General features: G+C 37.2%; 4 protein-coding genes and 1 pseudogene across 4 annotated transcripts; all 5 read left to right on the top strand.

The window, feature by feature from the left end:
• Positions 1 to 716: 716 nt before the first annotated feature.
• Positions 717 to 3,087, top strand: LOC143626115 (ribonuclease 1-like). Its single transcript, XM_077096279.1, has 4 exons — positions 717 to 827; positions 1,529 to 1,684; positions 2,529 to 2,727; positions 2,820 to 3,087. Exons 1-4 carry the CDS (start codon positions 717 to 719, stop codon positions 3,044 to 3,046), a joined length of 693 nt encoding a protein of 230 aa, XP_076952394.1. The 3' UTR covers positions 3,047 to 3,087.
• Positions 3,088 to 4,849: 1,762 nt separating this feature from the next.
• On the top strand, positions 4,850 to 6,074 carry LOC143626113 (ribonuclease 1-like). Its single transcript, XM_077096278.1, has 4 exons — positions 4,850 to 5,040; positions 5,173 to 5,328; positions 5,506 to 5,704; positions 5,802 to 6,074. The coding sequence occupies exons 1-4, from the start codon at positions 4,930 to 4,932 to the stop codon at positions 6,023 to 6,025; spliced, it is 690 nt and encodes a 229-aa protein (XP_076952393.1). The 5' UTR covers positions 4,850 to 4,929; the 3' UTR covers positions 6,026 to 6,074.
• An 8,409-nt stretch (positions 6,075 to 14,483) lies between these two features.
• LOC143626116 (ribonuclease 1-like) lies at positions 14,484 to 16,430 on the top strand. Its single transcript, XM_077096280.1, has 4 exons — positions 14,484 to 14,582; positions 14,660 to 14,815; positions 15,447 to 15,645; positions 16,207 to 16,430. The coding sequence occupies exons 1-4, from the start codon at positions 14,484 to 14,486 to the stop codon at positions 16,428 to 16,430; spliced, it is 678 nt and encodes a 225-aa protein (XP_076952395.1).
• Positions 16,431 to 36,863: 20,433 nt separating this feature from the next.
• Positions 36,864 to 37,876, top strand: LOC143626014 (ribonuclease 1-like; annotated as a pseudogene).
• Positions 37,877 to 64,297: 26,421 nt separating this feature from the next.
• LOC143626111 (beta-1,3-galactosyltransferase GALT1-like) lies at positions 64,298 to 68,166 on the top strand. Its single transcript, XM_077096275.1, has 7 exons — positions 64,298 to 65,237; positions 65,810 to 65,985; positions 66,064 to 66,345; positions 66,426 to 66,554; positions 66,635 to 66,814; positions 67,524 to 67,631; positions 67,726 to 68,166. The coding sequence occupies exons 1-7, from the start codon at positions 64,469 to 64,471 to the stop codon at positions 67,933 to 67,935; spliced, it is 1,854 nt and encodes a 617-aa protein (XP_076952390.1). The 5' UTR covers positions 64,298 to 64,468; the 3' UTR covers positions 67,936 to 68,166.
• The last annotated feature ends 3,923 nt before the right edge of the window (positions 68,167 to 72,089 follow it).

The following is a 72,089-nucleotide window of genomic DNA, read 5'->3' as shown; positions in this document are numbered from 1 at the left end:
ATTGATTCTCACGTCAAAGGCTGGTTACAGGAAGCTCTCCTTCGTATAGTGAGTCTAACGGCGCTGATTGTTTTACAGGTTTAAATCATTCGCTCGAATTCATGGCTCTCGGATTCACCTCATCATGTGGGAATACAAATTTAGACAATGGTTTAGATCAGCGTCGGGAAAGGGTAGGTGGCTTCGAATGATGGGTCAATATAGATTATGAGCAAACTAAGTTCGAGTTAAAACACGTTGTTTTAAAAAAGAAAAAAAAGTAATAATTTGGTTCGGATTTAAAAGAGTTGTCACCAAAGTTGAGTCAATTTAAACTGGTCGTTCTAGAAAAAAGATACTAGGATAGTCCAAAGTATAGTAAAATAAATAATAGTTAAACATATAAATTAAATTACAACTATAATGTAAATATAGAGAACGACATTTGGATAGATGTTTAAATAAAAAAAATCCAGTATTTTGATTAATAACTAAATAATCTTTTCATAAAATTTTTTTCTTATATAAAAAGAGTATAAATTAAATACTTACAATGGCATTAATCATTGTAATAAGTAACTCATTAATCAAACAATGCATAAGGCATTCTTCATTTTACTTGTTCACAAAAACAAAAAATAGAAGATATTCTTCATTTTGATTTCTTCATACTACATACAAACAATATACCCCTATGTAAATAGACACCCTCATCACTCACACTACACATAGACATGATGAGGACACAATCCAACAATCTTATGCTATTGATCAAGCTTTTAACCTTGCATTCGCTACTTGTACTCTCTACTTCACAACAATTTGATTTCTTCTACTTTGTTCAGCAGGTATTCATTTTAATTGTAATACCATGTAAGATAGTAAAATAGTGACTTGATATTATTCAATACGGTTCCATAAACTGTATAGACATTGCAAGAAAACCTTAACTAACCTAGCCTGTATACTCTCACTAAGCATGGGTAAGCCGGACACCCTGCCGAGGTACTTTTTTTGTGGGCACAAATTATATATATTTTTAAGAATATAAACTTTTAAATTATTGGGCATCATATAAAAATTAAAACCTTAAAACTTATTGGGCCATCTTTTATAAAAAAAATATTAAAATCTCATACTTATTGGTTGGGCTCAATAAGAAAAATGATCCGTAAACCTTAAATAATAATACATAATAATAACAATGCATTATATTTGTTTATATAATTCGTTTGGGCCTTTTTTCGATTAACTATTACGGTCTTATGATATATCATTTTAATACTATGATTTTGTTATGTTTATTGCTTTAACGTTAATCATAATTTATATTTTTTATATATAATTCATTAGGGCCTTTTTTTCGGCTCGTATAAAGTAATTCTCAGGCCCAGCCATGCATTCCAATGTAAACCACCTCTATTTGAACTAAGAGTTACTGGTGGGGCCATTTCGGTTATGAAAAAAACCATGTAAATACAGGAGACTCGCGCAGTCACGCGACCACATAGGATTCATTGATTTGATTTGAATGGTGTCTTTTTTTTAGTGGCCAGGATCGTACTGTAACACGAAAGATGGTTGTTGCTACCCGATTAATGGAAAACCTACGTCGGAATTTGGCATCCATGGCCTTTGGCCTAGTTTAAAGGATGGTTCACGCCCCTCCTATTGTGACTCTAGCAACCCTTTTAATGCCTCCAAGGTGGATCTTTTACCATTTCCTATGACTAATTATTGGTTTAATATTTTGTGATTCTATATATTAACTTATGTACCAAATTAAATCAATTATTAAACACAAGGTTAGATCAATTTATTTATTTTATGTGATTTGTAAGACCACTTCTATTCACAACCAAACTTTTTATTAAAAAACTAATTTCTCTGTCTTTCACATACGCAATCCAACCAAACTCAAATTTCCACTCTCATTCACAACTCAACAAACCAAAATTTTTTTGTTGAATAAATATATATAACAAGAAGTTTATTGGAAAGAAAGAAGAGTTTCCGTCATATTAAGCATTTAAATAATCTTTCGAAACACTAAGATCGAAATAAAAATTTGATCCATAACCGAGAATAAGAAATTAAAAGAGATTAGAAGTGGAGATAGTGATAGAAATATGTCTAATACTCTTTAAAAAGAGAATTTGTTTTCTATAAATTTAGATTTCTTTTTCTTTTTTTTTTTTAGTGATATGCTTAAAAAGTTGGAATAGGGATCTAACTTAAAACGGTTATATGTTGGACATAAATAAATTATGGGTTTATCACTTTATTGCAACAAGGTTTGATTAAGGAGCTGCAAATAAATTATGGGTTTTTCACATATAAATCGTGGCAGTCACAACCGACTTGAAGTCGGCAGACCAACTAAGTTGGTGAGTGAAATTAAGTTTTCATTTTCTTTTTGTCTCCGTACATCCACCCGACCGATCAAAACCTCCTCAATGGGAGTAGTCTAATATGGAAGTATGCAACTTTGGTGTAATATATCAGTCCTTTTTCGTTAAAAAAATAATTTATCTTTTTATATATTACAGATTTCAAACCTCATATCCCAAATGAAGTCAGAGGGGCCAACATTATCGTGCCCAAGCAATGACGGGCTAACATTCTGGAGTGACGAGTGGAACAAGCATGGGACATGCTCAGAATCCGTACTTGACCAACACCGTTATTTCATAACGGCTTTAAACATCAAAAACCGAGTAAATTTTCGCTTGGCTCTTGAGGAAGCCAGTATGATTTATAAAAATTTTGAAGCAATACAATGTTTTTTGTTTCTTTTGTTACAATGTTTATAATTTCATGTTTGATGTGAAACCATGCAGGGATTTATCCCAACGGGTCGGAGTATAGTTTGAGTAACATAAGGGACGCGCTTAAAAGGCCGAATGGTGTAACCCCGTGGATCGAGTGCAATAATGATGCATTGGGCAAGAATCAATTGTACCAAATCTATGTGTGTGTGAATAATGAATGGGATGCGGAATACATTGAATGTCCGGTCTTTCCAACCGAGAGTTGTGGTTCCTCTATCAAGTTTCCTTTGTTCTAACTTGAATGTTTCGGTTCCTTGATGTATGGACTTGTTTGATCTCAGTGTTTCGATTTCTTGATGTATGTATGTATGTATGTATGTATGTATGTAAGAGCCTAGTATAATATTATAGCTTTTTAGGAAAGAAAAGAACAAAGCTTATTAGTTTGGTCAAGTGACAAAGTTATAGCTCAAATAAAAGTCAATTTAGTTTCTAACGGATCAAGAATATCAAATCAAACACCCATCATCTTTTATCTTCTATATTTAATAAATAAAAATAACGGTGGACACGTGTTAGTTTTGTAGGCCGCTAAAAAGTTGGTTTTCCCGCGTCCCTCCCCAATTAAAATAATGGGCGTCACATGCCAATTCTTGTAAAGTCTAGATTTTGATTTTGATTTCGATTTCTTCTCTCTTTTATTAAAATAATAATGAGTTTCTTTAAACTGGTAAATGATATAATTACACTATTTTTTTTCATAAAAAAACGTCTTTAAGAAATATATGATATGTTAATTAAACGTAAATATTTTTACAGAACATTTATATATATAACCTAGTTATTATATTATCAAAACAACCAAAAGAAAGAATTCCTTTGCATTTGACAAAGTTTGTACATAGAATAATACAAAAACCACTTGGAACTAGAATTGAACAAATTGAACCTTGATTTGATTCATTCCAATTACATCACTCGGCTTCATCATGCTCGATCAATGCATTTGGACTTAGATATGGTAATCAATATGAGATGAATATGAGAACATGAATGTATGATCTTTTGATCGAAATAGGAATTTCCTTTCCCTAAAATCAACTTAGAACGTAGATCACTATAAACGAACACGTGGGTGGAACTGGAGCCATATGTATCGATGTCAACGGTCCAAACCAATAGCCAGGACCAATAGCCAGACCAAGTATTTTTATTATTATTACATGATTTTTATTTTGAAAACAAGATATTTGATTTATTATTACATGATTTTAATTGGACTCAGATGGGTTTGAAAGACTTGTCAATATGAGTTCTGGGATTCGGGTCAAAACATACGATTTAACAAAGTAACAGCATGATTCGGGTCAAGACGAGTTATCGCCATTCACCACTATGGAGCGGTTTTAGAAAAAGAAATATCGAAATTGGTAAACAAATTTTGTAATAGTTGTTCGTTTTGAACCATTAGCTAACTTAAATTGATCCTTTTGACTCAATTCAGAATATCCAAAAAAAGTCATATATGGTAATATGACTAAGTTGAAACAAATGTCATAGATGATCCAAAATATAAAATGTATAAGTATAAAATATAGAGAATGATATTTTGGACTGATTGAAAGATGATTTGTCATATTTAACTAAAATAAAAACCAGCATTTTGATTGAGTTTGTCATCTTAATCACATATCATTCAAAACTCACTATCTTTTTTAATAAATTATTTCTAATTTCTAACAAAATATATTTTGCAGTGTTTGAAACTATCCATATTATCGAGTGAACCTTCCTAACAAAGGATGTCAACCATCTATACTGATTTAGACACTCAATGTCTGACTCACTTAAGAACACTATCATGTAGGAAAACCTACCACTATAGAAAAACCCTTTACGTCAGATTTTAAAGAGAACATAATATCTTATTAAGTTTTAGCCGTCACCCATGTTATGAAACAAGAAGATGAAGGGCAAAGTATATGAAAGGATTAGAAACTAAAACCAATGAACTTATTAATTATTAATTATAGTAATAAATAACACATTAATTCTTTCCTTCTAATAATATAATGTATACGATATTCTTTATTTTAAGTTCATACCTTTGCATACAAACAATATATCCCTCCTATAAATACACACACTAAATACATTCTAATCACATACAATACACATAATGAGGAAGCAATCCAACAACATTTTGCTTTTGATCAAGTTTTTAAGCTTGCATTACCTACTTGTACTCTCCGCTGCCCAAGATTTTGATTTCTTCTACTTCGTACAACAGGTATTTATTCAATTCTATTGATGATCGGGCCATACCAAGAACCGGCTACATGACAATTACCAGTTGGACCAAGAAGCAACCGCTTTGATTTAATGATTCTTCTCATTTTTTATTTTTCTATTGCTTTGGTAGTGGCCTGGATCGTACTGTGACACAAACCAAGGTTGTTGCTACCCAGGTACCGGAAAACCTGCATCGGATTTTGGAATTCATGGACTTTGGCCTAATCGAAATGATGGTTCATATCCCTCCAATTGTGACTCTAGCAACCCTTTCGATGCCTCCAAGGTGGATCTTTTACCATTTCTGTGATTAATTATTGGTTTAATATTTTTGTCTTTTTATATATTCATATATGTATCAAAATTAAATCAATTAATAAATGTACCAAGTTGTCATTCAAAAAGTAAATATTAAATAAGTGTAACAAGTTAAATCAATTTATATTTTTTATATTCATTACAGATTTCGGACCTTATGAGCCAAATGAAGTCGGAATGGCCAACATTATCATGCCCAAGCAACGACGGGCTAAAGTTTTGGGGTCATGAGTGGGACAAACACGGGACATGCTCAGAATCCGTACTTGATCAACACAGTTATTTCTCAACCGCTCTTGGCCTTAAAACCAACATAAATCTCCTCCAAGCTCTCGAGAATGCGGGTATGACTTATCAAAACATTTTTATTTTATTATTATTTTTTTAATTTTTTTGTTTCAATGTTTATAATGTTACGTTTCGTGTTAAACCATGATATAGGGATTCATCCAGATGGATCAGAGTATAGTTTGACTAGCATAAAGGATGCAATTAAAGAGGCGAGTGGCTACACTCCGTGGATCCAGTGCAATACTGACTCGTCGGGTAATAGTCAACTGTACCAAGTCTATTTGTGCGTGGATTCATCAGGTTCGAGCTTTGTTGAATGCCCGGTCTTTCCACACGGGAGTTGTGGGGCCTCCATCGAGTTTCCTTCGTTCTAACTTGAATGTTTTGGTTCTTGTATGAAACAAACATTTCGTGTTTAGTTCAAGTTAATTAATATCTATTGATTTGTTGTGTGTGTGTGGGGTATATTTTGGCCGTTTGGTAATTGGTCTAGGCTTATTGAGCCTGTTGGCGTGTGTGATATAGTTGGGCCTAGTATAGTATCCGGTTGCAAACTATATATATATTCTTAAGTTGTATTAGCTTCAAGAAGTGGATTATTCTAAATTTATAATAAGATAAATAAACTATTCATCACTCTTAGTAATTTTTAATTTTTTTGAACGCGATTTTTTTAATTGTTGACGTGTATAGAACTCGAACCCAAGGTATCCCTCTTTCAAACCTAGGTGTTCATAAATGTCATATCAAGTTTTTTATAATAATAATAATAATAAACTCGTAGTTAAGTGAAAGAGCATACATTGAGCATTTGGGTATCCAACCTGGGGCAGAGCTATGAAGGGTTGTTCATGACTCGATTCAGGGTGGGTTCGAGCTCGAAATCAAACGAAGCAGTTCGGTTTGGCTCGAGCTTGAAGTTTGAAGTTAAATGAGCCTAAGATCGAGCCAACGAGCCGAGCCATGATCAAGCTGAACTTGGGTCGAGATCGCCTTGGTTACAAAAATGAGCTAGCTCGACTCCAGCCATTTCAAATAAGGTTTTTTGGTTAGTTTTATTCGAACTTTTATCGAGCGAGTCATGAGCCATAGCTTTTTGAACAACTCAAGAGATACGTAACAGTGACTGGGGTTAACCGTGACACATTTTCCTAGTTTCTGAAGTCACTTATTATTTATTTTTTGACTTGATTTAACTTATGCATTTTACTACCAAGAAATGAGAATTAGAGTTTGTTTGACTTGTAACTCAAGTTGAAGACATGAGAACACCGAAATTCAATGAATCCGCTGGAAAAAATTTCTGGTTTTGTCACGGGTTAGCGGTTGAAACCTACGGACCTTTTAAGGATCCAATCCGGGTCATAATTAATGTTAACAAGCTAATTGTTATAAGGATCCATTGCCAAATATTTTTCAATGATTGCTTTTTTGAGTTGGCCTTCAATATTTTTTTGTAATATTCTACATAAATCTCAATGCTTTAAAAACCGGTATTTTACTCGAACCGGATTCGGTTGAAAAATGATACAACCGGTTGAACCAGAATGTATTGGAAGATTTAACCGGGTTGAATGCTTTGCACTGTAATTCTATACCGAGCTCAAATTTTCAACCTTTTCAAAACCAAGCTGAGCCCGAGCTTGCTAGCTCGGTTTTGCTAGGGATGAGATGAGTACTGTACCGGTACCGATCGAAAATCGCCAATTTTTTGTATCAGTACCGAAATGTTCGGTACCGGTATTTCATGCAAAATTCGAGTAATACCGCCGTACCAAACTGTCCCAGTACCAAAAACTCAAAACTTAGTACCGATTTAGTACCGATGGTGGGCACCAAAAATGCTCTATCCCTTTTGGCATGTGAATATCTACCTCTACATTGAAAAAAAAACGTGGAATATGAGTTTTGTGAGGAGAATCTTATGAGATGGGAGGTCATTTGTTGGTCTAAATTGGAACACTGACAATGCTCAGAATACTGTAATGATGTAACGCATCAATGCAATGGTTTTGTCCACCATGTAAATCACTTTAAAGCTTTATTAACCTATCTTGTTCAGAGGCAGTTTTTTTTTTTTTTTTTTTAGAATAGCAAATTTCATAAACCACAAACTAGCAAGAAGCTAGAACACAAACAACAAATTAAGGTTACAACTCAAATTTACATCAATCTTTTCAAAGCAAATTTTTAAAGGATGACCGATTTTTAATCCAAAGAAAACCCGTAGATTTGATGTCCTCCATCGTTTTGGAGATGCTAGCCGTCTTGTTTTGAAAAATCACCTCGTTTCGGGTCTTCCATATACACCAACACGCTGTGAGAATTACACTGTAAAGCACCTTATTTTTCTTGAGCCCCAACTTACTGTATTGCTGAATGGTAAGTAAATCCCGGACCGAGAAGACGAAAATCGGAGGAATATTACACCATTTACTAACAAATTGCCAAATTAACGTGGCAAAATAACACGAGGTGAGAAGGTGGTCACTAGTCTCCTCGTAATCACCACAAAGACGACAAGTCGATCCCACGTCGACATTTCTTTAAGCGAGAGCCGCACAAGTCGGAAGCCTATCCATTTTCGCCTTCCAAACAAGAATGTTGACCTTAATCGGAACCCAACTGTTCCACTTTATAGTAAATGGGACAGACATGTTGGATTTTTCGAAAAGAGATTGTTTCATGGCAGCAACAGTGAAAATACCCAATAAATCGTTAGCCCAAATCCAGCGGTCCGGGGCATTATTAACAATAACCGACTGCAACATATATAAACATGCCGACAGCTCGTTGGTCTCAGTTTGATTCAGGCTCGAACGTTTCCACATCCATTTCCAAACTATATTCCCATCAACTACCTCAAAACAAGATTGTACTAAACACACTTTATCCTTTACGATCGAAAACAGATTTGGAAAAACTTCTCTTAAAGGGACGGGAGCGAGCCAGGGGTCTATCCAAAATCTAGTTTTATCACCCATACCCAACACTCCTTAATGAGACCGGTTAAATTGAGGTTGGAAAAAGCAAGTTGATTTTTCATTTTTGCAATTGTGTTCCATGTACCTGGCAGTTTGCTTGAGTGCGGTAATATAGGCCACGACCTATTGGAAGAGTGTAACGAATTGACCACCTTTCTCCATAACGCACGCGGTTCGGTCTTGAATCTCCACCACCATTTGGTGAGGAGAGCAATATTAGCGTCTCTAAGCGGGGTAAGACCTAAACCGCCCGCCTTTTTTGGAGTAGTAACTCGATTCCAACTAACCTAACAAATTTTATTTTTATCTTCGCTCCCTCCCCAAAAGAATCTTCTTCTTTTCGCTTCTAATTAATCAATTATCTTACACGGGGCTTTGAAGAGAGAAAAGAAATATGTGGGGAGAGTTTCCATAACTGACTTAAGAAGTGTTAATCTTCCTCCAATTGATAAAACAGAAGCTTTCCAAAGAGAAAGCCTTTTATCAAAAGCTTCAAGAACCAAATTCCAATTGCAAATTCGATTCATATTGGCACCGATGAGGATACCAAGATATTTACAGGGGAGGGTACCGGGGTTGCATCCAATCAACTTAGCAAAATCCGAAACCTCGTCCGCGTTCACCTTAATACCCAAAAGATTAGTTTTTGAGTAGTTTATTTGAAGGTCGGAAACTAAGTGGAAACATCTTAACAGGCGAGCCATGTTTAAAACATTAATCTTCGACCACTCCCCCACAAGAATGGCGTCATCCGCATAAAGGAGATGAGTAACTGAGGGCCCATTGTTCGGTAAAGATACGCCGCGAAAGATACCCAAGTCATTTGCTTTCTTTACCTTGCACGAAAAAGCTTCCATCCCGATTATGAAGAGAAAAGGCGAGAGGGGGTCGCCTTGTCTCACACCTCTTTGAAATTGGAATTCAAAAGAGGGGGAACCATTAACAAGAACCGAGGATCTGGCCGACGCTAGAATGCTTCTAATCCAGCCCCGCCATTTGACTGGAAAATTCATTTGCTCGTGGACAACATCTAAGAACGACCAATTGATATGATCGAAGGCCTTTTCGAAGTCAATCTTGAAGAGCATTAGTTTGGACTTCTTTTTTTAGCCCATGAAATGAGTTCATTAATGATAAGAGGGCCATCAATTATATTCCTCCCTTTTAGGAAGCCAGATTGTGTGTCTGAGATAATCGAACCAATCACTAATTTCAGCCTATTGGCGAGGACCATGGAAATAACTTTGCTTATGCAACCGATAAGGTTAATAGGTCTAAAATCTTAAAATCCGGTGGGGTCGTTGACTTTGGGGAAGAGCGAGATAAATGAGGAGGTGCACCCTTGAGAGATGGATTCGAAATCATAAAAAAATTGTAGCAGATTTATGAAATCCGTACCCAGCAAGTTCCAAAACTGTTTAATAAACCGAAAGTTAAAACCGGTGTGTGAATAAATATCTCTGTTAAAAACTTTAAATTGTTATAGTGGTTGGTTACTTATCCTTGTTGTTTACATGATAGTTTAAGGTTTACAAAATATTTTTAAATTGAAAGGGTATGGAAAAATTCTTAAAGTGTCTTCTTTTATGGAGATAGAATACGTTTATTTCCTCACAAATAAAGAGTTCTACAAATATCCCCTCCAAACACGTTGTCAACAAGGCATTTTTAACGCGAGACAACGTACTTGTAGGACCAATAAATAGGTGTCACACGTTATTAATACTCAAGGGGCGGCCTATTTCTTTAACAAAGTCATCGGGCCGACTTGTTTGGTTCAACAGCTCGATGGAACGACTTGTTTACAAGCTCGTAACAAACTTGTCTGGACGACATGTTTACAAACTCATCTGGTTGACAAATTTTATTCATGAAACTAGTATTGAACAACCTATTTGGGGCCAGCTGACGCTATATGATTGGAGGACAAATGCGTTAGTTGAGTAGAAAAAACGGCGTCGACGACGTGTTTGGGAGGGGCATAAACGGAATAAAAGAGACATTTTTAAAATTTTCAGTAAATTTGTCATAGTGATTGGTTACTTATCCTAGTTGTATACATGATAGTTTAAGGTAATTTACAAAATATTTTTAACTTGAAAGGGTACATTGTTATTTATAGCTTCATGGCATATTTGTGTCAGCATGGTTGTCTGCTGATAATTTTGTTTGTTATTCATTTGTTTGAAAGTTTTGTTTTATATGTTAAGAAAATTATTGTTTGGTTAATCAGAATATGTTTTTGTTATCAGCTAGAGAGACCTATTAGATGAGTTTTCAATCATTTATATATGTTGTTTAAATGCAAAACTTATTTATATGAGTTTTTGAAAAGCACGTTCAATATATTCATGAGTGTTTACTTGATCCTAATGTCTTATTTTATGGTTACAGAATAATTATCCTTTTCAGTCATAAGTTATACCTTTCGGTCATAAAGTTACTTAACTTACTTAGACTCTATGTTTGTTGTGTGTGGTTCACAATTTTTAACTAGTATTTATTTAATATTTTCTTTTTACTAAGGCTCTACATAAGTAGAAAAGGCTCGTACCAAGTGTTATATAGTGATTAGCGAGTAATGAGTGATTATTTTCAAACCATTAATACTAATATTTTTTTAAACCAATCACATATTAGATATTATATTAAATTATTATTAGAAGTTCTTAATAGATACTCTCATGTCTTTGAGCAGACTCAAGGGATACCCCCTCACCGTTCATTACTCACACCCTAGTGTGGTGTAAGAGCATTCTCATCTCACTTCTATCTTCAAACAAAAAATTACACTAAAATTCATTTTATTTTTTCTCTTCATTTTAATTAAATAATATTTTTTATACATTTTATCATTACTTTTTTTCTTTTCTTCACTCACAACCACTTTCAAAATATATTAAAAAATTATATGAGATGACAGTAACTTTTCAAATATACAGAAAAATAACTACTTTTTTTAAAATATAAAAACTATTCACTCACAACACCCTGAATCACTCTCTAAATTATAAAAACACTCCTTACATAATATAAGGGGTTGGATGAGAATGCTCTTATCTAGTGAGCGTGAATTATACGTGGCCACTCCAACACACGCTCATAATTTGTTTTGGCTATAGGTTTTTATCATTGAAAAATGAAAAAAAAGAAAAATATATATATAAAACAATAACTACACGTAATATATGGTGACAAGCAGTGGTGATGGATCTATAGCTATAATGCCATATTAGATGCGCTTCCGAGACATGAGACCTGGGGAAGTCAAGAAAGAAAATATTCAAACAAGAGCGACAATACGGGAAGTGGTAGTGGTAATAGTTATGAGAGGTTTGAGGGAGAGAACCGAACTAGTTAAAATCTCTAAAATTTTGATACTCTATAAAATAATTAAAATCTATAAGATAAAACTTAAGTGTTAATGAAGTAGAAGTTACATGATTTGTTATGTAGGATGTTAAATGTTTACAAAACTTTTTCCTTTTTAATCTAAGATGATTGATAAGATATGAATGCATGATAAGTGTGAAACCATTTTTATCAAACTGCTTAACATGTGAGACATGTAGGAATTCTCTTTTTATATTTTTTACTTTTTTTTTTTCACTTTTAAATGTAAGGTAAGTTGGATTTTAATAATTAAACTTTGACACATTGGCCGAATAATTCATACTATAATTTGACTAATAGCATTCTTAACATTCATTACTGTGTGAAAAAATAAATTAACTGATGTATCATGAATTATACATCTTTTTTGATCAAATAAATCACTCATTATTAGAAAATTTCATACAAATTTCTTATTTATGGTACCTATTTGAGTTATTTATGAATTTATAAGCCCAAACTTTACACTTGATCGACAAGAAATAAAAAAAAATGAGTTGTGAGAAATTTTTTGTTTATTAGATAATTACTTTGTTATCTAGATGTTGAAGCTTTACTAATGTAATGATTAATTTACAAGAACTTGCTGATTTTGATTTCTTTCAAGATTTTGATGAGCTTATGATTATGGACTAATGATGTTTCTTACGTGTTATATTTCGAAGCTATGTTGATTTGATGAATATCTTAGCCATAATATCTTTAGAAAACCATGTGTTAAGTATTTATTTACAAACTTCGAATGCTCGGTATGCGTAGTACATAGTTCATACCATGATACTAGGAATTATAATTGGAAATGAATTTGGTTATTAAAATTTAACAAGCATACTCTTTCATTAGGTTTGGAAAATCATATGGTATTAAATATTTATTGATTTAGTTTATGTTGATTAGGATTTAAGGTCACAAATCCTTAGTTCATATATGCTATTTAAAATATTCACGTGTTAATGCATAGAGTTCATGAGTTTATCTTTTGTCATGCAGTTTTAGCTTTTAGGTGGTTAGAATGTATTATCCATGTTTTCATAATTGTGAGATTTTGTTGTTTTGACAAGTAATGAAATCTACATTTTATTATCTTGAATGCACATCCATCTTCATGCTTAGTTGTTTGATAGTAGGCCACCTTAATTAGATCATAGTAGTTATCGAATTTAGACTAGGGATGGTAATGGGTCGGGTTTAGGTATTCCCAAACTCATATCCGGTTATAAAATTCCATTCCAAACACGTCGGGTTTTAATCAGGTAATTACCTGTCGAGTTTCGGGTTTTTCCATCGGGTTTCGGGTTTCCTATCTGGTTTTGACAAAATATCCATCGAGTATACCCGGCTCAAAACCCGTCAGGTTTCTGTCGGTGTTTTGACAAAATATAACTAATCGATTATAAATATGGTTACCATAAAGGTAAAATATCTCAAATAATTGACATAAACAAGTTTCGACAAATAATATATTTGGAATATAGTATATATATGTAATATAATAAGCTATATCAGGTACATCGAGTATATAATCGGGTAATTGGGTCTATGTTATCGGGTAATCGAGTATATTAGAAATCCCAAACCCACAAAAAATTTCCAAACCCGTCCCAAACCCTAACGGGTCGGGTAATACCCGGCCCATTTATGTCGGGTTTCAGGTTTTCCCATCGGGTTCGGGTTTCATTGTCATCCCTAATTTAGACCATAGTAAATTTATTTAAAACGACTACTTTCTTGTATTTAGGCTACTGCACTATCCAAATTTCAGAGCTTCGATACCTCACTCTAGCCAGACTATGTTGTCTTAACCGGACCCGTGCTGGCTTCAGAGTTTGGCTTGGGTGTTCCTCTAGAAACCATACCGCCGACTGCCACTTGACAATCGTTGTGCTACCATAATAGCATAACTCTCTAGCGTAACACACGGTGGGACGAAAACCCGGGTGTGCTCAGGGTTCGAACTGACAACCTTTGCACAAGGCCTAGCTCAAATCCTTAATTGTCGATATCCACCCAAAAGTGATACAAGTAGGATTCGAACTTAAGTCTCCACTAGAGAACCCAAACCTCTTACCACTAAGCCACAAATAGATGATCCCTAGTAAATGATATGGTCCATTTTAACTATTCTTATTATTATATATATAAACATTAGTTGTAATGAACCATAAATGAAACACACATAATATTTTGCTTTAAAATTTTAATTATTTTGTCTGTTATTTTAATATCAAGGGTGTATTAGTATTTTTATAGAAAACAACTGAAAAGGTTATCTTCTTTTACCCCTTTAGTTAAAAATAAATAATAAATAAAACAAAAAACAAAAAAACACACACAAGCACACAATACTCTTACTCTTACTCTTCATTTTGAGTTCTTACATTTGCATGCATCTCACTCCTATAAATACACATACCAACCACATCCTCATCACACATACTAAACTAAACAAACGAACATGAAGACACATTTGATGTTGATCAAGCTTTTAACCCTGCATTCCCTACTTGTGCTCTCTGTTTCGCACACTTTTGATTTCTTCTACTTGGTTCAACAGGTAATTAAATTAAGTCATAAAAACCTTAATCACAACCACACATCACTCATTTGACTCAAATGTTGTTTTTATTATAGTGGCCAGGATCGCAATGTGACACGAAATACAGTTGTTGCTACCCGACTAAAGAAAAACCAAGGCCGGATTTTGGAATTCATGGACTTTGGCCTAATTGGATCAATGGGTCATACCCATCCAATTGTGACTCCAACAGCCCTTTCAATGCCATTGAGGTGAATCTTTTACCATTTTTCTAATATTCATTGGTTTAAAATTATACGTCAACCTAAACAGAACCCGCTTGACTTAATTTTTTTACTGTAATGGAATTTTAATACTTTGAATTTACATTTTTACAACATATAATACAAATTTGTATAAAACAATTAGCCTTTAGTTAAAAATTCTTATGTTAATTTCCATTTAGCTTAAATTCTAGCATAAAATAATCAACCAATTTGAATTATTACATATTTTAATACTTTGAATTTACATTTTTAAAATATATAATACAAATTTTTAGAAAACAAGTAGTCTTTAATTAAAAATTCTTATGTTAATTTCCATTTAGCTGTAAATTCTAGCATAAAATACTCAATCAATTTAAATTACTACATAAAAACTTTTTAAAAAATAAAAATAGTTGGGTTAAATGGAACCCGTGAACCGTCAGGTTTACCCAAACACAACCTATTTAGCTAAACGGTTCACGTAACCCAAACTGGCAAATTTCGTGTTAGGTTGTGACGTGTTTTTGGGTAATGTTAGCAATTCGCAACCCCGTGTCTAGTTAACTTTTTGTCTCACTATATATTAATAATTAAAATTAATAAATGCACTAAGCAAATTAATCTAAATTTACAGATTTCAAACCTCATGAACCAAATGGAGTCACACTGGCCAACATTATCGTGCCCAAGTAACGATGGGCAAAAATTTTGGGGTCATGAGTGGAACAAACACGGGACATGCTCGAAAACCGTACTTGATCAACACGAGTTTTTCTCGACGACTCTTAAACTCAAAACCCATATAAACCTCCTCGGTGCACTTAAAGACGCGGGTATCATTTACAATTTACAAATTTAGGGGTGCGAACAAGCCGAGCACCAACTCGGTTATTTAATTTACACAGAGTACGTGCTCGGCAATTTTATTATTTATCAATTAATTTTTTTATAGGTATTATATTTTTTTCAACAATAATTTTGTATATAACATAATATATATTATTTAGTTAGTTTTGCATAACATTATATAGATTAATTAGAAATTATTTAATATTATATAAATTTATATTATAAAAGTTATATGAATGATAGGCTCGATAAGTGAAGCTCAAGCTCGGGGTTGTTTATTAAACACGCTTACTTTTAGGCTCGAGCTTAGGCTCGGGCTCGTTTAAGCTCGGCTAGATCGAGCTTTTTTACAAGCCTATCTCAAGTTGCTCAGCTTGTTTGCATTACTTACAATAAATCGCTACTATGAAACAAATTGTGTGTGTGTGTGTTTTTGGTGTTGTCTCAAAGTTTATAATGCTATAATGTTATTGTAATATGTAATTGTGATATCGTTAAAGATTTCTAGTTCTGTCACTGATGTTTGGTATGGAACCATGGTGTAGGGATTCATCCAAACGGGTCAGAGTATAGTGTGACTAGCATAAGGGACGCGATTAAAGAGGCGAGAGGTTACACTCCATGGATCGAGTGCAACAGGGACGCGTCGGGTAATAGTCAATTGTACCAAATCTATTTGTGTGTGGATTCGTCGGGTTCGCGCTTTATTGAATGCCCAGTCAATCTAGCCAAGAAGTGCAACACCTCTATCAAGTTTCCTTCTTTCTAAGTTGAATGTTTTAGTTCCTTAATGTATCATGTATGGACTTGTTTGATCTTATTGTTGCAAGTAATGAAAACTTTTCTCACTTGGGCCGTTTGGTATTGTGTGTGGGTATAATTGGGCTTACTATAATGTGATGGATTTAATTGGCCTTACCACAATTTGGTTTGAAACTAGTTTGGTTTCGGTAAAAAAAAAAGTCGGTTTTTGCCCAAAACAGTTCTTTTTTGCCCAAAACAGTTCGGGTATGAATCCAGCTTTTTTAACAAGGAAAGGATTGGTTCGGTTTAAAATCAGGTTTTGTTTGTTCTGTTCCGCTTTAACTAACTTCAAACCGGTTTCAACGAAGGTGTATACACATCACAGGTCCGGTTTGGTTCCAAACTGGTTCAGATGTGCACCTCTACATACAATGTTGTTCCTACAATGTCTGAGACCATGTACGACTAGTAAAAACGGGCTTTTAGAATATAAACTTGTATCGTAAACATAATTCGTTAGTATGATATTACACAAAGTTCATTTAACTAAAATTATGGGAGATTCTTAATCTTAGTATTGATCCAAGCCAAACACATGACAGTATACAAATAACTGAACGAACAACCACGTGATCTTTTAGTTAATCTTAGTATCTGAAGAAACACTAAGTGACCCCGGGCAGATTACGGATAATCTGGGGGTTAAGTAGATGTTTCCCACGAGGGTTAGGTCCGGCAAAGATGGTTCTTCAGATGACCTGCAAAACAGACACCGTGAGCTCGTCACTGAGAAATGGGGGGTACCTCCTTGTGACCACCCTCCGGCGTGAGAATCAGGCTAGATTGCTCTTGAATATAAGTGTATATTAAGAGAAATGACTAGAGCAGATATGATGGTATGAGATAAGATAAGATGATAATACCGTTCCAAGGTGTTGGAGTATTTATAGCCGAAGGTAGGTTTCCAAGCAGGTACAGCCGGCTGAATAGTATTCCTGTTCTGCCAACTGTGGGCTACGCACGTGCCATGCTGGTGGTTGGTGGGTAGGCAGCGGCTGATAGTGACCAGGCCGGCTGTGTACTATTCCTGTTCCACAACTGCAGGCTATGCACGTCCTCCGACAGGTTGGTGAGTAGGCAGCGGCTGATAGTGACATACAGTACAAGAGCGTGCTGCTCGTCATACTGTTGTCAGTGAGCTGTCGTATCTTTGGTCAGATTTTTTGTCCATACCTCGTCAGGTACAGTACAAAAGATCCTCCAGTATCGTACGGACTGGCTCATTTGGGCGGGAGTTTTCCCGGCTTTGTGCGGGAGTGTTCCCGGCTTGCTCACTCCTTCTTCAGGTGACATTACTGAATTATTTAAGAGTTAAGTGCCTTGTGCGTGTAGCCTTGCTGCGCGGGTAGCCTTCCCTGATGGCTAGTATCCGTTGCTGCGGGAACAGAAGGAGTACGTCGACCATTGGGAGGTTTTTCCTGCGGGAACAGCTTGCGTACTGCGCGTAAGGACGTCACGTCTCTGAGCATGGTGGGTCCTGCGGATCCAGTTGGTTTCTGCGCAGACGTCTCTCTTTAAGGTGTCTGCAAGTTTAGCCTTTGCGCAGACGTCCCTGTTGCAGGTGAGTCTTGCGGGTTCAACTGCGCAGACGTCCCTCTTTGAGGTGAGTCTTGCGGGTCCAACTGGGCTCTGCTGGGACCTACCTCTTCAAGTCCCCCCAGTCCAATGTTCTTCTCATGAATTGTTAATAAGTGAGGTGAACTTTTGGACTTAAGCAAAGGGTTTTGAAAAGGGTTTAGTTTTAAGGTTTTCCATGGGGATTCTTCCCGCGGAAGTCCTAATGTCACGTGCAGAAATTCCCGACTTTTCTGCCTGATCTTTGGGTATGATGCGGGTAGGTCTGTAACCTCCTCGCAAGTCAGGAGCGTTGAGTTCCACTTGTATAGATTCTCCATGAGGTTTTGGTAGTTTTGAACATAGTGATCAATTATGTTAAACAACCAATTCCATCTTGGAGCTTCAAACAATCTAGTCCTCGACGTTCCCGCTATGCGGGGATGTTATTCCCGTTTCCGCAAGCATGGCCCAGAAGATTCTTCTTGGTTTCAATTCCCTGCGGAGTGCTAGGTATGTGAAGGGTTTTGCGTTGACACTGTACCCGCACTCGTCTTATAGTTACTTTACTTCCAAAGTATTCATGGCTTCAATTCCCTGCGGGTGCTAAGTATGTGAAGGGTTTTGCCTTGACACTGTACCCGCACCCGTCTTATAGTTACTTGGTTGCCGAGGTATTCTTGGCTTCAATTCCCTGCAGGTGCTAAGTATGTGAAGGGTTTTGCCTTGACACTGTACCCCCACCTGTCTTATAGTTACTTGGTTGCCAAGGTAAGGGGTATAGTCCCGCTTACTTTTGAATCTTTTTGAATCTTTTTTGAAATTTGAAGAGTTGGTGAAAGGATAAGAACAGTCCAAACTGTTGAAGGGACGGTTACGTAGTCCGACGGTTTCTTCTGACAGTTTCAGGACGTGCAGGAAGTTATGGCGACGGGACAGTATATGGTTAATCCAGACGCTTTTTCAGGCGCGTGGGCGCGAGTTTTTGGGCGCGTGGCCGCGAAGTTTACGGCGCGCGTCCTGTCAACAGCTGTTGCCAGCTTGCTTTTTCCACGTGTCATAGTTTCATTGCACCAGCGTTTTCCTCTCTCTTCCGCATTAAATTCATCGTATTTATTGCGATGAGTATATAAAGGGAGGAGAGGATGCATCTCAACTCACAGTTTCACTTTCTTCTTCTTCTTAAGCGATTTCCGGCGAATACTCTAACTTTTCCGTCGAGCATTCTCCTGAAATCGTTCTTCTTTCCATCCTCCAAAACATGTCTACTCATGATCTTGAAGTGACTGCTGAAGAGTCGGACATGTATGCCGAGAATCCGTCGTTCACGTCTGATAGGGACGATAAGAGCACTGCTGGCGAATGCCAGTGTGCTCTTCCCATTGAGCTATATCAGTACAATGTCAGGAAGTTCATGCGCGAGCCTGAGTTTCCTAAGCCTGATCAAACGGTGTACGATGCCCCCAAGGGCAAGATAGGGGTGTATGCCGCATTCTTCGTCTATGGGAATCTCAGGTTCCCATTGACGAAGTTTGTTTACCGTGTTCTGGAAAGACACGGTGTACATCTGACGGAGGTGCACCCAATGGCGATCGCTAAGGTTCGCCATTTTGAATGGGTGTGCCTCATTCTGGGCGTGGAGCCCCATGTCGACCGCCTGATGACCTTCTATTCCTGGAGGTGCATCCAGGGGTGGTATACCTTGGTCACTCGGATCAAGGGTTTGAAGATCTGCGCTACCGAGCGCAGTCTTCGGTTTTGGAAGCGGGAGTTCTTCTATATCTCCGCTCGCGTCGTCCTGATAGCGATGACGTTCAAGAACGGGAGAGCTCTCCCGAACCTTCACGCCTCCAACTACCAGGAGGCGGAATGGTTCTCCAAGATTTCCCGCATCCAGACTCCGGTTTACCGCTTTGCGGAGTCCGGGATGGTGATGCTCGGGATGAACCGGGTGTGGAAGGATGCTGGGGCAGAGGTGCCACAGATTCCTATTGTCCTCGAATACGGTTTGAACTCTGTCCCTTACGGTATGGTTCATATCTTCTTGCTGATTTAGGGTTTTTCCGCTAAACTGTTTTTCTTTTTATTTTCAGAGGGAAACGACCTGCAATCGCTCCTGCATCTGCGGGAAGCTGATGGTCCCGCTCGGATGGGTACCCGTGCTCTTGATGAGAACGAGTTGCCCATCTTGGAGCAAACGGCGGATCGGTTTGTGGAGGTCTACCCGCCAGGCCACGAGATTTTGAGTGCCACGCGGCCAGGTAAGGAACTTTTTAACCCCCGCCCTCTCCATGCTCAAACCTCTGCTGGAGTTCCTCTAATCTTGTCATCTTCTGATGAGGAATCCGCAGATGGTCCTTTCTTGGTGAGGAAGAAGGCTGCTGGCGCGAAGGGCAAGGCGAAGGTTGCCTCTACTGCCGATCCGGTGAATCGGTCTGACTCAGAGACCGAAAGCGAGGAGGTGGCGGGGAACCCTGGTGGTGGTGAGACAACAGTCTCGGAGGTTGAGACAGCTGCCACTGCCGCGCGACCAAGTTCTACGACGGTGACCGGCGTGAAGAGGCCGGCTCCGTCGGGTTCGTCCCCGCCGGTCAGAACCTTCAAGTTGAAGAGAACTCGTAAGTATAAAGTAATCTTACCCGCAATTTCTTTACGCCATTGTTTTTAATATCGTATTCATGCAGGCGTGGATGCTACCGCATTCCAAGGTGATGCGGGGAGGAGCAGCTCTGGACCCATGACGGTAGGTTTGGTCAACCTACCCGAGGCGATGACCCAGGCCGTTGCGCCTGTTTGCAGCATTGGTTCAGTTGCTCATCCGGTTGAGGCAACTGTTCCAATTGTGACGTCTCCGCCGGCTGTCAGTGCCATATTCACTGCGTCCTTCACTGAGCCGGCGGTGATTTTTTCTGCGGGTTCCTCCGCAGCGGCGGCCACGGTTGTGAGTTCACCTCCAGTGAGTTCACCACCGGTGGTCTCTACCGCGGCGGCTTCAACCATGCCTCTGGCACCGGCGACTACTTCGCCCCCGGCCGATTCAGCAGGTATGTTTGGGGCTTCTAGCCAATCTCTGCCTCCTTCCCATCTGCCTGACCTCTTGGATGGATATCCGTTAGGTTCAGGTGATGGGTTCGGCGACTACCGGCCTGTTGTCGACTCTACAGGTGCGTAGGGTGAATTTGGTCTTTTTATATTATTTTTGTTTTTTATCATCTTTTCCTAACTGCTTTTTGTTTTTGCAGTGTCGGATTCCAATGAAGTGTATGTTCCACGTTGGAACATTCGCCGAGGAACAACCCTTCGGACGGCTGTGGACTGCGTCGAGTGGGCGCGCCACGCCGCTCCAAGTGGGGCGCTGGGGGAAGCTATGTCGAGCTACCAGGAGGGTAGGCTGACTAACGAGCTTCGAATTCTCCTTGCTCGGATGCAGCCGCGCGTCGAGCTGCTTTGTCGTGAAAATGACAAGTTAAAGGCGGCTCGTATTCAAGAAGTAGCTCAGGCGCGGGCTATCCGGGAGAAGAACAGGAGACTCTCCGTTGTTGCTGCGGAGAAGGAGAAGGCCTTCAAGGCCCTCGAGGTTGAAGTTCAGGCCCGTCTCGAGGCCCGTTCCGAGGCTGCCCAAGCTGTTAACGAACAGCTTCGGTTGGCTAAGGAAACTGCACGGAACGCAACTGAGAGGGCCACCAAGGCTGAAGCTGTTGCTGAGCCTCTACGCACTGAGAATGAGGAGCTCAAAGCCAAATTAGAGAGGCTCCAGCAGGCTCATGATGCCTTGGCCATGGAAGATGCCAAGAAGCTCCAAGAGATCTTGGACCAAAGGGGGGTGCTTGACCACACTGAGCGTAAGCTAAAGGGCGTCGAAGAGGCTGCAGCCAAAGATGTGTTGCTTGCCAACCTTACAAAAAACGAAGCCGAACGCGCCCGTAATGAAGCTCAAGCTGCCCTCCAAGAGGCTCTGGTTACCAAGGAATGGCTTCTATGAGAAGCGTTGTCGCAGGTATGCATAGCTTCATAATATCTTTACGCTTTTCTTGATACTTAGAAAAGGTTTTGACACTTGTATTTTTGTTTGTAGGTTGTGCATCGGGTCTTCACGGACACATCTTACGACGATGCCATGAGCGCAGCCCTCAATGCTTCTCATGAGGATGGGGAAAAGGCTGGCTTCTTGCTTGGTCTGGGGTTTGTTGAGAAGGGCATCCCGCCTTCCAACTTCCTCTGTATGATGTGGATACTGAAGCTGCGTATGACTAAGCAGTGAACCAGTATGCCGCCTTCCCGCACCCGGTGGTGGAGAAGGTGAACGAAGTTGCTGCTGCTGATGATGGGCTAACCATTCTCAAGACCTTCCTTGAACCGCCACAGCCAACTGATGGTTCGGGTACAAGTGGGTTTGGAGGGAGTGGTCCTGAAGCTTGAACCTTTAGATCCCTTCCCACTGTTAGGATAGGTTTGTTTTTGTATAGATTTACTCTTTTAGGCGGGTAGATACCCGGCCATTCTTGTAATACTTGAATTTTTATGGAATGTATAAATCTTTGTGCGGGTAGGACCGCCACTTTCACTGGATGACTTGCTTTATAGATGTTATATGACTTGCTCATGCATATTATAGCTTAATTTGGCACTTGTTTTGCCGCATAAACAATATATGATCCGCTCGTGCATACTTTAGTTGAACTTAGCAATTTTCCAAGTGTTGAATAAGTTAACCGTTCGACGCGCGGTAGTCGATAGGTTAGTGTTCGGTTTCCTCTATTATGATTGTGCGGGTAGGACCGTCACTTTCATCTAGTGGGATGACGAATCTTCACCTATGACTGACCTGCGTGAAGGTTTGCCGTTTTTTGTGTTTATGCGGGTTTTGCCGCCGTCCACACGCAACGACTTTTCACATTTATGCGATGAATACCGGCATCAGTGTGTTGAATAAGTTAACCGTTAGACGCGCGGTTGTCAATAGGTTAGTTCGGTTTCCTCTATCATGATTTGTGCGGTAAGGACCGGCACTTTCATTTAGTGGGATGACCCAACTTTACCTATAACTGACCTGCGTGAAGGTTGGCCGTTTTTTGTGTTTATGCGGGTTTTGCCGCCGTCCACACGCAACGACTTTTCACATTTATGCGATGAATACCAGCATCAGTGTGTTGAATAAGTTAACCGTTAGACGCGCGGTTGTCAATAGGTTAGTTCGGTTTCCTCTATCATGATTTGTGCGGTATGGACCGGCACTTTCATTTAGTGGGATGACCCAACTTTACCTATAACTGACCTGCGTGAAGGTTGGCCGTCTTTTGTGTTTATGCGGGTTTTGCCGCCGTCCACACGCAACGACTTTTCACATTTATGCGATGAATACCGGCATCAGTGTGTTGAATAAGTTAACCGTTAGACGCGCGGTTGTCAATAGGTTAGTTCGGTTTCCTCTATCATGATTTGTGCGGTAAGGACCGGCACTTTCATTTAGTGGGATGACCCAACTTTACCTATAACTGACCTGCGTGAAGGTTGGCCGTTTTTTGTGTTTATGCGGGTTTTGCCGCCTTCCACACGCAACGACTTACTTCCCCACTTATGTATGCGGTGAAGACCGGCATCAGTGTTTTGAATAAATTAACCGTTCGACGCGCGGTTGTCAATAGGTTAGTTTGGTTTCCTCTATCATGATTTGTGCGGTTAGGACCGGCACTTTCATTTAGTGGGATGACCCAACTTTACCTATAACTGACCTGCGTGAAGGTTGGCCGTTTTTTGTGTTTATGCGGGTTTTGCCGCCTTCCACACGCAACGACTTACTTCCCCACTTATGTATGCGGTGAAGACCGGCATCAGTGTTTTGAATAAATTAACCATTCGACGCGCTATTGTCAATAGGTTAGTTCGGTTTCCTCTATCATGATTTGTGCGGTTAGGACCGGCACTTTCATTTAGTGGGATGACCCAACTTTACCTATAACTGACCTGCGTGAAGGTTGGCCGTTTTTTGTGTTTATGCGGGTTTTGCCGCCTTCCACACGCAATGACTTACTTCCCCACTTATGTATGCGGTGAAGACCGGCATATCAGTGTGGAAAGTTCATAAGTATAAATGTAAGATTATCAGCGTCAATGTGATAAGGAGAATCATTTCCGTTAGAAGTGGCTCTGGGCCTTTTCTTTTACAAGTTTGGAATTGATCTACATGCAGACTGTGTAATTGAGCTTCCTTCCATGTTGTTTGATTGGGAGTGCCATCGAGCCGATATGCACTTGGTTCGGAATCTCGTTGTTTACGCAGTATGTAGTCTCCAACATTGTAGCTGCAGTTTGGTGTTTTTCCCAACTGGGGTTCTACACGCGTTGGCCTGCTCAGCATCCTTTACGCCACGAGGTGTGCGAGTTCTCCATCTCTGACGAATGTCTCGATGATGTCTTTCAAGTCTATGCATTCGTCGGTGGTGTGGCCTTTTGTCCTGTGGAAGTCACAGAATTTGCTCTGATCAGCGTTGTGACGCTCTCGGATTATTGGAGCCTTTGGCCATGGGAGCCTCTCGGTGTCGAAAATCTCGGTGACGCTTTTGGTGAGCGGCGTCCACCGGGGGTTCCGGTTCGACGACTGCCTGTTGTCCTTTCCGCCTAACCGAGGGTGCGAGCCGGTTGAAGTGTCAAAGTTTACCCTTGACTGCCAAATACCTAGCTTCCTCTTTTTGTTTAGTCGGGCGGTAAGGACATTGTTTTCTCTTGTTTTCTGGGTGTAGAGGTTTGTGCTCTGGGGAAGATCTCTACCCAGTTGCTTTTCCGTTTCCGCGAAGCGTTTAGCTGCTGTCATGATGGCATCCCATGTGGATGGCATGCCATCTTTACCCGTTAAGGTGCGGATGAGCTCTGGGTCTTTCGCACCCTGGATGAAAGCAGCGCGAACAAGATCTTCGCTAATATTGCCCAGAATTAGCTTCTTTGAGTTGAAGCGAGTGATGAAGTCTAGTAAAGACTCATCTTCCTCTCGGATGCAGGTGAGGATTGTCCATTGTTCTTCAGTGTACTTTCTTTGTTGACTGAAGTGTTGGCTGAACTTCTGTTGGAAGTCTGCCCAATCGTAGATGTGGTGGACCGGTAGACGGTCAAACCACGCTCTGGCTGCTCCAACCAGCGTCATTTGGAACATATAACACCACGTGGGTTCCGTCCAGTTGCTGACGGTTGCCCCCGCTATGAATCTGTTCAAATGATCGTCTGGGTCAGATATACCATCATAAGTGCCGATGTTGGACATCTGTTTGGCACTTCTCGGGGCGATTGCTTCCGCAATGTCCCTTGCAAACTTGGAGGTTCCCGCATTTGCAGCGGTTGGTCTGAAGGTTTTAGAGAAGTCACGTGGGTTTCCACCCGCGTTTTTTGGTTTGAAGGTTTCTCCAAAATTCCTTCTCGGTTGGAAGTCCGTTTCCTTACGCTTCCCTTTCGCCCTATGGCGAGGGTTTGCGTAGGTGTCGGATTCCCCCGAATCATCGTCCAAGTACTCGCACTCATTGCTCATGTTGAGCTGTTGTCGAGTGCTTCCGAATTCGTCAGCCTGTTGGAGTGAACGTAAGCGTTCATCCAACTCAGCTTGGAATTCCTTCTGACGTGCTTCCGCCCACGCTTTAACTTGTTCAAGTGTTTGGCGGGGGAACCTCGTCTGTTGTCTTTCCACCTGGGTATCAATGAATCCCAGGGGATGATTGTTTACCGCACTTGCCCCGGCTTGGGTAACCGGGGTAGTGTTCGTAAAATTTACTGCACTTGCCCCGGCTTGGGTAACCGGGGTAGTGTTCGTAAATATTGTGTACTCGCCGGTGTTCCCCCCAGTAACTGGGGTTGTGGTTACCGGGGTTTCTTGGTCACTCGTTGGCCTTGGCAACGAAGTAACCTTAACCATCTTTCCAGAAGTTTGAAAAAATTGAGAATAAGTTCTAGCTTTTATGCACGGATGGCGCCAATGAAGAAACACTAAGTGACCCCGGGCAGATTACGGATAATCTGGGGGTTAAGTAGATGTTTCCCACGAGGGTTAGGTCCGGCAAAGATGGTTCTTCAGATGACCTGCAAAACAGACACCGTGAGCTCGTCACTGAGAAGGGGGGGTACCTCCTTGTGACCACCCTCCGGCGTGAGAATCAGACTAGATTGCTCTTGAATATAAGTGTATATTAAGAGAAATGACTAGAGCAGATATGATGGTATGAGATAAGATAAGATGATAATACCGTTCCAAGGTGTTGGAGTATTTATAGCCGAATGTAGGTTTCCAAGCAGGTACAGCCGGCTGAATAGTATTCCTGTTCTGCCAACTGTGGGCTACGCACGTGCCATGCTGGTGGTTGGTGGGTAGACAGCGGCTGATAGTGACCAGGCCGGCTGTGTACTATTCCTGTTCCACCAACTGCAGGCTATGCACGTCCTCCGACAGGTTGGTGAGTAGGCAGCGGCTGATAGTGACATACAGTACAAGAGCGTGCTGCTCGTCATACTGTTGTCAGTGAGCTGTCGTATCTTTGGTCAGATCTTTTGTCCATACCTCGTCAGGTACAGTACAAAAGATCCTCCAGTATCGTACGGACTGGCTCATTTGGGCGGGAGTTTTCCCGGCTTTGTGCGGGAGTGTTCCCGGCTTTGTGCGGGAGTGTTCCCGGCTTGCTCACTCCTTCTTCAGGTGACATTACTGAATTATTTAAGAGTTAAGTGCCTTGTGCGTGTAGCCTTGCTGCGCGGGTAGCCTTCCCTGATGGCTAGTATCCGTTGCTGCGGGAACAGAAGGAGTACGTCGACCATTGGGAGGCTTTTCCTGCGGGAACAGCTTGCGTACTGCGCGTAAGGACGTCACGTCTCTGAGCATGGTGGGTCCTGCGGATCCAGTTGGTTTCTGCGCAGACGTCTCTCTTTAAGGTGTCTGCGAGTTTAGCCTTTGCGCAGACATCCCTGTTGCAGGTGAGTCTTGCGGGTTCAACTGCGCAGACGTCCCTTTTTGAGGTGAGTCTTGCGGGTCCAACTGGGCTCTGCTGGGACCTACCTCTTCAGTATCATACACGTTTATGTTTTTATTTTAATATTCAAACATAAGCTTTTCATTCATTGCTTCAAAAAAGTATTAACAGAAGTAACTCTATTATAACATACTAAATCATTATCTCATATGCTAAGGATAATTAAAAAAAAATTATATAATTATTTATGAATGTAAAGTCTATAGTATATAATGACATAAGATCGCGATCTTAATGAGTAACATGTGAAACACTTTTAAAAAACTAAAACGTATTTTTATTTTATTTTGGAAGACCAAACTTTATTTTCTTATAAAAATGTAAATAACTTATACATAAAAGAGGGCATGTAGCCCAACGGTATCAATGTTCCAGTATTTTGAGTAAATGATATAGATTTAGGAGTAGGTTTATGGATGTTTAAATTTGCTGTTAAAAACTTATATTTTTAGAGAGAACACTCTAGTTAGAAGAAATTGTCAAAAGAGTATTTATGTTTGGTAAGTTCTTAATTTTTTATTTAGTTATAACAAAATGAAATGGTATAGTTATAACTTATAAATAATAACTTCATGGTTTATACCTCTTGTTACGTGGGACAAACTTCCACCCAATATAATATACATGAAACTAATAGAGTACCCATAGGTCAAGCTTTTAATCTAACTTATTTTGTGAGACACTTTCATCACACACATTAAACATTAAACACAAACATGAAGATGGAATCCAAGAATCATCTACTTTTGATCAAGCTTTTAACCCTACAATCCCTAGTTGTACTCTCTGCATCAGAAGATTTTGATTTCTTCTACTTGGTTCTGCAGGTATGACGGCCTCTCTGGTTATAAAAACATTATTATGTACATGCACTAGACACAAACGGCCACATAGGACTCATTTGATTTAAATGTTTGTTCTTTTTGTAGTGGCCTGGATCGCAATGTGACATAAAATTCAGTTGTTGCTACCCAATTACTGGAAAACCAAATTCGGATTTTGGCATCCATGGACTTTGGCCTAATTGGAAAAATGGTTCATACCCCTCTAATTGTGACTCTAGCAACCCTTTTGATGCCTTCAAGGTGGATCTTCTACTGTTTCCTATAATGTTTTTTTCATTAGCGAGAAAATGCCACTTTTACTGTATTTTGCATCAATAAATAAACTAATCATTTGCCTAAATTTGAACCTAGGAGGCTAGGGAGTCTGATTTAAAATTCATGTGCTTCAACCAAACGGGCTAGCATCACATTAATACAAATTAATATATGTACTAATTTAGTTCATTGTTAATTACAGATTTTAGACCTAATGTGCCAAATGGAGTCAGAATGGCCAACATTATCGTGCCCAAGCAATGATGGGCTAAAGTTTTGGAGTCATGAGTGGAACAAACATGGGACGTGCTCGGAATCTATACTTGATCAACATGAATATTTCTCAACGGCTCTTAATCTCAAAACCGAAATAAACCTCCTTGGAGCACTTGAAGACGCTGGTATGATTTTTAAATCATTGTGAAACAATTTTTTCATTTGTCACAAAGTTTTAATTGTTATATGTTTGGTGTAGGGATTCATCCAAATGGCTCAGAGTATAGTGTGACTCGCATAAGGGACGCGATTAAAGAGGCGAGAGGTTACACTCCGTGGATCCAGTGCGATAGGGACTTGTCGGGTAATAGTCAACTATACCAAATCTATTTGTGTGTGGATTCATCGGGTTCACGCTTTATTGAATGCCCAGTCGTTCTAGCCAAGAAGTGTAGTCCCTTTATCAAGTTTCCTTCTTTCTAGATTAAAAGTTTTGATTCCTTAAATGTATGGACTTGTTTGATCTTACTGTTTCAAATGCCAAACTCTTCACACTTGAATTGTTTGGTATTGCTGGTGGGGTGTGTGTGTATTGGTGCACAATATCAGTTTGGTTTGAACTAGTTCGGTTTTGGTCAAAAAAAGGTGAAAATCGGATTTTTCCCAAACCAGTTCGAGTTTGACTCTAATTTTTGAACGGCAAAAGGATCGGTTCGGTTTGAAACTCAGTTTGTTTTGTTCGCTTTCGTTTTGACGGTTTTAAAAACCGGTTCCAACAAGGAGTATAGACATCACAGGTCCGGTTTGGTTCCAAGTTGGTTCGGATGTGCACCTCTATATGCAATGTCATCCAGGAAATTTCGTAGGCCACGCGCGACTAATAAAAATGGACCTTCAAAATATAACCTTGTATTGTAATCAAATTTCATTAGTATGATATTAATTGTTATAACAATAAACAAAACAAAGTTATTATATCAAAACGACTTATTTTTTCTATGAGCCACACACTTTTGAGGTATACCCAACCAATACTGATTTAAATGGCAGATATTTTAGCTTCATCAATCGCCTTAGATAACCCGGTTTCTCTAAATCTCATGAAGTATTCAAGAAACAATTAATGTCCTAGAACACCACTTTCATTAAGAATAGTAAATAATTAATGGTCTATTAGTTACACTAATTAAATAAATATAACGTGTAAATGATTTCTCTCTAATAAAAAAAAACATACCAGACATACTCTTCATCTTGAGTTCATACATTTGCATACACACATGACACATCATCTCTCCTATAAACAACACACACTAATGACACCTTCATCACACACATTAAAGCAATATAATCATTAAAGACAGGCATGAAGATTCAATCCAACAAGTATTCAATCCAACAAGTAATATCAAATAAGATTTTGATTTCTAAACTTGGTTCAACAGGTAAGGCGACCAGTCTGGTTATGAAAACATTAATCACTATCATGTAAATGTACTAGACACACACGGCCACATACGACTCATTTGATTCAAATGTTGTTTTTAGTGGCCAGGATCGTACCGTGACACGAATAGCAGTTGTTGCTACCCGACTACTGGAAAACCAAAGTCGGATTTTGGAATTCATGGACTTTGGCCCAACTGGAACAGTGGTTCATATCCCTAGCTCGGATTGTGACTCTAGCAACCCTTTCGATGCCTCCGAGGTGGATATTTTACCATTTCCTATGATTCCTTATTGGTCTGTTTTTTTTGTCTAATATAACTTAATAAATGTATCATGCTAAATCAATTTGAATTACAGATTCAGACCTCATGAGTCAAATGGAGTCGGAATGGCCAACATTATCGTGCCCAAGCAACGACGGGCTAAAATTTTGGGGTCATGAGTGGAACAAACATGGGACATGCTCGCAATCCGTTCTTGATCAGCGCGATTATTTCTCTACAACTCTTAATCTCAAAACCAAAATAAACCTACTAGGAGCACTTAAATATGCGGGCATGATTTATAAGTTACAAATAATTGTGAAACAAATGTTTTTTTTTTCTTGTCACAAAGTTTATAATGTTACATGTTTGGTGTAGGGATTCATCCAAATGGGTCAGAGTATAGTTTAAGTAGCATAAGGGATGCGGTTAAAGGGCCGAGTGGTTACACTCTGTATTTGAGTGCAATATGGATTCGGCGGGTAATAGTCAATTGTACCAAATCTTCGTCAGGGTCGTGCTTTATTGAATGCCCGTTCATTCCAGTCGATAGGTGCGGTGCCTCTACCAAGTTTCCCTTGTTCTAACTTGAATGTTTTGTTTCCTTGATGTATGGACTTGTTTGATCTTGTTGTTGCAAATATTGGAAAATTTTCACACTTTGAATTGTTTGGCATTGCGTGTGTGGCATAGTTGGCTCTAGTATAATGTAACAAGTTTAACTAGTAGTTGTGCATATAGACCCCTTTTGTGAGTTTCCTTGGGGTCTCTGGTCCGGGATTGATGGGGCGAACTGATGTGCGAGCTTCCCTTTGGAGGCGTGCCAACCTAGTATCCCATGGTTCTATACTCAGGGAATGGAGATCATCGGGTGGACTAGTGGTCTATTAGTGATCTAAATCCCCATTCAAAAATAAAAAATGAAATAGACATCGTAGGTCTTGTTTGGTTCGAAACCGGTTCAACCTCTGTCCTCCAATTTTGAAGGCCATGTGTGACTGGTAAAAAGGACCTTAAAAATATAGTTTTTGAGGGATAAACAAATTTTGTTAGTATGATGCTAATTGTTATAACAATAAACAAAACAAAATATTATATCAAAATGACTTATTTTTTCTACGAACTAGACGCTTTTGAGGGATATCCGATCGATATTGATTTCAATGATTGCCTTAGATAATTCAGTTTCTCTAAATCTCATGAAGTATTCAATAAAAATGTTCATTTCTTAATAGCAGCGCCGAAAAACATATCTTCCACTTGTACCTTTTTATCACCAAATTCGTCGTGTGTAATATTTTATATCAAATCGTCCAGGACGATTGATACCAAAAGTTCAAAATCAACAAGTTCATTATATGCTAGTGGTTTACAACAGTTCATCTACAAAACTCTTATAGCAATTCTAGACTAGAGATCTCGCAACGCATTCTAAACAGAGATCGTTGGTGTCCTTAAATATTTGTATGCAATATTCTATTCTAATCTCATATCGAATGTTGATAAGAAAATGGCGATTCATAAGTATTGCCTGACCTTAAATACCAACATCATATGTTAAGTGTCTTGGTCGTGGATGACAGGAAATCCATAGTTAAGTGTGTTTGCGGGGTTTGGAGCAATTCTAGGACGCGAGACCTCCTAAGAAGTCTTCACTCTAGCAACAAAAACAAATCAACGAGCTCATCATGTTAATTCGGAAAGCATCTCATATCTTATAATTATAAGGCCCAAAATTCTTTTTTATCCATAATCCATTTAATCAAGTTTAAAATATTTGGCCCAACTAAAACTAAAAACTAAAAAAATTAAATAAAAACCCAATGCAAAATAAAAGAAATAGCGGTCGATTGAAATTCCTTTTTGGTTGCTTCCTTCTTTGCGAATGTTGAACAAAACCTGAACAACGACCAACCTAGCCGACCACCATTGTTGGTTTGCTGTTGGCCACCAGGCTTCTGTGCGGTTGACCAAGCCAGCCACTAAGGACCAAGGTATTTTCTTTTCCAATGTTATGAGAGTTTCACGAATTATTGGTTAATCATTAGTTATTACGGTATTTGATTTTAATAATATATTTTTCTATGTTTATTGTTATAATATTAAGCATCGTTTAAAAAAATTAGCTTGTATATTTCATTACTTGTTAAGGTTATGGGCCTTTTTATTTCGGCTCGGCCAAGGTATCTAAATCCTTGGAGACGGCCCTGCCTGCTATGATCCCGATCTTATGTAATTATGTAATAGAGTTTATATAACTATTAACACATAATTAGTTATATGATAGATGCTTTGATCATAAATACTTTCTGAAGAAAGGGATAAAAGTTTATATTTGAATCTTTTAATATCATCATAAACGAGTATCATGCTAAGATTAAAGATATATATGATCATGATTCATGTGTTTGTTTGTTCAGTTATTTGTATATTATCATGTGTTTGGTTTGGATCAATGGCTTGTATGTATATTAAAGGGTTGAAAGTGTAATAATTGATCAAAAATTAAATAATACTTAAAACAATTACTATTACTATTATTAATATATATAAACTAAAACTTTGGTGCTGCCAACTTCTCTATTGGACCACTTGACGGCACAGTATTAGTCAGCGAATTTGGTGGGTTGTTCTTTTAGTTAAGTTACCATAACGAGCGTAAAGAAAACCGATCAAATGTTAATTTTTTTTTTGTTTTAGTTCCGGTACCATAACTAAGTTGACGGAAACCGACCAAATTCGAGTATACTTGCCGTCTCAACGTCTGTGACTGACAACGCTCGGGTTTTACCAACGCACAAGTTTATCGTCTGACGCCCCCCCCCCATTGGCCATTGGCCCACCTTCATATTTACATTTTTTAGCTCCAGTACCGTAACGAGCATAAAATCAAAACCAACCGAATTCGTGTCGAATTATTGCCACAGTGGCCGACACTAACAACACTTTTTATTCATGTCGAATTATTGCCACAGTTTGCGGACCAAATAAACATCGTTTTAAACATTTTTTTTATACATTAATCTTTTTATATGTTAATTGACGAATTAATTTTCAGGGCTTTAACACTCAAACGTTACCAACTATTTCTGTATCCTAACGAACGTAACCGATACTGACCAAATTCGTATCGACTCATCATCGTAACGCTCGGGTTTTACCAACGTCTGGGTTTCAACGCTGGAGTTTTGTCAGCTCCCACGGTGCAACGCGCCGGGTAGAAAAACTAGTTATTATATAAGTTTTGATTATAAAACTTTTTTAATGGTCACATGCGTTGGATATTCAGTCATATTATATGAAAAAGAATACAATAATTAGCTTTTCCGGGAAAATAGAAGCCATTGATCCAAAGCCAAACACATGACAATATATGTACAAATAATTGACCGAACACCGAACACGTGATCATTTCTTTAAATAGTATCAACCCACATTTCTTTAAATAGTATCAACCCAAGTAACTCTATTATGATATACTCAAATTAGTTTCTCATATGCTATAGGATATCATCATCATCATCGTACTCAGTATATCCCACCAATAGCAAAGCTATGGTAGGGTCTGAGGAGGGTAAGATGTAGACAGCCTTACCTCTACCCCATGGGGATAGAGAGGCTGCTTCCGGTGAGACCCCCGGCTCGATAGTAGTTTTGCATCAAGCCTTGGACATATTACATAAGGCACATAGCACTCAATCATCGGGACGCCGGCTGATTGGTGCATGTACCCTTGTCTTTCGGCTATCAACGCCACCACATGATGCCTGATTAACCTTCCATCACTTTTAACGTTATTTTCACAAAATTAGTAAAATAACGTCAAAATTAGTGCAATTTTACTTTTGCCCACCCGAGGGTTCACACATATATACATTATATGCGCACACCGCAAGCAGAGCACTAATAAACAAAAATAGTATATAAATTTTATAATTATATAGGATAATAAACAAAAATAGTATATAAATTTTATAATTATTTATGTGTATAAAGTCTAATTATAAAATCACATAAGAACGCGATCATTACATCAAAATTTTCCATAAGTTCTTTTGTGTAACATATAAAAATGTTAGGTTTAACTAGAAAAGTGTATACAAACTAGTAGTTTGGGCTCCCCGTCGTCATCTCGAAAGCCAAGCCAGGTGGTTGTACCGGCTCAGAACTCGGGTCGGTAACGTATAGAACTATTCGAGACCAAAATTATTTTTGTATTCTAGTAATCATATCGTTTCCAACAATAATACTTATCATAATTAACAGCTGTATAATTTATAGTAATCAAAATTTTTTTAATTATCACGTTCATCGGATAATTAAGTCATTATTATATTAAATAGAAAAATACAATAAATATCAGCATTGTGTAAACATACAACCCATTGATCCTCAAAGTAACACAAGACAATATACAAATAATTGAACAAGCACATGATCAAAATATTTAAATGATTCAAATATAAACTATTTATTCATTGCTTCAAAAAGAATCAACCGAATCAACTCTATCTTACCATACTATACGAATAAAAAAAAATAATGGTTGTCAATGGTTGTCACATGTCAGTCTCATATTGAATCTTGACAATTTTTTCCCTCCTAAATTCTAATCTCCAATCTCCTTAATTCTAGATATTTATAGTAATGATATTAATGTTTGATAATTTAAGATTGTTAATTATTTTAAGAAACTATTAAAAAAACAAAACCGAATATAACGGGTTCTAAATTTTACATATCATACACCAATTGAATAAAACAATATTTGGGAACGACTACTAATTGCCAAACATAAAACTTAATTAAATTAATAAAAACTCCGGCTATTGTGTTTAATTATACGAAGTAATCCAAATAATTAATTGAGTAAAAATATCCATAACAAAAAAAAAGTTCATATTCTTCATCTTTTTATATTTACATTCTGTTTAAAAATATTTAAAACACTTTATTATAATTTCTAATGTTTGTTCTAAAATGAGCTTACAATTACATTTTGTTCTAAGAGATTCTTTGAAACCCACTAATTTCTTTCTTGTCAATAAATTCACATTTTCGTTTAAATAAAAAAAATAAACTCATCTAAATAAAATAGACAACAAAATTTCCTATAATCATTGGTAATTTCAATATCATTTTGAACGAGAAAGAAGATTTGTAACTTAACAATGGAACTAATTTATTAAAGAAAAAAATAATCTTAATGATGAATTTGATTTGTTGTCGTTAAATAAGGTGGTTGGTGATTTTGTAGGTTTCGTTAAATTAAATTTGTAAGTCAATCAAAATAAATTTATAAATCATGCTTGAAGTTTGAATTCGTACCAAAATTATCCACCAATCAATATTAATTAACTTCAATCAATGATTTCATCCCTGATTCAATGCAAATTTTGGATCCGGATACATCACATCCATACATTTATTTAACACAATCCATATTCATTTGCTCATCTTCACAAATAAGTTAATACAAAAATTTAATGTAAGAGACTTTTTCGAATTTGTAAAATTTATATTTTAAACTTCTTATCTATATATTAGATTTATCTTTTACCTTTAATTAATGTTCTTTTTTTTTCAAATAATTCATGTTATTAATTTTAAAATTTGAGAAATCCCGTGTATTACTCGGGTTCTAAAACTAGTTATAAAATACACTCGGTCATTTTCTCATATGCTATACGGATTATAATAAAAATTATATAATTATATAATTATTAAGGGGCAAGATCCGGTACAAATAAAATTAGCATACAAATAATTAGAGTAATTATAGTTTTTAACTAGAGTAATTATGTTATAAAAAAATAAAATTGTGTAATAATAACTACTCTAATGCTATAGTGTAATAATAATTACTCTAATGCAAACATATGGTCAAATTATTCTACAAACGGGGACAAAAATAAGAAGGATGAGAAGAATTTATAACCATATAAAAAACCCCCAAAAAATATTTAAAAAATTAATAAAAAACCATAACTAAAAATTTAATAAAAAATGAAAAAGTAAAAACACAAAAATGTTTTCACCGTCTTCCTCGTTTAAAAAAAACAATGTTGAGTAAAAAAGATCATTGTGTTTTGTGCTTATTTTCATCATTGAGTGTATTATTTTCTTGATATTGTGTTATATTACTCAACATTGTGTTATTTTGTTCGGCATTGTGTTATATTTGCGATCTACTGTGTCTTTTTTCAGTTATCATTGTGTTTTTTGTTTATTTTCGTGATTGTGTCTTTTTTTAGGCATTGTGCCTTTTCATCGGTTGTTTTTTAACAGGAAATACGGGAGAAACATTTTAGTTTTTTAAATTTTTTTCGTTTTTTATTTATATTTGAGTTACGCTTTTTTTTTGGATTTTTTAGAGATTTTTTATGTGATTACAAATTATCCTCACACTTCTTATTTTTGTATCCCTTTGTATTTTAACTTTTCTCCGCTAACATAATTACTCTAGTTATTTTTATACTTTCATGATAAAAATCATTTGTATTTGATTCAGACCCTATGTATTATAAATATATAAGTCTTTTGGTTAAACAAATTTTGAAATGAAGGTTATTTGAGTAGGTTTCATGTATGTATATATAACTTGTATAACACTAATAAATAATTAATGGCCTATTAGTTGCATTAATAAAAAAAACGTGTTAGGGGTTTTTTTTTAATAAAAATAAAAGTATATGATTCTCTTTATTTTGAGTTCATACATGTGCGCACACACATCTCTCCTATAAATTCACACTAAATACACCTTCATCACACACATTGAACAGTACTAAACATTAAACACAAACATAATAAGATGCAATCCCACAATCATGTGCTTTTGATCAAGCTTTTAACCGTGCATTCCCTACTCGCGCTAGCTGCTGCACAAAATTTTGATTTCTTCTACTTGGTTCAGAAGGTAAGACGCCTAGTCTGGTTTTGAAAACATTCATCACTATCATGTAAGTGTACAAGAAAATATGACTCATTTGATTTAAACTTTTTTTATTAATTTTTTTTTATTTTATTGTAGTGGCACGGATCGTACTGTGACTCGAAAAGCAGTTGTTGCTACCCGATTATCAGAAAACCAAAGTGAGATTTTGGAATTCATGGACTTTGGCCCAACTGGAACAATGGTTCATACCCCAAAAATTGTGACTCTAGCAACCCTTTTAATGCCTCCCATGTAAATCTTTTAGTCTTTTACAACTACCTATGATTATTTGTTGGTCTAATTTTTTGTGTTTTTATATATTAATAAATGTACCTAACTTAATCAATTTAAATCAATTTGAATTACAGATTTCAGACCTCAAAAGCCAAATGGAGTCAGACTGGCCAACTTTATCGTGTCCAAGCAGCGACGGGCTCAAGTTTTGGGGTCATGAGTGGAAAAACACGGGACATGCTCACAATCCGTACTTGATCAACACGGATATTTCTCGACGACACTCAATCTCAAATCCTAAGCAAACCTCCTTGGAGCACTTGAGAACGCGGGTATGATATATAAGTCATAATAAACCATTGTGACAAATGCTATAATTTTATTTTATTTTGTAGTGTTTTGTACTATAGTGTATAATGTGATATGTTTGGCGTAGGGATTCATCCGAACGGGTCAATGTATAGTCTGAGTAGCATGACACGATTAAAATGGTGAGTGGTCACACTCCATATATCGAGTGCAATACAGACCCGTCGGGTAATAGTCAATTGTACCAAATCTTTTTATGTGTGGATTCATCGGCGTCAGGCTTTATTGAATGTCCGGTGGTTCCAGCTGAGAAGTGCGATGCCACTGCCGAGTTTCCAGCCTTCTAACTTGAATATTGTTTTGGCTCTTTCATGTTTGATCATCTTGTTGAAAATAATGGGTTGTTTGGTATGCCATGTTATGTCACGTTAATGTGCTAAAAGTAGTCTAATAAAAACACGCTAATCTAGACACTAAGTAATAAATTCTAGACTCTTAACTAAACTAAAACTACTAACCGGAAAGTGAACCGCTCGACTCTAGTACAGCTAAGTAAGTCCGGATATCGAACCCACGAGACTCTTTTAATTCCGTAAACTAGCTAAATTAGACTCAACTACAGACATGATTATTTATTTATTAATTGTTTAAGGGAGGTTTTACTAATTTAAACTAATTAAGAAAAATAAAGACGACTAAACTTAGAACTTGGAGTTAATTAAGATGATGATGAGACAACTACCTAGGCTAGAATCCCCTAAATTTCAGTTGTTAATTAATCGGGAAAATATTTAGTTATGGAATGGGATCGTAAAATAGACACCTAAGAGAAAACCCGAACAGGACCGCTGACCCATCTCAAGAGACACCTATGGATTTCTAATAAGTTTTAACGCACACCAGTATTAAAAATCAAGTTTCCTTACGGTCACCTAACTATTTATGACTTAGTTCCTTTATACGAAATCTTACCTTACAACGCGGAAATCAAAGGCAGTTTAATATATTTAATTGATTCAATAGACAATAATTAAATAATCAAACCTAGACGGACTCCTTACGAATAACTAAATCTAGCAAGATCAAATAATAAAGATCTATCAATAACCTAGCACTTTACATATTTAGGTCAACAGCACACTTAGGTTTATTTAATTAATAATTATTATTCCTATGATCTAATCGCGAATCAATCATAAAATAGTCAAAAACACAAAGTAGATAACTTAATAGCAACCTATCATAATGACAAACAATAATCAAGGCAACTATGGAATAATAACAATTAATCAAACAATCCTAAATATCCATACGCATCAATTTAAAACCTTTTACTAAATCATAAAAACCATAACGATAAATAAATCCCAAATCAAAACACAACGTCACAATAGGTTCATTATAAGGCTAGGCAGACTATAATGTTTAGCCTAACATCATAAAATCAAACAAAACAATGATAAACGAAATCATGGAGAAAATAAATAAGAACGGAAGATTAAATGCGATAAAACCCGGAGTCTTCGTCCTTGAATAATAAGCACTTCGCCGGCTGATTCGTAGCCTTCAAACCCTCATCCTCTCTTAAGCTCCCAAATTCCTCCAAAACGACCGGGGTATTCAGATTATGTTTAAGGTTGAGTTTAGGGGTGTTTAAATAGGAAAATATAAAGCCCAAACCCATAATTCGTAGGAAGTTTCTAGAATAACCACCACTGCGCCGTGCGGCGGGCATGAGACCCCCGGTCGCGCGGCGCTCCGGTAGAGGGGAGGGGGTGGCCGGCCTAGCCGGTCCGGTTCACTCCTGGTTCGGTCCGGTTCGTTTCCTGATGCTCCGGTTCGCCGGTTTAGCTCGTTTTGATCGTTTTTCACCCTCTTTAACCACGAACAAGTCCCGAGACCTACATTTATTCAAATAAGTTAGTAGTATACAAATCCTAACACAACCCGAACATAAACTAATAATATATTAAATAAAATATACACGGAAATTATGTATATTAAGCATTATATCACACATATTGCAATATATTTTTTTGTAGTGTTCAAGAAATAAATAAATTATGAAGTTTATTTCATATTTTGATGTATGGTTTGAATGATTTGGTTCCTTTTATGCATGGACATATTTGATGTTATTACTCTTGCAAATAGTGGAAACCTTTTATTACACATGGGTTCTTTGTATTTGAGTGTGGTATAACTGGGCCTACTGTAATAATGTGATGGGTCATGGGTATAAGTAGAGGTGTACAAAACCGGTTTTAAACCCAAACCGAACTGGTTTATAAACCAAACAGGTTTGATCAACGGCTGGTCAAAACCGGTTTGACTCAAACTGATTCAGTTTATAAACCGGTTTAGAAGCAAGATAGGCCGGTCCCCTGTAACACCCCGACCAAAGGCGGATTATACATCGGGGCGCCACATATTGCTTCATTACTCGCGACACTATTGGTGTCAATATTTATTAATACACATTTTATCGCGCACGCGCAGCGGGGAAAATAAAGAACATAAATCAAACATAAATCAATATATTATAAATTATAACATTCAAACAACATTAACTTGTCTTGATACATTTTAATTCTAGGTCCAAAAGTAAAAACGTCCTACGTGTCCACAAGCTCCAAAACAGCTACTGCAAACCTGAACATGTGTTAAAATAAACGTCAAACACTTGCGTGTTGGTGAGAAATCAAGTTTAATAGATAATCATAGATAATCACAATAAATCTGCGCGCAACACGTGTATGTCTAGAGTTTAACAAGGGTGTAATCAGATTGTGATCAAGCCTAAGATAGTTCATAGATCATAGTTCAATCCATGCTCCCAATTGAGCATAAAAACGAGAAAACATCTGTGCAAGTGTAAACAAAGAAAACCGTAAACGATAGGTCTCCCGTGTTCAACTAATGGTACCAACGGAACTGCGGAATAGGCCGAACAAAGCGGTTAATGATACACACATACAAATAAACAGCCAAGTAAACGTCCTCAACACATGGGATACTGCGCGACTAAAGTTCATAAACAAGTTTAAGACTCAAGTTTTGTATGAACACATGAACATCCCAAAGCATTTAAAATAAAAAGGGATTAGATACGAGATAACTCACTTGATAAAGATGCGATGATAGATAAAGCAAGAACCAACTTTAAACAAGCACAAGTTAACCTATAAATAAGATTATTGTTTTAATGATTTGTTTTAAGTCTTGATTATAAGTTAGCATAATTAATAAGTAAATTATTATATATATATATATACATTACCGGAAAAGCAGGGCAGAACGGAGGAAGACGGAGGCAGAGAGGGAGGCGGCAGGAGGACAACGGCAGAGAGCAAAAAGGGAGGAAGAGATAATAAGTGTAGTGTGTGAAGTGTTAAGAAAATAGTACTATATATAGGCAAACCCTAGGGGACACAAACCCTAGAAAAGATCTCCAAAAGTAAAAGATTCCAAAAGCAAAAGATATGGAAAGATATGGCAGCTGCAGGGGGCAAAGGAAAAGCTGACAGGGAACAGTAACAGGCATGGGCAGGTCAGATAAAGGTACTGGTCAAGCATGGCAAAAGCAGATCTCAAAAGATAATGTCAGTCACTTTTTCTACCAACCAATGGGGTTGGTACGCATGCTGCGCCGAAAGTAACTATTCAGACATAAAGCAGATTAGGTCAACAGCTCAAAAGATAAGACAACACAAAAGCAACGGCTAGATTCAACACAAGAAAACTCAAAGGGTACAGCGCGAGAAGGCTAAGGCGCGAAGGCAAACACAGAAGGTCAAGAGAGCGCGAACGCGAAGGTAGACAAAAACAACCTTAACGCGTCGCGGAAAGAACTATATTTCCATGCGCACTGCGGGAAGAACCACATTTCTTAGCGCGCCGCGGGAGGAACTAAGATTCCTAGCGCGCCGCGGGAAGAACTATAATTCTTCGCGCGTCGAGGGAACTACAAATCCTTAGCGCGTCGCGGGAAGCGTTCGTCTCGCGTAACGCAGGAACAGATGGTCTTCACGCAGGATTCCTTGTAAGGGGTCTGGCGCGTGGAGCTGCGCGGACATCCTTAGGCGGGAAGGAACAAAGGATAAGCAAAGAGTTAGAAGAGAGGGAAGCAAGGCTTAAGGGCGGGACGGCGACAAGAGGGAAAAGAAGGCGGAAAGAGAGAAAAGGAGAGGGACGGGACAGCGGGAAGGAAACGAAAGGCGGGAAGGAAAATACATATTATTATTAAAAATAAAATACAAGTATAAATATTAAATAATAAAAGAGAGATCGGGTCAGAGAAACGGGTACCTGGGTCGGGTCGGATCAGGGCAGATGTCACAGTCTCCCCTACTTTAAGAAATTTCGTCCCGAAATTTATCTCGAAGTAGGTTGCGCAGAGAACAGGTGCGGGTACTTGATCTTCATTTGATCTTCCCTTTCCCATGTAAACTCGGCTCCGCGCTTGGACTCCCAGCGAACTTTCACGATAGGGATACGACTGCGCTTGGTTTGCTTAACCTCGCGATCCATAATCTCAACAGGCTTCTCAATGAAATGCATGGATTCATCAACTTGAACTTCATCAAGTGGAATGTGAAGGTTCTCGTCAGCTAAACACTTCTTGAGATTGGAAACATGGAACGTTGGATGCACATTACTGAGCGCGAGCGGCAGGTCAAGTCTGTAGGCAACTTTTCCCACACGCGCGAGAATCTTGAATGGACCAACATAACGAGGAGCAAGCTTACCCTTCTTCCCAAAGCGGACCACACCTTTCCAAGGCGACACTTTGAGGAGAACAAGATCACCAACTTGAAATTCGAGAGGCTTTCGCCTACGATCTGCGTAACTCTTCTGTCGGCTTCTGGCAGTCAGCAAATGATCACGGATCTTGGCGATTTTATCGGTTGTCTCTTGAACAAGTTCGGGTCCTGTGATTTGAGTTTCACCCACTTCGCTCCAACAAATTGGGGAGCGGCATTTACGACCGTAAAGTGCTTCAAATGGGGCCATACCGATACTGGAATGATAGCTGTTGTTATAAGAAAACTCGATCAAAGGCAGGTGTGAATCCCAATTACCTCCAAAATCAAGAACACAAGATCGGAGCATATCCTCAAGAGTTTGAATAGTTCGCTCAGACTGACCGTCAGTCTGAGGATGATATGCCGTACTCATGTCCAAGCGAGTTCCTAGCGCAGATTGGAGAGATTTCCAAAAGCGAGATATAAAACGGCCATCGCGATCGGATATGATGCTCAAAGGAATACCATGGCGGCAGACGATTTCCTTGACATAAAGCTGCGCGAGATGCTCAACACGGTAGTTTTCACGAATGGGCAGAAAGTGAGCAGATTTAGTCAATCGATCCACTACTACCCAAATGCTATCATGTTTGCTTGCTGTCAAAGGTAGCTTGGTAATAAAGTCCATCGCTACACATTCCCATTTCCACGTAGGAATTTCTGGTTGTTCGAGCAAACCAGATGGGCGTTGGTGTTCAGCTTTAACTTTAGAACAAGTCAGGCACTTAGCTACGAACACAGCAATATCCTTTTTCATGCCAGGCCACCAATAAGTTATGCGCAAATCCTTGTACATCTTATCAGCTCCAGGATGAATAGAATATCGAGATTTGTGCGCTTCACTCAGGATATCAGCGCGAAGATTCTCATCACAAGGGATCCAGATGCGATTGAGATAGCAGAGAATTCCACTCAGATTAGGGATAAAGAGTGCTTCCGCGCCACACGCTAACTCGGCGCGAAGGTTACCATTACTGATGGATGCGCGCTGCGCGTCACGAATACGCGATTCAAGGTTGCTTTGAATCGGCGCGAAGTGAAGCTGGGTGCGCGGCAAGATACAGTTAAGTTGGCAGGGTTTTCGGCTGAGCGCATCGGCTACCACATTAGCCTTACCAGGATGATACCGGATCTCACAATCGTAATCGCTGATGAGTTCGTTCCATCGGCGTTGCCTCATGTTAAGTTCCTTTTGATCAAAGATATGCTGAAGGCTTTTATGGTCAGTGTAAAGGATACACTTAGTACCATAAAGGTAGTGTCTCCAGATCTTCAAGGCAAAAACAACTGCACCAAGCTCGAGGTCGTGAGTTGTATAATTCTTTTCATGAACCTTAAGTTGCCTTGATGCGTAAGCGATAACCTTGCCTCGTTGCATAAGAACACAACCGAGACCTTGGTTGGATGCATCGCAATACACGACAAAATCATCATTACCCTCAGGTAGCGCAAGAACAGGAGCTTCACACAACAAACGCTTGAGCGTTAGAAAGGCTTCTTCTTGCTTCGAGCCCCAATTATATGGTTTACCTTTGTGCGTAAGAGCTGTTAAAGGCAAAGCGATCTTGGAGAAGTTCGAAATGAATCGCCGGTAGTAACCAGCTAAGCCCAGAAAGGAACGGATCTCAGAAGGAGAGGATGGCGTAATCCAGTTCTTGATTGCTTCAATCTTGGATGGGTCGACATGAATACCCATCTTGTTTACAATATGACCAAGAAACTGTACTTCATCAGACCAAAATTCACACTTGGAAAGCTTAGCATAGAGTTGCTCGGCTCTAAGCTTTTGCAATACCAATCGGAGATGTTGCTCATGCTCGGCCTTGGTCTTAGAATACACCAGAACATCATCGATAAACACGATCACGAATTTATCCAAGAAAGGCCTACACACCCGATTCATAAGATCCATGAAAACGGCGGGTGCGTTGGTTAAACCGAAGGACATGACCAAGAATTCAAAATGGCCATAACGAGTACGAAAAGCAGTCTTCGGAACATCTTCATCGCGGATGCGCAACTGGTGATAGCCAGAGCGGAGATCAATCTTCGAGAAACAGGAGGCACCTTGGAGTTGATCAAAGAGGTCGTCAATACGCGGTAAGGGATACCGGTTTTTAATGGTGAGTTTGTTCAACTCGCGGTAATCAATACACATGCGAAACGATCCATCTTTCTTTTTAACGAACAACACCGGAGCACCCCAGGGCGAAGAGCTAGGTCGAATGAATCCTTTAGCAGTCAACTCTTGGAGTTGGCTGGCCAATTCTTGCATCTCAGCGGGTGCAAGACGGTAAGGAGATTTAGCAACGGGGGAAGCACCAGGGACAAGATCAACACGAAACTCGACTTCACGAGCGGGAGGGATACCAGGAAGATCATCAGGAAAAACTTCAGGAAAATCACGCACAACAGGGATATCGCGAAGCTTCCTTCCTTCATCGGGTTTAACCACATGGGCTAGAAATGCAATACACTTCTTCCGCATGAGTCTTTGGGCTTCGGCGCAAGACATAAGTTTAAGACCACTGGAGGGTTTTTCGCCGTAGATATGAAGATCACCATTTTCTCGAGGTATGCGAATCAATTTCTTGGCGCAAATAACTTCGGCGCGATTCTTCGAGAGCCAGTCCATACCAATGATAACATCAAAGCTTCCAAGAGGCATAGGGATGAGGTCGATCAGAAAATCGTTTTCGTTAAGGTTAAGCGTGCAATCTTTAATTACCGAGTTTATTAAAACAGTTTCGCCATTAGCCAATTCAACTGAAAAATCTTCTTTTAAATCGCTGCGCGGTCGCGCAAGCTTCTGCTCGAAGGCGCGAGAGATAAAGCTTCGATCGGCGCCAGTATCAAAAAGTACAGAAGCATAAAATCCGTTAAGTAAAAATGTACCATTAACTACGTCATTATTCGCTTGCGCTTGGTGCGCGGTTATGTTAAAAGCTCGGCCACGCGTCACTTGGTTCGAAATTTGGTTCACCGGATTCGCTTGAGTAATCTGAACTTGTAGCCTTGGGCACGCGTTCCGGAAATGACTTGGATCACCGCAGTTAAAGCACGATCTGGGTCGTGGGTTTTGGTAAGTTGGCTGTGGGTTCTGCGGGTAGGCTGGTGGTGTTGGCGCAATCGGATTGGAGGGAGGGGTTCTACAGTACTCAACGGAGTGACCTACGCGGCCACATCGGTTACATTGTCGACACGGGACTTGAGGTGGGTGATGAAGTCTACAGGTTGGGCAAAAGGGTTGGTTTCCTGTGTAAGGTTTCTTAGTTGGCGGGGCAGGGAGTGCGGGATTGGTTATGGCATAGTTGTGGCCTATAGGAGGTGTTGGGTAGGCTGACAGAGGTTGAGGGGCGTATGCTAGAGGCTGGTAAGCGGGTTGCTGGACTATGGGCGGGTTGGTAAGCGCGTAAGCTTGTCTGCGCCTACGTTTCTGGTTATGGTTTGAGGGTTCAGGTTTGGTTTCTGCGGGTTCAGGGGCAGTTTTGGTGGGTTTGGTCTTCTCAGTTCCCCGCAGGAACAGGGTTCCTGCTCTGACATGGTTGTCGCTGAGCACAGCGGCCAATTCGATGGCGTCAGAGAGGGTAACTGGGTTTCTGGCCCATACAGAATCTTGAATTTCCATGGGGAGACCCCCAAGGAATTTCTCGATGGCTCGGCGGGAAGGGGTAACAAGGTGAGGGACCAGTAAGCTTAGCTCGTGGAAGCGCGTCGCGTACTCGCGCGCTTCACCGCTGTATTGCTTCAAGTTCCAGAATTCTTCCTCCAGGCGCTTAACTTCGTTGGGAGGGCAGAATTCTCGCGTAAGAATTTCCTTGAATTCCTCCCATGTCATGCTAGAAGCAGCCTCTGCGCCACGCGCATGAGCTACTCCATTCCACCATGTAAGCGCTCTGGATTCCAGGACACTGGAAGCATATAGGGTTCGTCTTTCTGAGGGGCATTGGGTGTGGAGGAAAGTGTTTTCTATTTTCTCAAGCCACTGGAGCATCACGGTGGCTCCTTCAAGACCTGTGAATTTTGGAGGGTTACCCGCGTTAAAGGACTTAATGTTATAACTGGAGGTATTGTTTTGGCTCAAGGCTTGGGCTATCGCGGCGGCCATTTCCTGGGAACGTTGCTGTCTACGCATGCGCGAGGCTTCTCTTCTCTGAAATCGGCGAGATAGCGGAGGCATTCTATAAAAATTTTAATTTTAGTTAATATCTTGGTTTTAGCGCAAAGTTTTAATCTTATAAAGCTTGGTTTCACGGAGTTAGATACTATCAAAAGTTAAAGTAAAATAAATGATCCTAAATGCAGACTTAATAAAGGTAACAAATTTGAATCAAGAACCGACAATTCACGTATCACCATGACTTTCCGAATTCCCGATTTAAAATATACGAGCAAACGAGTATTGGAGATTGACGATTCATGTATCACCATGACTTTTCAATCCTCAATATAAAACATACAAGAAAATGAGTATTGGAGGTTGACAATTCATGTATCACCATGACTTTTCAAGTCTCCAACCTCAGAACATAATCGTAAATGGAAATTGAAAATCAACTATTCATGTATCACCATGACTTTTCGGATTTTCAACCCCAACAAACGAATATGTAAGTAAAATCAATAAAAATCGAAATTCAACAAAAGTCGAAATATCGCGGAATAAAATCATATACTGCGCAAGCGCGAGCATATTCATAAATAACGAGTAATTAACAATAAGCGCGCAAACATGAGATTTCTCTCATGCGCGAGAAGGGACTCTTAGGTATTCTAGGCCGTTACGTCTAACCACCTATCCTAAAGTCAACGAGCTCTGATACCAATCTGTAACACCCCGACCAAAGGCGGATTATACATCGGGGCGCCACATATTGCTTCATTACTCGCGACACTATTGGTGTCAATATTTATTAATACACATTTTATCGCGCACGCGCAGCGGGGAAAATAAAGAACATAAATCAAACATAAATCAATATATTATAAATTATAACATTCAAACAACATTAACTTGTCTTGATACATTTTAATTCTAGGTCCAAAAGTAAAAACGTCCTACGTGTCCACAAGCTCCAAAACAGCTACTGCAAACCTGAACATGTGTTAAAATAAACGTCAAACACTTGCGTGTTGGTGAGAAATCAAGTTTAATAGATAATCATAGATAATCACAGTAAATCTGCGCGCAACACGTGTATGTCTAGAGTTTAACAAGGGTGTAATCAGATTGTGATCAAGCCTAAGATAGTTCATAGATCATAGTTCAATCCATGCTCCCAATTGAGCATAAAAACGAGAAAACATCTGTGCAAGTGTAAACAAAGAAAACCGTAAACGATAGGTCTCCCGTGTTCAACTAATGGTACCAACGGAACTGCGGAATAGGCCGAACAAAGCGGTTAATGATACACACATACAAATAAACAGCCAAGTAAACGTCCTCAACACATGGGATACTGCGCGACTAAAGTTCATAAACAAGTTTAAGACTCAAGTTTTGTATGAACACATGAACATCCCAAAGCATTTAAAATAAAAAGGGATTAGATACGAGATAACTCACTTGATAAAGATGCGATGATAGATAAAGCAAGAACCAACTTTAAACAAGCACAAGTTAACCTATAAATAAGATTATTGTTTTAATGATTTGTTTTAAGTCTTGATTATAAGTTAGCATAATTAATAAGTAAATTATTATATATATATATACATTACCGGAAAAGCAGGGCAGAACGGAGGAAGACGGAGGCAGAGAGGGAGGCGGCAGGAGGACAACGGCAGAGAGCAAAAAGGGAGGAAGAGATAATAAGTGTAGTGTGTGAAGTGTTAAGAAAATAGTACTATATATAGGCAAACCCTAGGGGACACAAACCCTAGAAAAGATCTCCAAAAGTAAAAGATTCCAAAAGCAAAAGATATGGAAAGATATGGCAGCTGCAGGGGGCAAAGGAAAAGCTGACAGGGAACAGTAACAGGCATGGGCAGGTCAGATAAAGGTACTGGTCAAGCATGGCAAAAGCAGATCTCAAAAGATAATGTCAGTCACTTTTTCTACCAACCAATGGGGTTGGTACGCATGCTGCGCCGAAAGTAACTATTCAGACATAAAGCAGATTAGGTCAACAGCTCAAAAGATAAGACAACACAAAAGCAACGGCTAGATTCAACACAAGAAAACTCAAAGGGTACAGCGCGAGAAGGCTAAGGCGCGAAGGCAAACACAGAAGGTCAAGAGAGCGCGAACGCGAAGGTAGACAAAAACAACCTTAACGCGTCGCGGAAAGAACTATATTTCCATGCGCACTGCGGGAAGAACCACATTTCTTAGCGCGCCGCGGGAGGAACTAAGATTCCTAGTGCGCCGCGGGAAGAACTATAATTCTTCGCGCGTCGAGGGAACTACAAATCCTTAGCGCGTCGCGGGAAGCGTTCGTCTCGCGTAACGCAGGAACAGATGGTCTTCACGCAGGATTCCTTGTAAGGGGTCTGGCGCGTGGAGCTGCGCGGACATCCTTAGGCGGGAAGGAACAAAGGACAAGCAAAGAGTTAGAAGAGAGGGAAGCAAGGCTTAAGGGCGGGACGGCGACAAGAGGGAAAAGAAGGCGGAAAGAGAGAAAAGGAGAGGGACGGGACAGCGGGAAGGAAACGAAAGGCGGGAAGGAAAATACATATTATTATTAAAAATAAAATACAAGTATAAATATTAAATAATAAAAGAGAGATCGGGTCAGAGAAACGGGTACCTGGGTCGGGTCGGATCAGGGCAGATGTCACAGTCTGGTCACGTCGGTTCGATTCGATTTATAAACCATTTTAAACCGGTTTTCCTCAAACCGGTTCGGTTTTAAAACCGGCTTGATAGATCTTAAGGGGACCCGTTCTTGAAACTAGCGGGTTGGGTCGGTTTAGGAACCGATTTGGGTGAAACCGGTTTTTTTGTAAACCTCTAGGTATAAGTGGTGCGCATACATGTGCACAAACCGGGTATTTTCAGGAACCGGAACTGGGTAGAAATCGATCTAGGGTATGGTCAACAAGATTCAAAACCGGTCGGTAGGAACCGGTTACTGGTATAGTCAGGTATTTGACCACGGTTTTCAGGTTTTTTCGGGTTTCAGGTGGGGTTGGGTTGGGTTTTGACCGGGTATTTCTGGTTTTGGTTCCAGCGGGGTCCAGATCGGTTCCAGTTCTGGATATGACTCCCGGGAGAAATCAAATACTAGGTCGTACCCACGGGTCGGGTACGAATAGAAACCAGTTCGGGTCGAGTCCAAAACAGGTGCACAAAATTGTTTTTTTTTAACCCGGGTCAGTTTGGAAACAATTTGGTTTCGGTCAAAGAAAGTTAAAAGCGGTTTGTAATTATCAAACTAAAGAAAATAATTATCATCTAATATGCGGAAACAGATACATTAAATGGCTCAATAACTAGGTAATTAAAATCAAAAGCTATAACGAACTAAATAGTTATTAAAAAAACTCTCAAGGTGCTCTTTAAAATAATCAAAGCTCAAAACTCTCAAAAACTAAACAACTATAAAAAACAAAAAGAGATAAATTTGGAATTGAGATAAACACAAAATAATAAGCGATAAAGTTAAAAACAAAAGTATCTAATGAACTATAAATGCTCTTGCATCAAGACATGTTTGAAATCAAAATTTAGACTTTATCGGACGTAGACATGTGACGTCTAATATTTAATAAGAGAAACGAGAAAACCAACCAAGAGATGACCTTCAAAAGTGGCACATATCCCCATGTTTTGTTTATGAGATTTATTCATATGATGCGGGAGCAATAATATCTAAGAGCATCCACATCCATAAACCAATTCAAACATCCACCTTATCGCCACATCATACTCTAACCATTTCTTTAAAAAACCCCACTTTTTACTCCACCCATAAACCAATAAAAACCCTCACCTCATCTTCCACATAACATTAGAATATATATATATATATATATATATATATATATATATATATATATATGATTTGTGTGTAGTGGTTGTGGTGGGGCCACTACAAACCCACCTTTCAAACGTTTGAAAATACAAACAAAAACCTACAAAAATATTTGTCTCCATCCGTAAACTTTGTTTGCACCATTCCATATCAACAAAAATCTCCACAAACACACAGGTGGAGATGCTCTAACCAACCTGGAATTCTCATCGGACCCTCGCGTCCGATTGTGATCCTTTCAAGTTCGTTGGGATATGAGTTTTCTTTGGATGAGGATATGAGATATGAGATAAAGACAATATCTTTTATTATTAATTCTAATTTCAATTTCTTATTTTATTTATTTCCTAGTTTATATTATTTTGGTATAATTAGGGATACATGGTTGTTTAGTACTTTGGCGTAGAGGTGTACAAAAAAATCAGGTTGAGACCGATTCATGACAAACCGACTCGAACCGGTTTGACAAGCAAACGAGTTTCACACAAACTGGTTCATGAACTGACCCAAACCGCTGGTTTTGGTACTGGTTCCTCTTTTGAACAACCAAACCGATTTTAAAACCGGAACGGTTTTCAGGAAAACCGGTTCTAAACCGAACCGGCCTTGACTAGGTCGACATCTCTTGCTCCTAAACCGGTTTCTAAACCGAACCGGTTGGGGTCGGTTTGGTTTGGGAAAATAATCGGTTTTGTACACCTCTATGGCTCTACTCCAGTGTATATTAGAGGTGCACAAATCGGGTTTTTCAAATACCCGGGTTCGGGTATGGAACTGGGTTCGGATATGACCGGGTATTGGAAAATCGGGTATTGGCAATATCCAGGTCGGATTCGGGTCCGGGTATTCTTTCTAAAAACCATACCCTATGCATCGGGTTCGGGTTGGGTATCAAACCGGGTATTTTAATACCCTATTTTCGGGTATTGAAAAAACCCTATTTGGGGGGGGGGGGTTGCTTTTCTCGGGTTTTTTCGGGTATATATTGGATTTTTTAAGGGGTTACAATTTTTATGGGTATTTTCGGGTATTTTTCAAGTATTTTTCGGGTATAGATCGGGTATTTGAAAATCCCGGTTTCGGGTATTGGAAAAACCCGGTTCTGGGTATGGAACTGGTTCCGGTTTCGGGTATTACCGGGTATAAATCGGGTCCGGTTCCGAGTACGGGTTTTGGCACTGAAATGCATACCCTATCCGTACCCTATGGGTAGGGTCGGGTACGGGTACGGGTACGGGTATTAAAAACCCGGATATAAACGAAACCGGTTTCGGGTATTTTTTTCGGGTCCGATTCCGGATTTAGGTTTTTTGTGCACCTCTAGTGTATATGAGTCAAATCAAAACAAATCTAGAAACAATGGGCCCTGAGCCCAAATGTATATTTCCGAGCCCAACTTTAAACATAACTCAGCTACTCCTTAAGCCCAATTAATGTTAGCATATTTTAATATTAAATTGAAACGTACATATATTTCAACACATTCACTTTTTATACGGAAAAGCGTGAAGTGCCATTTTCATCATTGTGGTTTGGCAAATTATACGAATTTAGTCCAAAAAGTTTATTTTTTGCATATGGACCCTCCACGTTTGTCAATTCTTGTCAATTACATCCAAATCACTAACCTCGTTAAACATAATCGTTAAGTCAGGGGTAGACATGTCTTTTCACTATTTCTTTATTATATGAGTAAAGTGCCAAAATCGTCCCTGAGGTTTGGTTATATTTGCGAATTTCGTCCAAAAATATTTTTTTTCGCAAGTAGACCCTCGATTTTTCCCAACCGTTGCCAATTTCGTCCAAATTGTTGACTCGGTCTAAATGCAACGCTAACTTATGGGTGTTACTGACCTTTTACATGATTGTTTACATTATTGTTATTATGTGTTTGTTTGATGACATATATTAGGGATGAGCTCGGTAACGTACCGGTAACGACCGGTACCGATACCGAAAATCGCAAATGTTTGGTACTGGTACCGAAATGTTCGGTCCGGTACCGTACCGGTACCGATATTTGAGGTAAAATTCGGGAAATACCGTTACGTACCGTACTGGTCCCGAAAACTCGAAACCTTGGTACCGACTCGGTAACGACGGTACCAAATCAGTACGGATTTCGGTACCGGTACCGATTTTGCTCATCCCTAACATATATAACATTTCACGATTCCTATGTTTGAATCCAATATATTATCCGTTTGGTTATTTTTCTTTATTTTTAGTCATATAAGGGGTTTAGCTCAGCGTAATAATAATAACAATGTAAACAAATTTGTAAAAGAACAGTAAAACCCCTGAGTTAACGTTGAATTTAGACCAAGTTAACAATTTGGACGCATTGGCAATGGTTGGGAAAAATCGAGGGTGTACTTGCGAAAAAAATATTTTTGGATGAAATTCGCAAATATGACCAAACCTCAGGGACAATTTTGGCACTTTACACATATAATAAAGAAATAGTGAAAAGACATGTCTACCCCTGACTTAACGATTAAATTTAACGAGGTTAGTGATTTGTATGTAATTGGCAAAAATTGGGAAACGTGGAGGGTCCATATGTAAAAAAAAAACTTTTTGAATTAAATTCGCATTATTTGCCAAACCACATGAACGAAAATGACACTTTACTCTACGGAAAAATTACTAATTTACGAGTCGTTAACTACAACATCACACTATCGAGATTCCTGTGGCAGATTGCGTCGTTTATCAAATTGAGATTTCATCTTTTGTGTTTGGCAAATTGAAAATAAAATTTTTTTTCTACCCTTAATTTAAATGCAGTGCGAACGAATTTACTTATTCTTAAAATATGTACTTGTTTGTCTAGCTTATGGCTAGTATTTCTTAATGATACATTATTGTTCTTTCTGAAAAAAAAAAGAACAAAATCTAATAAAAAAAACTTGGTTGGAGGTAATGAAATGAAAGGGGAATGGAATAGGAGAATGAATGGAATGGATCATTACCATTCATTTGTCTTGTTTGGTTAACCTATGGTAATGAAATTAATTATTACTGTATGTTGTTTGGTATCCAATAAAAATTGTAGGAATGAAATAGAAATCATAAAAACAATCATATCTAAAAATATATTTTTTACAAAAAAAAAAAAAAAAAAAAAAAACCCCGCAATGGCGATGGTTGTGGTAGCTCCGGCGACGAAAATGGTGGTGTCGGTGGCGACGGTGGTCGTGGGCGGTGGTTGTTGTGGTGGTGGTGGAGGTGGCGGTGGCCAAGCGGTGGTAGCATTGGTAGTGATGACGATGGTAGGGCGACGACAGTGGTGGTGGCAGTGGTGATGAAGGTGGGGGCAACGACGGTGACGATCAGGTGGTGGTGGCAGCAATGATAGTGGTGGTGGTCATTGTTAGGTGGTGGTGTTATTGAGAAAGTATGGTGAAGAAGGAATGAAATGAAAAAAAAGAGGGGGTGGGAATGAATGGTTTTGATGGAATGAGATTCTATTTGTAATGAATAATTTTATTTCATTGAGGAACCAAACACCACTTTTTTCATTCCCACATAATGAATCATTTCATTCTTACTGTCATTTCTGCATACCAAACGCTACCTTAGAATCTTAGATATTACCGAAAATTATATTTAGAAATTGGAAAAATCAAAGAACAAGAAGATTGGCGTGTTTTATGGATCCAAAGAGACGCATATAAAAGACAAAACACTTTCTTGTGAGTTGTGACCATCGAAAAACCATTATTTGTTTCTATAAAAAACAAAAATTAAATTCATAAAAGGTTTTCTTTTATTAAAGAAAAGGGTATTCTGATAATAGATCATTTCAAGATTTTTATGCCTCATTTTGGCCAGATTATTTGTTTTACCGGACCCACGCTAGTTTTAGAGTTTGGTTTGAGCGTTCCCTCGAAAACCATACCGCCAATATTGAGTTTTTAGGTTTTATTCGATTTTAATATAGTTCTCATTGTAAATCTTTAGATTTGTCTAATTGAATTAAGTTTTCTTTGGCGTAAGATTTTTGTTGTTGGCTTCTTCCAACTGGTGGAGGGTATCTTTGGCTTCAGTCTTGTTTATAGAAGTTTACCGTTCGGAAAAGAAAAGATTCAAATACAAGCTCAAATGTCAAGCTAATATCACTACTGAAACGAGTATTTTGGTATTGGTATCAAATTTTTAGAAAAATCAAGATCATGATTTTCGAGTCTGGTATCGATCAATATCAAGTTTATCCCTAAGCTCAACTATTCATCTAAACGAGTTTAAACTTTAAAAAATAATACTAAATAAATAAATAAATTGATACACCAACACAAAAACCTCAAAAGGTTTTTATATACAAAAAAGAAAAATATAAAAAAAGTACCTTTAGAATATATTCAAATACAAGCTCAGCTTTTGATTAGTTGAGTTTAAACTTTAAATAGTTTTTTTTTCTTCAAAATTAACAAATAAAAGTTTATATCAAAGCTATGAGTTTAGGGAGCAAAGGCTAAAAAAGCCACAAGCCGGCCTTGCCATTTATTGAAAATTTAATATATTAATTTCGTCAAAATATGGATATTGTTAAGTCATGCCATTTGGATGAACTAGATTTCCTACAAATTGTACTAATTAAGGATAACAATAGTTTCTATAAAATTACATTATTTACCAAATATATACTTGATATATTGAATATTTTAATTTTAATTTCAATTGGGCTTATTAGACAGATATCGCTGTTAATTCAGACATCAGTTGGCTATTGTCATCTATACAAGCTGTACAAAATGGCTATATGAGGCATATAGCCAATAGTCCGAATACACATTTAAGTAAACCAATAAACGCAAAAACATTGTTTTAACCGGCTCCTTTTTTTTAAACCCAACAATAACAAACATAACCTGTTCTAATACACGTTTAAGTAACCCGTTACACGAAATAATCCATTAAACATAAACAAGCATGGTAATGCCTAATAGACTAACTAAAGAGTAATTAGGTAATGGCCACACAAGAATTGAAGTTCGAATTGTCATCCACTCGACTCGTTAATTGCTTGAACTAATCACAGTCTCGTAGGGCTTGATTGCAAATTCCGATTTGCGTTGATTGCTTGAAGTCTTGAATTGTGATTGTTATTCCTTGATACTTGGCCACTTATTATTGAAAAAACATACTACACTTAATTGCCTGTTATAAAGCTTGATAAGACGATATACTAGAGAGTATCAATTATGAAGAATTGATCAGCAACTTTGCTTTGAAGAATGCTAGGAGCCTCTCATGATTTGTTGACTTTGTGTTTGTTTATTATTATCATAATTATTGTCGATCTTTTAGGGAAAAAAATTATACATAAGAGCCCATTTTTTCTTAATCGTTTGGCCATTCGAAATCTCGAAGGCGGGCATGCATACATCTAATTACATGTTTTAAACGATTATCAAGAAACAATATGTATCTCGAAGGGTAAAGGTGCACAAACCGGGTATTTTGTAGGAACCAGTTCCGGGTATAGCCAACAAAAGTCAAAACCGACCCAGGTAGGAACCCGTACAGAGTATGATCGGGTTTTGACCGGGTTTTCCAAGTTTTTTTCAAGTAGGGCCGGGTGGGGTTTTGACTGGGTAAAGATAAAATCAGTTCCTGCGAGTCCAGGTCAGGTCTAGGAAGAAACCCAATACTAGACCGTGCTCTCGAGTCAGGTACGGCTAGGAACCGGCTCCAGGTTAGATCCGGAACCAGGTATTTTGTGCACCTCTATATAGGAGGGACCTCCATATGTCACTATTGTCATGGGTTTTGAATATGCTTAGTGAGGACCCATATTTACTCACTATTTGGTGCAAAGTTTTAAAGTTTCTCCATACTTTTCTCTTAAGATAAAAGGTAGCATGATGGCTTACAAGAGACATGGAGCTACCTTCATTAATTCGATTGGGACGGTCTGTGGACCATAGTCCTTTTCTTCTTATTGTAAACCAAGTCTTCTACTATCATAGAAAACTCTTTATTATATTATTATAAAGGTATAAATATACGAATAATGTAGCATTAAAGATTGTGTATACGGTATATATTTACAATGACGGGTCTAACTAATGTGAAAGTTATAATATGAACAAGACTTTTTTCCATATGTCGCTCTAACAAAAAGATTTTTTTCTAAGACTAAGTGTTTGCAATTTTGTGGTGGGGTGCAGGGCACCACTCCCTATAATGTCACCCGACTTTAACCATCAAACACCATTACATCATCTCAAAAACGTGTCTCCTCTCTCTTTGAGATTACCAAGCTAACAACCAAAATAAAAAAATGGTGCAAATTTTGACCAAATTTTTGGTTGGCAAGAAATAATAAGTAAATGACTATATTAACCCCCTTTATTAGATTTGTTTTTTTAATTGATCAGTTAGTATCTCACTAACAATATGACAGTAGCGTAACGTGACATTGTTTTTAACTAACTAGCCTGCTCCATAACACATATTTTTATGCTTATTAAACATCTAAACCATTTTTACCAAGGACAAAAAAACATTGAATACACCGTCCGAAAATTTAAACATATTATTAGGCTATATGAAGACATTAGGTATCTACTTAGACTTTTGTATCCAATAAGATTTCAGAGTATTTTTAAAGAAATATTACACCTAAGGTAATTAAATATTTCAAATTTTCTATTAAAGTCATAAATATTTTGTTAAATTATAAAATCACTCCAATTTCATATTTTTTTCATTGTTATGAAACTTTTTACAAATGTTACTTTTTAAAAAGTTAACTACCCTAAAAAGAATGAATGGTGACTCAACTATCACTTTTTTAACAACCTTTTTTAAGCATACTTATGACAGAATTTTAACCGTCCCCGGTTATTTGACGTTTTAATTCTTACTTAAAAATCATCGGTAGACACAAAGCACAAACAACTAGGTAAAACCGCTTAGACGTAGGCGCCGAGACTTGAACCAACGACATTTTCTCTAAGAAAGCAACTGGCTACCACTAAGCCAGAAGGCTTGTGAGGCTCAACTACAACTTATTGCTTGTTTTTGTCAAGTTTAACATGAAGAATAAAGAACGTTTGAAGAGAAAATGTCATTAATTAATAACTAAGTTTCATAACTAATTCACTCATCTCATTTAATTTTAAAGAGTCATACTAGGGACATCACACTATACATTTTGTATAGTGCTATATGAGGGCCTATACGTGACAGATAAAGAGAAAATCAGACCCGTATAACTTTATATCGAAACGTATAGAGATTGTTTGGTGTCCCAAAAAAACTCATTTTAAAACCTTAAAAAGGTACAATTCACTTTATTGAAAATATGTTAAAACATGGTTATCATTAAATTGACATATAATTCAATTTTAAAATTGAATAGAAACTTCATATATTATTTAATTTTATGGTCTAAAGATGGCGTGATTTGAAAATTGCGTATTTTATGTCATGAACCATAAAGTCGAAGACGTGACACTTGGCCTCTTTTGTTTACCTTATAATCTAATCTAAGCACTACTATGTATTTAAGAAAAAACTATCACATGGTTATTATTAAATCATATTTCTTTCTTTCTTTGAAAAATATGCAATACCTTTCATATTGATTATTGCAAATTACACTTCTTCTTTCAATATATTAATACAAATAATTTCGTTTACTGTTAACTCAAAAGTCTTAAGAAGCTATTTATATAAATAAGTTTATAATAAAATAAAAAACTACGTTAAAGAAATTTTAGAAACTCATTCTTAACCATATGTTTTTAATTTTGTGATTCACATTTAAAGTTAATAAAAAATATAAAAGTAAATGTCATTTCTTTCTTTCTTCGGAAGAATATGTTTAAAAGTTAAAAAATATATAAAAAAACTACAAAACAATTATTTTTTATTTTTTGATGTTTTGTATTAAATGTAACAACATATATCGCATTTATATATATATATATTAAAAAATGACGTTACGGAGGGTTTTCACAAGTTTTTTTTAACTCAAATAAATTTCCATTCTATACATGCCCTATATAAGTATAACAATATTTCTATAACGTAATAAATACTGTTATACCATTACCATAACGAAATAAATAAATTATAATTTTTCTTTTTACAATAAATTTCTAAACTTGAGCTCGTAGTATCATTCATAAGACATGTTCAAGCTCTCCTAAATTAGACGGTGTTAATCGGGGTGGGCTTTTTATGACCATAACTGATATACTCTTCGTTAAGGATTGTTAATTGGGGTGGGCTTTTTATGACCATAACTGATATACTCTTCGTTAAGGAAATAAATCATGTCAAGAATTTAGAATCGTCAAGGATAATTTATAAAAACAACGTAACTAAATAAAAAAAACATTTTACAAAACTATAACGTACATAATGCTCTTTCATGCATTCAACTTTTGATTATAGTAGTATGGTATTATTAAAATTAGCTTATACGTCTTTAAATATTTTCTAATTGTATTTTAATTATATTTATTTAAATACACATTTAATGACAAAGTAGATGTTTTGAAAATTCAAACTTCTCCTATTTTGATTTAAGGCAAACAAAACCAAACCAAACTATAATAATTCAACTATTATATTGTCAATGTAAACGATATGACGAAATTGCTCACAATTTTAGAATATGTTTAGTATGATGTGATGAAATAGAATAAAAAAATAGAGTGGAGGGAATAATGTAACGAACAAAGAATGAATGGATCATATTATTCTATTAGCCAATTTGGTTATCATTTGGAAAATAGAATGGAATTTTATTTTATGATGTTTGATAGCCATCAAAAGACGAAGAAATAAAATACAAATCTGGTGGGGGTGCTCGTACGTGGAGGTGATTGGTGGTAATGGCGGTGTCTGTGGTTGTGGTGGCCATGGCAACGGACGAGGGAGGTGGTGGTGGTGATGGGGACGGGAGATGGTGGTTTTGGCGGCGGCGGCGAATCTAATCTAACTATACTATTAAAGCAAAACAAGTTATACACATGTCACTTAACCTAGCACTTCACATAGAATGCCAAGTAGATGTCATATCACCATTTCCTATTATATCATGGCACAAGACTTTATAAAATTTTGAAAAATAAATAACTATGTGGTACGGGTTTCAAACCCAAGACCTCATGTTTCAAACCAAATGTGCTTACCAACCATGCTAAAGTGGTAATTGTGTTAGAATTTTTGACTTAACATATATAAATGTAATTTCTTTTCAAGTATAAAACAAAAATTATACTTAATTATTAGCATTTTCATAATTCACAATATCACATTGTCTTTCCATAATTTTCTAACACAACTATTTAGGATTGTTTATCATTTCTCTTTTCATTTTAAAATACAATATATTTTATTTATTTTCTTTTACAACCAAACTTAGTTTTTATAGATTTATTTTTAAACCTGTGACAACATTTTGTCATAAATATCATCTTTATACACACAATATTTAATATAACAATATCGGTATGAATATTTTATTTTAAAATAAATCTAACACCAACGTTTTATTTTCAACTTAAAATTATAATACATAATATATAAAAACGTATTAAAAAGTCATAAATAAAAATTAATATATGAAATAACTGAATATAAATATTATATATAATAATTTTATTTATTTTTTTTATATTTTCACCCATGTAAAACACGAGCTCTAACATAGTGAAAGAATAAAATGAAAAAAAGACAGGTGATAACAAAGAAATGACTTCCGTATATTTAAAAGAAATAAGATTCAATGTTGAATAAGTTATTCCACTCCACTACCCAAACAAACAATCTTTTTATTTGCTCACAAGAATCACTTGCATTTTGTACATGATTCATGCATATTAAACAATATCTTACTTTCATTAACAAACATATTTCATCTCTAACCCAACTATTTACAACGTTTATTTATTTTTTATTATTATGTCATAACCAATGGTATTGAGGCCGGTCGAACCGGTCCGACGGGGATTCAGTCCACTGGTCAGTCCGGTGCTATGCATTCACTTGGGTCTTGAACCGGTTTTCTAAAAAAAATAATTTTTTTTTGAAAAATATTCTTTTCAACATTTTTGAAGCAAAAGTCGTCCGACCGGTTCAACCGACGAACCGATTGCTCAACCGATTCACTGTCCGATCCCATCATGAAAACATCGGCCATAACGATCTTGTCATATTACACTTGGAAACAAAATACTGTATTATTTCATAATATTCTATCACACAAATAAAACAAAACAAAACAAAAAAGTGATAGTAATAATCTACCTATTCTAATAAAGTAAAAAAACTGTGGACACTTGTCAGCTTTTGATTAATTCTAATAATTTTTTTCCCTCCAAAATTAAGATCTTAATTGACCCTAATATATGTAATAAATCAATAATTATTTACTTTCTTTATACTCTATTTATATTTATATATTTTTATAAAAATAAATATTAACATATTATTTTACTATATATTCCAAAATACTTGATAAAATCCAAAAATCAACAACAAACCATGTTTGCCAAAGATTGAAAAAAAAAATTCAAATGTTATCATTAACGTATTGTACTATGTATATTATAAAAGATAGTAAAGAAAAACAAAACTCGAATATCATTTCATTTTACAATGTCATTTTTTAATCATTAAATTATAAATATATGCTTAAAAGTCAATCGATTTTTTTTTAAAATCAATCAATTTATCTACTATATTATTATTTTAAATTGTCATATAAATTTATAAATTATAAATATATGCTTAAATCTATCCATTTATTTTTTGGTTAATTTAGTAAACTATATATATGCTAAAATGTAAGGATAGTATATACCAATCACTTTCAGCTATAACAAAGTTTATTATATTTAATTTCTTGGTTTTTTTTTATCAAAGATTGTTTCGGGTTTTTTGTGGAACTTAAATTTGTTTTTTATAAGTTGGTAAATAGATTGTTTGGTACAAGTTAACTGCATTTAGATCAAATTTTGTTACCGGTTTTTAAAGTTTTGAGTATGCAAATTAATTTATCATCAAATTTGTTACAGGTACAAGTGTTGTTTTGAAAATGTCAAACGGATAAAGTTAGAATTTTAAACATGATTTGGGTTTCAAAATTATTTTCAATGGCATTTTTGGAAATAATCAAAAAGTTCGGGATTTGGCATATTGATTATTTTTCCCTCGACTATTAAAATTTAAGAAAATACTGCGAACACTTTCGATATGCCACCCCAGACCTTTCAATACTTACAACTTTGATCAAATTTGAAATATTTGTGTAAGCATTAACTTTTCCTTAAATTGTGATCAAAACGTTGTATGGGAAGCATGTCATCCAAAACTATGCTTAAATGAAGCAAAATGTTTACAAAATTGAATGAGTTAACATATTATTTTTTATGTTGTCATTATGAGAAGTCGAGAAGCCCCCTGAAATATATCAAAAAAAAAATTCATGGTGTAGCTCAGAAAAAAGTCATTATTGAAAAACATCGGTCGTTACAATTTAATGTTCTCTTTTCCTATCAATAAAGGTACAACTTATTCTGTATTTAGGCTGAGTGGTTAGAACTACTATTGTATGAGAAGTATTTTCGAAATTAGTTAATAACCAACTTTCAACTATACATATATGACATTGAGAATGAAATTTTCAATAGAAAGAGTGTTCTCGGGTACGTTTCTGTACGTGTAGTTTTTTATTAAGTTCATTTAAAAAAATATTTTGTGATATAAATAAAATTAATTTATGTACGCATCGTATAGATACAAGCATAGATGTAATAATTTTTTTATATACGTTATGTAATTATTTATTTTACCTGTAATTTTATAATATAGATCATCCCGTGTGTGACATGGACTCTAAAGCTAGTAATAATATATACTCCTCTAGAAGTCTATCAATTAACTTCACTTTTAACATAAGCAATAAAAATATATATTCCATCTCTAAATAATATTCTTTCATCAAATCACCACCAGCAAATGTTTACCAAGTCAAAGTCAAGATTGAAAAATCAATCACCCTCCCCAGCTAAACAACAAAATATTAAAATTAAACAAAACACGGCATCAATTGAAGACGACGAGTACGACTACACACCTACAGCCTATAGACTCCACCACTACTAACTAACTTCTTCTTCTTCTTCTTCTTCGTATACTTCTACGCCAATTTTCTCAACAAACAATCTAACAATAACAATAATAACAACCTCTCAGAGCATATTCCTCTGCCGGCCACAGGTACTCTTACTTTACTATTTCATTCTTCAATTTTCTATTTACTTCGCTTCTATCGAATCCACTGATATATTATTCAGAGTATTATAATAGAAATGAGGCTAGATTTGAGATCCGGCTTCAACGTATTGTGATCTACTACTGTTTTTTGAATCGTACGGCTTTGAATTTGAATAGGTAGGTAGGTTTATTGCGGAAGCATTGGTACTAATAGCGGCAGGTAATCTCATTAAGCTAAGCTACTTCAGCTTTTTTTTTTTTTTAACTACTTGATTTTACGAGCTTGTATAGAATCAATTGAGCTTAGAATTTGAGAGTTGAGATGCTGTTAGGTAGTGTATTGCGAGTATTATTATTATTATTATTGTTATTATGTGATTTAGAATTTGAGAGTTGAGTTGAGATCCGTCTTCAAGTACTACAGTTTATTATTATTATTATTATTATTATTATTATTATTATTATTATTCAATTTTGACGAGATTGAATCGAATTGACTGAGTTTGAAATCGAGTTGAGAGTTTAGATTTGTGATTATTATTGAAACGTAGGGTTTTGATTTTGCTTTTTAGAGCGAATATGTAGCTTTATTAGTTCGGATCTCGGTGTTTATTGATGTGATTTTGAGTGATTTGCGTGATTTAATCATTATGTGCCTAAATTAAGGAAGAATTAAATGTGATTGTGATTTCTTTTAGTAATTATTTCCGTTTATTATTTACTTCAATAATAGATAAGATTATAAGAATATCATTTTCTGTTTTATTTAATAATGGAAACTAATGATGCACTTAAGCATGAATTAATTTTGATTCCAATAGTAGCTGCAGTTCAACTGAACCACATATTAGTAGGTGTGCTAACTAGCTGAGCTGCTCGAGCTCGGATCGATAAAAGTAAAAAGCTCGAAACATTCCGTGGTTTTTCGAGCCCGAGCTTTAGACAAAACTTGTTTAGTTATCGAGCCGAAGCTAGAGCCTTGTATGGGAAGCTCGTTTAGGCTCAGTGAACCTTAACGAGTTTTGTGTATTTTTAAGTTTGACCTCTTTTGGACTTTTGTCAATTTGTGTATTAATTTCACATTGCACAACCGAAGTTGGGCTCGTTTAGGCTCGTCGAACCTTAACGAGCCTTGTGTGTTTTTAAGTTTTACCTCTTTTGGACTTTTGTGTATTAATTTCACATTGCACAACCGAACTTGGGCTCGTTTAAGGTACTACATGAGCTCGAGTTGAGCTTACGCCTGTTTAAGTTTTTTCTCAAAATATATAAATGTAATTAAAAGCGTATATAAATTATCTAATAAATAATAAACAAGCCATGACCGAGCTTGAAAAAACGACTCACGAGTTGAGCTCAAGCTCTTGTAAGTCAAAACGAGCCGAGCGAGAGTCTATTCGAGTTCGGGTCGGCGCGTTTACACCCTTACTGATATCAGTCATATACTCATATGCATATTCTTTAGTAATACAATAGCACTCATGTTTACTTGCTAGCTTCTAAATGGTTATGCTTAATTCTGAATATCTGTCATTAGTGACACTAATCAATGCTAATCACTTGCATATACAGGGACAGAACATGATTGTTTAAGATAGAACTTCATATTACATTATTGAAGGCCGAGAATTGAAATCCAGATTTGGCATCATAAATTCCAAGTCATAAGGTAACAGAGAAAGCTTCAGAATGCCATGAACATGTGGTGTAAGTGTAACACAAGGAACTTGTTTTGTAAAACAAGTTTAAGCATCAAGAATTAGTTCAACTGATATCTATCAAACAAATGCTTTTCTGGTTTCCTTCTTCATATCAGGGAGTTACTTAATTTTACAAAGGTTCATACAAACATTAGTTAGATTTGTATGAACTTTGGTTTCACAAGTTTTGATCCCTCTATTAAGTAGCAGCAGATATGAAGAAATGGTATATCTATGTTCTATCTGCAACTCTGTTAACATTAACAGTCTTTGGCTACTTTGTTATGATAAATCCAATTAGAGAAGCTTATATTTCACCACCTTCATATTACAACACAACAACAACATCCATAAATCCTCTTGAATGGATAAGATCTAACGAAGCACCTGTTCATAATCCTGAAAGTGACTCAAAAATTGTATCAGCCGATGAGATAGTTTCCACTCTTTTCACTGAAAGAAACATCTCGATTCAAGAACAACAACCGTTACACACATGGAATCATTTGAAACATCTAATCAGTCACGATCGAGTTCTTCCTAACACGGTAGAGGCCATAAAAGATGCTGGTGTTGCGTGGGATAACCTTATGAAATCAGTCGAGGATGAAAAACGTAACGCGAACAAAACTTCAGGGGGCAAAAAGAAAGAAAAACAATGTCCGCATTTTCTTAGTAAGATGAATGCCACTGAGCTTAATGATACTGGATATAAGTTAACGGTTCCTTGTGGGTTAACTCAGGGTTCATCGGTTACATTTATTGGTATCCCAAACGGGCTTCTTGGTAACTTTAGAGTTGACTTGACTGGTGAACCTCTTCCCGGTGAACCCGACCCACCGGTTATATTGCATTACAACGTTCGACTCCAAGGTGATAAAATAACCGAAGACCCTGTAATTGTTCAAAACACGTGGACCATTGCTCATGATTGGGGTGAAGAAGAACGTTGTCCAAATCCTGAGCCTGATAAGAATAAAAAAGGTACAAATAAATCGTATATTTTTGTTAGATCTATGATATACATAGGCTTTTAAACGAACCGAACCGTGATCTTTCGTTTAACTTTAACTGAACAAACAATTGAACATGAACAATTAAACGAACAAGATTTTCTTATTCGTGTTCATTCGTTAAGAAAATGGACGTGTTTCTGTTCGTGTTCGTGTTCGTGTTCGTTCGTTAACAATACAATGAAAGGTTCATGAGCATAATGAAGCAACATAACTGAGCTAAAACCAATTAAAAGTAAATGTGAACAATAATGCGTTGGGCCTAAAAAGTTAATAAAACAAAACTAAATTGTAATGAGCCTACAAATTAACGAATATTTTACGAAAGGATATAAATGAATGGAAACGAACGAATAAAAACGGATTTAGAATAGAATTTAATGAACTAGACACATGTTCATGCTCGTTCGTTTGTTAATAAATCACCTTCTCGCCGTACTGTTCACAAATGGTTAACCAAACCTTTGGTTCGCTTACATGCCTAGAAATACATAATTTTGCATCTTTTTAGATATTTAATCAGCGTTTATTGCAAAATGGCAGTTGATGAATTAGATCAGTGTAACGAGAAAGTGGGCAAAGTTATCAACGGGTCAAAAACAAGAAATTATTTCCCATTCAAGCAAGGCTATCTTTCGGTTGCAACTCTTCGTGTTGGATCAGAAGGAATCCAGATGACAGTTGACGGGAAACACATAACCTCATTTGCTTTTCGAGAAGTAATATTCTTAACTTTATTGATCTATAAATAAAGCTGTTAACTTTGTTTAAGACTTAAAATATGACCTTTTGGCCAGACTTTGGAACCGTGGCTGGTTAGTGAAGTAAGGATCTCGGGTGACTTAAAGTTGGTGTCGGTTGTAGCTAGTGGTTTACCAACTTCTGAAGATTCAGATCATGTTATTGATTTAAAATCACTTAAATCACCTCCCATTCCTTTGAAAAAGAAGATTACTCTATTAATTGGAGTTTTTTCTACTGCAAATAATTTTAAACGACGTATGGCTGTTCGAAGAACATGGATGCAATATTCTCAAGTTAAATCTGGAGAGGTTGCAGTCCGTTTTTTTGTCGGTCTGGTAAGTGTTTACTATTTAATTTTGTTTTCATATATTATTTTTGAATTGGCATGATATTAACAATAATGATAATACTGTAGCATAAGAATAGAGTGGTGAATGAGGAACTTTGGAATGAGGCAAAGACTTATGGAGATGTACAGTTAATGCCGTTTGTCGACTATTATAGTCTTATTTCATGGAAGACAATTGCCATTTGTATATTTGGGGTAATACTTTTATATAAATTTGTTATTGCATGATGATTTTAATAATGTGTAGATGCTGACTAGATATGTTTTTATAACAGACAGAAGTTATCTCAGCAAAATATGTCATGAAAACAGACGATGATGCGTTTGTTCGCGTAGATGAAGTTTTGGCTTCATTGAAACGAGTCAACGTGAGTCAAGGATTGCTTTACGGGTTAATTAATTCGGATTCTCAACCGCATCGTAACCCCGATAGCAAGTGGTATATCAGCCCCGAGGTATGTTATTTATCTATAATTAGTCATTACTAAACCTCATAATCATGGCCCGTTTTAAATGGGCTGAAATTATACAATGGGTCAAAATGGGTCGGTCACTCCTATTAAGCTAAGTTAACACGGGTTAGGGCTGTAAACGGGCTGAGCCAAGCTGATCCGAGCTAGGTTGAGCTCGGGATCAAGCTTTAACTTTAACGAGCCGGCTCGGCTTGGGTCATTTATTTTAACGAGATGAAAAGTTAAGCTAGAGCTTGGCTCGTAAAAAGCTCTAGCCAGCACGTGGCTTGTCAAACCGGCTCGTTAATTTTGTTTTCATTTTCGTTTTTATTTACACACATTGATATATAAAAGAATAAAAGTAATTTTTTAACATCACATAATACCAAATTTATAAACAAGAGAATTTGTAACATTATATATATTATTTATTTTTTTTTCAATGTTTTTGAAGATAGAGAGGCATATTATATGTATTATTTTTGTTTTTCTTTTCAATACTTTTATATGTTATTATTACTATTTTTATATAATAAAACTTGGGGTTTAATTTAAAACGAGCCAATTAAGCGAGCCACACGCTTATTGAACCACCATAGAATGGGTCTAGATCGACCCATTACCTGACTGAACCGCTTTGCCAGGTTCAGTCGTCACGCAACAAAATTATCCTTATTTTGTGTTTGAAAATTCATCCTGTTTATTATGCTAGGAATGGCCCGAAGAAAAATACCCTCCGTGGGCCCACGGGCCGGGCTATGTTGTGACTCATGACATTGCAAAGGCGATTAACAATAAACACAAACAGGGTCACCTAAAGGTTTGTTCACAAGTTTTCAAACTTAAACATTTCAAAGTTTAAATTATTATTATAAAACTGGATTTAATGGAATACATATATTATATATAATCAGATGTTTAAGCTAGAAGATGTTGCAATGGGGATATGGATTGCGGATTTAAAAAAGAACGGTTTAGAAGTAAGATACGAAAAAGAAGAGCGAGTGTATAACGAGGGTTGCAAAGACGGGTATGTAGTCGCACATTATCAAGGACCTCGAGAAATGTTGTGTTTATGGCTAAAGCTTCAAGAAGATAACCGGGCGTTTTGTTGCGGGAATTAATAGGTTGATTATAATAACACGAGGTTTATGTTATGTTATGTTGTATCATGTGTAGCTAGTTAGCTAGGTGCCTTCACCTATGATGCATAGTATAGGTTTAACAAATGGTTTTGTAGGATTCTGTGAGTGTGTTATACCGGTGTAATCACGTCTAAGTAACTACATATCTCTAGCTATTTGATACGTTGAATTATTTTTCGCGTATCTAATTTTGTTTGTCCAAAAAACTAAAATCTCATTAGATGCATTTATGCCATACGTGAGTTACGTTCTTTATGTCATAAAAGAACTATCGCCGCTTAATAGATTTTGCTCACGTGTTAATGCATTATGAAGTGAATGCTATTCGCTTGTATGCTTGTGAAGATGACAAAATGAGCAAACTTTTAATCGACGAGTAGGGGTCTAAACAAGCCAAGTCGCTCGATAACTACTCGAGATCAGGTCGCTAACAACTTGAATCAAGTTGGGCTTAATATAACTCGAGCCTGAGCTTGAGTATAGAGGTGCACAAATCGGTTTTTTTTAAAAAAACCGGTTCGGTTATTAACCGGACCGGTTTTTTTTGGCCCGGAAAAAAACCGGTTCGGTTAATAACCGGACCGGTTATTAACCGGTTTTTGTATCTGAAAACCCTAACCGGTCTAACCGGTTTAGAAACCGGTTAGAACCGGTTAATAAACCGGTTTTTTTATTAACCGGTTTTCTAATAACCGGTTAGACCGGTTAACCGGTTTTTTTTTTTTTTTTTTTTTTTTTTTTTTTTTTTTTTTGGGTTTAGGGTTTAGGGTTAGTTTGGAAGACCGAAGCCATTCTTTGCTTTCGTTGTTAGGGTTCTTTGCTTGGAAGATTAAAAACACATAACTTTCATTTATAGCTTTTACATAAAAAATACAAACATTAAATCGTTATCGCATATTCGTAACTCAAAAATACAAACATTAAATAATGCTTAGACACGATTACATTAACAACTTGCTGTTTCTTACTCATTATTTGCCTCCATGTTTGCTGTTTCTTTAACTAATTTTCTTCGCTACCCGATCCCGAGCTATTCCTTAGGTAATCGTCGTACGCGGCTTCTTCATCGGTCATTGGTTGAGTGTGTCCTTGATTGACCTCGTCTTCATACAAGGCCGCCTCATAGTCCATTTCCCCCTCGAGTGACCTCGTCGTTTAACTCTAGCTCATCACAAATTTTTTCTATTAAAGCTTCAACACCACCAACATTGATGCAAGGGTTTAACGCAGCAGCACATGTCAAAACAGCGGGTAGTTGTTGAAAATATTTTCTAAATTTTTCTTTCATTTTTACACCCATATCAAAATAAGGTGCACCCCTACAATGAAGTTCACTCAACTTTGTGCACATGACAGCAATTTTTGGTAAAGCAATGGGGCTTGTTGGATAGTAAACCCCGGATAAACTAGTTGTGCAAGATTTAAAAATTTGAAGGACCTCCGTAACGATCTCAATCAATAACCAGTTTCTAGGATCGTACGGTGCACATTTACCCCTATTTGACAAAATTTGATGAAACGCAATTAATGATTCTTTTTGTTGGATGGCTTTCTCAAACATATCACAAGTCGAGTTCCATCTTGTTGGACAATCCCAATTTGGCCCCAACCATTGACAATTAGCTTCTACACAAAATTTTTTGTATCTTGAAAATGTTGTATTGTTGCTAAAAACATCTCGTAACATTCTTTTAAAATTGTTTCTTTGCGTTTCGATCACGTTTAACCCATCTTGCACGGCCAAGTTGATAATATGTGCAATGCATCGGCTATGAAAAAACGCTCCATCACAAATAGGTTTATACTTTAATTTTAAATGGCCAACCGCGGCCGTATTGTTGGACGCGTTATCAAACGAAATTGAAAAGATTTTATGTTCAATCTTGTATTGTCGAATGACTTTATCCAAGAGTTTAAAAATATTTCTACCCGTGTGCGGGTAATCAAACAATTGAAACACAACGGTTCGTTTCATCATTTGCCACGACTCGGGGTCAACCCAATGAGCCGTCACACAAATGTATGAGTCGGGCGAACCATTAGGTACCGACCACACATCCGTTGTTAAGTTTACACCAGTTTGTAAGTTTGAAAAGTATGAAATTAGTTCGGATTTAGCGTTTTTCCATGATTTAAGACAATCTCTTCTAAGGGTCGAACGACTTACGTGTTGGTAGCGTGGTTGAACATCCTTTTGCATCATCTCCGTGAATTGAGGGTTGTCGAAGTGGTTGAAAGGAAGTGTTTGTTGAATCACAAAGTTTGAAAACTGTTGACGTACCGCTTCAAGGTCGTACGTAAACACCGTTCCTTGATTCGTCATCTCCGGCTGCGAACTACTTCCCGATTCGTCCTTCAAGGCCTTGCAAAAGGACCTTTGTACATGCGCTTTTAAAGTGGAGTTTGCATCTTTGCCATAAAACTTCAAACAATGTTTGCATCGAGCTTGTTTATAGAACAAGCTTATTTGTATACTCAAGTTGAGTATACAAATAAGCTTGTTCTATAAACAAGCCCGAGTTTCATTTATCAAAGTCGAGCCGACAAATGAAGCTAAACAAGTAATAGTATAATTTTATTTAAATATTGTTATAATAAAAAATATTATTATATAAAATTGAGATAAAAACAATTAAATAATATATATCATGTTTTATTACTATACATAAAGCTCGTATAAAATTTAATTACAAATGCATATAAACTAACTGATAAATAATAAGTAATCTTACTTGAGCTTCACCTTAAGCTTCCGTAGGTTAAACAAGCCGAACTCAAGGTTCAACAACGTGGGGCTCGACTCGAACGCATTTTTGCCCCTCACAAACCAGTATCAGACTATCAGTTAAAAAGATGTACCCAACTATACTAATTTCAATATTAAAACACTTAACAAGTTAACATACTATTAATATAACACATATATTGAAATAAATCAATAGGTGTTACAAGAAACATCTACCCAATATCTTTCTATGGTTTATATTTGAAGTATAATTAAAGAAATGTACATATGAATCAGCAAACGTTCTTAATCAATTTTACTCATTAATTATTAATAACTAGTGTTAACCCAACGCGTTGCGCCAGGCAGTTTGGTAAACCCGCGATATGATAAAACACAAGCGTTGTCGGTCCAGAGCGTTGAGGTGTTAATTTGACGCGATTTCAATTGGTTTTAGTTACATGCGTCATGATACCATAACTAAAACAAAAAAAAAGTATATGAAAATGGAGGTGGACCAATATGTTGCCGTTAGTAAAAATCAAGCGTTGATTAGACCCGAGCGTTGTCGAACCTGGACATTGAGACAACGAGTTTACACAAATTCGGTCGGTTTCCGTCACGTCGTTATTGTACCGGAACTAAAAAAAACAAACAAACAAATACAATTGGCATTCAGTCGGTTTCGTTACATTCGTCAAGGTACCAGAATTAAAACAAAGCGCCGTGAGTTTACATGAATTCTTTCGGCTTACATCACGTTCATTACGATACCAGAACTATAAAAAAATTGATATTCGATCGGTCAATTTTCGTTACAGTAACGGATAGGGAGGAGCGTTTTTGGTACCGGTACCGGCGGTACTGAATCGGTACCAAGTTTTAAGTTTTCGGTATCGGTACGGTACGACACCGGTATTTCCTAATTTTTTCACGAAATACCGGTACTGTACCGGTACCGAACCGATACCGGTCCGGACCAAACATTTCGGTACCAATACCGGTACCAACAATTTCCGAATTTCGGGATCGAGATTTTCGAAATCGGTACCATCCCGAGCTCATCCCTAGTAACGGAAGTAAAACAAACAAAAAAAAATGTCTTGACTAAGAGGCTTGGCGCACAAAATTCTAAATTATATTATATAATAATTAAAATATAAAAAAAACATGTTTTTATATAATACTAATTAGCAGAAAATATCTTCTAACGGTTAATATTTTATATACATATAAAAGACGGCGTATAATATCAAACACCACTCAAACATTCTCTTCCCCTTCACTTTTGAACACCTCCAAAATTTGCATCCCATCATCACTCCAATTTCCATCACAAAAACCTTAAAAAATCACACCCCAAATGGCCTCCGAATCATCACCAGCACAAGCACCCCTCTCCGCTAAT

This window comes from Bidens hawaiensis, unplaced genomic scaffold, assembly GCF_021521415.1.
Source record: "Bidens hawaiensis isolate Kalapana, Puna unplaced genomic scaffold, B.hawaiensis_p1.1 tig00004282_1, whole genome shotgun sequence".
NCBI classification, from domain to species: Eukaryota; Viridiplantae; Streptophyta; class Magnoliopsida; order Asterales; family Asteraceae; genus Bidens; species Bidens hawaiensis.
The sequence above is the reverse complement of the archived record's forward strand: the minus strand, read 5'-3'. Positions and strand labels throughout refer to the sequence as shown.

What these genes read in the sequence shown, in the direction of transcription:
- LOC143626116 (XM_077096280.1), top strand. Translation starts at nt 14,484, where the DNA reads ATGAAGACACATTTGATGTTGATCAAGCTTTTAACCCTGCATTCCCTA. An exon ending in GCCCTTTCAATGCCATTGAG is followed by an intron (nt 14,816 to 15,446) that starts GTGAATCTTTTA and finishes CTAAATTTACAG; the next exon opens with ATTTCAAACCTCATGAACCA. An exon ending in CGGTGCACTTAAAGACGCGG is followed by an intron (nt 15,646 to 16,206) that starts GTATCATTTACA and finishes ACCATGGTGTAG; the next exon opens with GGATTCATCCAAACGGGTCA.
- LOC143626113 (XM_077096278.1), top strand. Translation starts at nt 4,930, where the DNA reads ATGAGGAAGCAATCCAACAACATTTTGCTTTTGATCAAGTTTTTAAGC. An exon ending in TCTTCTACTTCGTACAACAG is followed by an intron (nt 5,041 to 5,172) that starts GTATTTATTCAA and finishes TTGCTTTGGTAG; the next exon opens with TGGCCTGGATCGTACTGTGA. An exon ending in ACCCTTTCGATGCCTCCAAG is followed by an intron (nt 5,329 to 5,505) that starts GTGGATCTTTTA and finishes TATTCATTACAG; the next exon opens with ATTTCGGACCTTATGAGCCA.
- LOC143626111 (XM_077096275.1), top strand. Translation starts at nt 64,469, where the DNA reads ATGAAGAAATGGTATATCTATGTTCTATCTGCAACTCTGTTAACATTA. An exon ending in TTGCCATTTGTATATTTGGG is followed by an intron (nt 66,555 to 66,634) that starts GTAATACTTTTA and finishes TTTTTATAACAG; the next exon opens with ACAGAAGTTATCTCAGCAAA. An exon ending in ACAAACAGGGTCACCTAAAG is followed by an intron (nt 67,632 to 67,725) that starts GTTTGTTCACAA and finishes ATATATAATCAG; the next exon opens with ATGTTTAAGCTAGAAGATGT.
- LOC143626115 (XM_077096279.1), top strand. Translation starts at nt 717, where the DNA reads ATGAGGACACAATCCAACAATCTTATGCTATTGATCAAGCTTTTAACC. An exon ending in TCTTCTACTTTGTTCAGCAG is followed by an intron (nt 828 to 1,528) that starts GTATTCATTTTA and finishes TCTTTTTTTTAG; the next exon opens with TGGCCAGGATCGTACTGTAA. An exon ending in ACCCTTTTAATGCCTCCAAG is followed by an intron (nt 1,685 to 2,528) that starts GTGGATCTTTTA and finishes TATATATTACAG; the next exon opens with ATTTCAAACCTCATATCCCA.